Raw genomic sequence first — 60,948 nt, 5'->3', positions numbered from 1 at the left:
TTAATATTTTATCTATTTAATATAAATTTATTTATAAAAATGATATCTTTAAAAATATATTTTTTTTTCAAAACTTTTTAAGGTAAATTATACTTTATTTCATTTCAAAACTTTTTATCAAAGTGTCTACTCTCACCCTTTTTTTCTTTATAACAACAACGAACAATGAGCCTCCATATGAGTTTCATGATTCCCTATTGTATCCAGAAAGAACATCTTATTCGAAGTATAGTCGATAGCGGAATCTATTTTTTTTTTCTTTTAAAATTGATAGATTAATTCATAGGGTAATTCTGGAAGATCAACCCCATAAATATAGAATTTGGAGAGTAAATTAACACATTCTAGACAAAGTAATGTGTGGGTCATTTCTGAATCATCTAATCTAGAAGTGTGTTTATGACTTGTAGAGTTCACAATTTGTAATATATTTTTGATACTTTTTCATTAGAGAATGTGTCCATATTGTTAAATATAATCACCATACATATTCTAAGTTCTTCAATCCAGACGGCTTTTTTCAGATCATGTAATCCGTAAAAAAAATTCAAATTGTTTTATCAAAAATATCAAATACATTTATTTTGATTTTCAAATTACTTGTTCTAATGTATTCTCAAATTGTGTAATGAAAAACTATAGGATCATTCAGTCCAAGATCTCTCCAGAAAAACAAAACTTAGGCATCAAATGACAAAAACTTACTTGAAGAATCAAGAATTTTAATGAGGCACAATGAAGATGAACAATAGGAGAGAAATAATATACAACAATTGTGACACAATGCTTTGATTAGACTGACACTTTTATTTGAGAAGCAAGTCTATACAGTTGTTGATAATTATATCACTTAATTTATCAGTATGTGTTTGCTCTTTCAATAATTACAAATGCAAATGTTGATCAATAAAATATTACATTTCTTGCTTTCAGCACAAAATAGTCCCACAAATCCTATTCTCCCTTGTTCCCTGTTTTATTTTTTCCACCACAGTTCCAACAATTGGATTTTGAAACAAATCTTTCCCAAACACCCTTTCTATGATTGGGAAAACCATGACTTTTGAGCAGTAAAAATGGAGTATTATCTGGAGGAATTCGCTCTCTGGGAAGTTGTGGAAGAGGATTGAGAAATACTTCTGCTGCTGCATAATTCTACCATGGGCCAAATCAAAACTCAGGAGGATAGAAAAACAAGGAAGGCAAAAACAAAGATGTGTCCTTTTGTTGGTGTTTCTCAGATCATCTTCACAAAAATCACAACTTTCAAGTTGGTGCTTAATTTATTGAGGGAATTTCAGTTGCAAACCATGAAAATTCTAAGACAATCAAGAAATAGTACACAAATTATTGGCTATTGTAAATCAAGGGGAGGAAGACCAACTATTTGTGGCCACTTGTTTGCGGCAAGTGCAACCAAATGGTATAAGAAACCGTGCATTTTTGTCTTGGTTTATGCATTTCACAAATGAAAAGAGCTACAAGATTGAAGATTTCAACACTAACCACTTGATGGATTGTGATGGTTCAATCCACTTCGTTTGTGTCCCTTGCAACCTAACAGTTATTGACATCTCATATAGCTATTTCATTATTTAACTGGACAAAAAGTTAAACCCAAAACAAATTCAATGTTTAAAAATAAAATCAATAAGAAAAACCATGTAAGTTCTACAGAATTATAAAGTATTTTAGAGGTACAAAAATCTCACTACATTAAGATCCATGCTGAGAATTAGGTGAGTGCAAGAGGCACCAGAAAAAAAGAGAGGCTGTACTGTACATTAAAAAGTTGAAGATCAAGATTGTATTTGATGATACTTTTATGTATTCGATTTCAAGGTTGTACATATATGGTTTGAAAGCATAACCATAACTTCTGGTTCCATCCATTTACATCTCTGAACTCGAAAATTAACATTGCTATGACCACCTACATCGTACAAGTGTCTAACAGAATTCATGATAGCATGTAGTAAGTAGTAACCAGTAAGTGTTGCCATCACTTTAGGTGTTCAAGACCAACGAGGAAAGAAAATTTAATGTCGACGATGATGTACCGTATGAGCGAATTATGTTACTTTGCCATTCATTTCAAGCTTCCGAATATGGTCCCTAGATCTTATGTCAGCCTGCACTTCAAACAGGGGTGTAAAGAACTGGATACTTCTGATTTCCAATAATTGGAATACAGCAAGAGATTTATTTGTTTTTTTATGAACAAAATGTTTCCAGAAGATGTATGATGGAAAGCATAACCAAGTAAATTATCCAAGCAAAGTGATTGGTAAATTAGTCTAGCTACAAGCATCTGCCACCATGAACTTTTTCAATAGTGTTAATAAATGACATACAGAAACATTTAATGCATTGCCAATCTGATAACTTGTAATAGGAGATTGAGTTCAACCAAGTGCAGGCGAACAAGAAGTGCAACTCAAAAAGAGCAAAAAAATTACTGTATCTTCGGGCTATAACTAATAAGCTGCAGATTTCAAGTAAATCCCAAACTACAAAGTGGACTATTACAATAAGCCAACGAGTCAGTATTAGCTTTATAGAAGTTAAAGGATTAAAAGAAAAAAAGGCAGAAATAATCCCTTTAAAGGTCTGGTTCGTGTATTCTTTCTTTAATTTCATTGTGACAAGAGATGTTGTATTATACGTCGATTTGAAATAAAGCAGGCATTAAATGCTTTCAAATGGAAGATAGTTTTACCTGTCTAATTGGCTCAGGCACACGAAACTTGCAGGTCTTTTGAACAATCATAATGGCAGTCTGAAGTGATATCATATGACCAATTGATATAAATATTGGCTTTATGGATCCCTGTGTAGATCTCATGGCCTGGACACAAGTGTAGCAAGAAAATAAAATGTTAGAGCTTGGCCAATCAATATCTCAATAAAAATGCTTCAAAACACAAAACTTTGTAAGTTATAAAACACAACTGGATTTAGCAGTTTTTGTATGTTATGCATGAAAACATTAAATAAATTGCTCTTCGTGAGTATGATAAAATCTGTTGTAGTGGCATATGATTGTGAGCACATCCTTATTATAAAAGATAAGGATGAGTAGAGTACCATTAATTCAAGTTCTTACCACTCCCCATATTCGCCCAGAAGAACCCACCAAATTAATAAATTCTTTCGAAGAGTTTTCTTCAGCACCAAGAAGTTTTCTCACTGTTGAATGAGTAAGACCATCCACATGATGCAACTGGAACATATACAGCTAAAGAATTAAGGATTCTATTCAGTATTTCTTGTTCTTAACTATAAAAAATAACTATAGAATCTCTGAAGAAATAGAGAAACATGTCAAAATCTCTTGAAAGGTAATCGGTACTAGGGCACATGAGATGAGAGATCAATAAGTGATGCTATCAATACTAACATTCTTTCCAATCCCAATTGTTGGTAGATTGGCCTCAACTCCAATATGACAGGCCAGCCCAAAACCTGCAAAAGTTAAAGGCTTAGAAAATTTCAATGTTAAACACAGGTAGCAAGCAAAAATTTACATGTTATGTTAAATAAATTATAACATATTCAGAATAACTTAAAATAACTTCAACTTTCTCAGAGATAGTTCCAATTGATAAAAAAATTACTAACATTGGAAGTCGAGTCATAAACGTCATTTGGATGGGATGGATACAAATTATAGCCAGAAATGGCTCATCAATGGGAGTAATTTTCTTGTCAGTGAAATCTGACGTTTAATGGCTTTTGCCACTTTTCATTATACCAAACATCATTTGCTATTGAATGTTACAAAGTGATCAAATTTTAAAACAAGAGCCAACCAATATATTAAGTTGGAAAATGACTGGTTCAATATTTCATTAGTTTAATAGACCAGTAAAATATAAGAAACAGTACCTCTGTAAATATCATATTCATAATAGCTAAGTAAATTCTTCTAAATCACATTTTCAAGAAAAGGAAAAATTATTCAATAAAAGATATTGTGCATGACTCTTATACGGGGGATGCACAATATTCTTTTGTAAAGCACTTGCCTCTGGGATGAAGTATTCCATTTCCATCAACCATTAACAGCTGTCAACAACCATCAAAACCCTATTCAGGTGATGAAACTTAGGTACAAAAAACATCATAGATTGCTATAATTACCAATCTGTTAAAATTCTGCATATCTGAGTTTTTAGTGCAGCTAATAAGATTGGCCCCAGCAATGTGAGTGCTGAGTAAAATAAAACGAGCAAGTTTAAAAGGTGACAAATTCATATGTACTTTTCTTAATGTAATGAACAACATTACCTGAGGGTAGAAAGGATTATCACTCCTTTTCATTTTCTCTAGAAGCTGTTGAAGAACTGGGGCCTATAATTATAGGAGCAATCAATATCATAGCGGAAACAAACATTTTAGAAACTACAACAAAGAAGCCCTTTCTCACGAGGTAGGGTGGACTACATAATGTTCTATTGTAAATCATGAACATAGTTAAATTACAAACATAAGTCACATACCTCCTTAAAAATAGTAAAACCAACATTTAAATAGGTTCTAATGCATTTATGAGGTTTGGACCAATAACCCTCTACAAACTAGTCAAACCCTCCATCACTAACCTGACCCCATTGGGTTCAATTCAATGTTATCTACAGATAGCATCATGATTCATCATAAAATAAAATCAAAATTAAATCTTTTTGTCATATTTCAAAATTATCAAATTGGAAGAAAAGAAAAAGAACCTCTCTAAATGCAAGGAAACCAGGCACATAAGGGACTTGGAGAGTGACAAAAGAGAAGTCCTGATAGAGAACTTGGAGAGTGTGGAAGTCCAACACCACGAGGGTGCCACATGCCTTTGATGGATCATCCTTTGAAAAGCTAATGTCAACCCCACCAACGCATCTCAATTCTTCTCCCTTCTTATAACCAGGTTCACCTTCGCTGGATAATTTCCATGAGAAACTGTCCTCTGTGATCAGCTTTTCCCTGAGAATGTCTTGTGTGCTGAAAAGCGTGATAGATGTTAAGGATTGAAAGAAAGGGAATAAAAAAATTAGAATTGTGGAATGTAGAATTGTAGAGACGTAACGTTATCCAAGTTTGGTGATCTCGCCAAGAGTCTCGCGATTGTGATGGTTCTTCAGGTGCTTCTTCCATTGAGCAACACAAAAACCAGAGCTGTCTGAACTCTTTCTCGTACGCTGTCCTACTCGCATGTTGAGCCGATACCTATAGGCCCAAAAGTGGCTCAAGGACTTTTAAGTCAAGGGTGTTGCTACCTCCACTACCACACCTTTCTTCCTCCACCTCCCTAATTTTTTTTAATTTCAATTATATCCTTAAATTAAAATTTTTTATTTTTATTATTTTAATTTATTCCAAACCTAGTTCTACTACTTTATTCCCTGCACCCAATCTTTCTATCTCTCAATTCCGTTTAACAATTTGTCTTCAATTTTACTTTACAACTCCATTTGTCTTCTCCGTTTCACTTCTCTTGATCCGTTTCTTTCTTCTTCATTTTCTTTACATTATTAAAATACATTAAAAATATATTAAAAAATAATAAATCAAAACATTTAAATTAAATTATTAAAATATTTTTAAAATAAAGAATAAACTAATAAAACAAATCCTAAAATTAAAAACGTAACTCGGAGTCCGTTTAAGGAAAGAACTGATGTCAACATCCGTTTATGGAAAGAACGGATGTTGACATCCGTTTTTTCCTTAAACGGATGTTGACATAAACGGATGTCAACATCCGTTGAAGGATTTTGACATCCGTAGGATGTCACCTCCGTTTAAAGGTTACGTTTTTTATTTTAGGGTTTTATTTGAAGGTTTATTCGAATACGCACCTTAAGAAGCAACACACACTGTACCACTCCACACACTGCACCACGAGAGCCACACTGCATCACGACAGGGAGACTGCTTGATAATTCTTTTCATCACCACCAACCTTTATAACTTGTAGTATCTCATCGCGACAAAAGAAAGAGATGAAGAAATATAATGTTAAAATAAAAGAAAAATAATCCTAAAAATAAAATTTTACTTTAAGGGTAAAATAGTAAAGGGGAGGTGGGGGGAGAAAGATGCGGTGGTGAAGGGAGCAACACCCTTAAGTCAAGTAGTTCATCTTTTTCTCTTCGACTTTTGTTTTCTGCCTACCATCATTACTAAAAGTACCCCCATACCATCACCACTACGTCGCACTACCAAACCACTGTTGCCGTAGTTGTAGAAGAAGAAGACAGAGAATGTGTTGTAGAAAAACGTTTATTCCGAAAAATTCTTTCTATAACACATTTAATTTGTTTCGAAAATTTCATTCTAGAGAATGCATTCTAGAAGATATTACATATGTTCTGAAAATTTTGTTCTATAAAACTTGTTTCGAGGTTCATTTCATACATTTTGGAAATCTTATTCCAGAAAATTTGCGAAACAAGAAATTCGGAAGTCAATTAAAAAATTAGAGGGTGCAGGAAGAAAATGTCTTTTCTTTTAGATAAATGTTTGTTTTCCTTAAAAGCTCACCAATGAATCTCCATTGAAAAAAGATACCATGATCTGTTGGGTCTATTGAAGAGGAGGTTCATCGGAGAGATATAATATCAATGAGATATGAGTTCAACCATGTAAAAGATTGACATCATTCTCTATCCAAAATCTTAAGGCAATGAGTTAGTGGGTCTTTTATACTTATATAGTACTCTATTTTCTCATTTCTATCCAATGTGGGACTTAGACTCACATTTGGATTCTCAATAATATCATCAATGTAGATTGTTAATGATGTAAATAAGACACCAAGAAATTTAATAAATAGTGTTCTTGTGTAGTTGAAGAGAGCAAGTGTGGAAGTTAGTTTCTCAAATAATTTCATACTTGGTTGCTTGAGTCAATATATCGATTTAAAATGGTTGTAGGTCTGATTCATATTAGAAATAATGATCCTTGTAGGAATTTAGATATAATTAACATCTTTCTTGAGTTCGTAGAAGACATTATCCATGTCAACTTAATGTAAATGTTAATTGGAGACAGGAATAAACATTTCGATGATAAACAAAACTCCTTCACCGTTATCTTTTCTTCAACTTTCAAATTTTTTATTGATTTCCACTTTGTCCTTCCTTATTATATATTAAATAAATGAATAAAATTGTCTTATTCTCCTTTTTTTTTATCGAAACTGAAATCATTTTCCTTCATCCTCCTTGAAATTCAAATTGTTCTTCCTTAATTGAAACTTTTGTTTTGTTTGACAATAAACATATACTACTTTAGCAAAGATATTGAGATGCTTATAATCAATTGGATTACTGCTTAGATGCAGTAATCAAGTTGTTTTGTTAGTTAGAGTTAGTTAGGGTTTTAATTTTTCCTATTTTCAAGAGAATCCTATATGTGTAAGGTTTCACTTTGTTCTTCAATGTAATAAAAACCATAATACACAATATACAATAGAAATAGAGAGATCCAAGATTTCTTACGTGATTACTACAACCATTTATTCCTTTTTTATCTTCTCCCTTTTGCAATAAAGAACTCTGTGAACCCTTCTCTTCTTTCGAAAGCCTCCTCCTTTTCTGAATACCTTTTCTAATATGGTATTAGAGCAGGTGTAATGCCTGTTTTGCTTCCATTCTTCACCTGCAAAGAATCCAAACAGCGGAGCCCTTTCTTTTTCCTCGCGAGTCATCCATGGCATTCCCAAAATCACCTAAAACTCAAACAAATCCAAAAACGATCGCACCGTGCCGGAAGACGCACACCGAGTTCGCTTCGACCAATCGAGAACCACAGCCAAGCAAAATCCCAAATCATGAGTGTTGCGATGAACCCTAAATCACCTAAGCCTCTCCATCGTCGCGCCTTCATCTTGCAAGCTCCCTTGCAGCGACGCCATCCTCCATCAACGCCACCTTCAAAGCACAAAATCCTTGCAAGCCGCGACATCCTCCCTCGCATCATCACCGTCATCCAGATGCGCCATCACCTGCAATAGACCTACAAATCCAAAAACACAACAGAAACTCCATTCTCCACCTGTAAGAGAGGACCCTTCCCTTCTCGCATTCTTGGCTCATGACAGCGTAAGATAGAAGAGCAAAATCGTGGTGCAGGTGCAGGGGCAAGTTTCCCCAATCTGGAAAACCCTAATTTGGGGTGGAAGGTGTAAGACCCTTGTAAACTCAAAATTTTACCAAGTTGTAAAAATTTCAAGTTGTAGTGTAAAATAGAATGCTGTCAAAATTTGACATAGTTTACTATTTTATGTATAACTTTTTATACAATTAATATTTTGGGTTGATTCTTTTTCCATTGGAAAGTAGACTCAAAGAGCTTCGATTCGAGTACTCATACGCCTAATTCCGACTTCGGGAAAGGGGTTCAACCGATCTGTCAAAGTTGTGACAGATGTGCTGTTTGAGTTTTTCTTTGCTGGAACAATCGATTAACAGCTGTAGTTAATCGATTGTTACAGAGAAAATTTCGTGTTTTTAACCTCTGGACTCGTGTTAATCGATTAGCACTTGAGTTAATCGATTAGCTACGTCAGTTATGGAAACATAACAGCCTGGAACACGTTTTTTTGAGCGTGCAAGGTTGGGGAATCTTCCCACAAACCATTCTTTCCGGATTTTGGGCTGGAAAATGGATTAGGATGGCCAGATGTTGGTCTTTTATTGCTAAATTACAATATCTTGGGTCCTAGCTTATCTTGGAGCCATTTCTTTAAATCCAAATCAGATTTGGAAATTTGGGGAGAGTGGAGAGCTTTTTGGTGTGAGGAGAACGAAACTCTAAGTGTGCAGAGGTGTTGGAGCTTGCTTGGTCTACCAAGGAAAGGAGGAGTTACTCTCTTGGAAGAAGAAGTTAAGATCTTCAAGAGGTAAGGGGAGCTAACTTTAATTTGGAAAAATGCACATGTATTGTTTGATGAAAGTCCTGCGAAATGTGATGAGTTTAATGGATTGAATGATGGGAGTTATGATGAGAATTTGTTCTAATGTGTTTGTATATATAGATATGAAGTTTTGGATGAATTGGTTCTTGAAATGGGATGAAGAACATGGTGGTTTTCCCTTAGTTTTTTTTTAAATCCGAAAATCATGCTTTTTGAACAAATGATTAGTTTGAATGGGATGGATGTGAATGTTTGTTATGAGATCTTGGATTAGAAATGTCCTATTCTTAGATGATGGTTGTTGGGTATGTTTTGATGGTAAAAAGATGAATCAAATGGGTTTTTGCTATAACTTTGATATATGAAATTTGTATGAATTAGATGAAATGGGTTAAGCATATGGAGATGATGTTAGATTGATCTTGATCTTTGGTTTTCTGTTTGAATCTATGGACTTGTTATTATCAATATGATAAGGTGAGATAATTAAATGATGGATTGAGAATTCTGAATATGAAAGAAGCTTGAAGGTAAAGTTGTAAAGGGAGTTAGATTTAATCTATGAATTCTGCATAAGTTGGATGATGAAATAATTGTGTAAGGTGATGAATATATGTGAATTGGATGATGGAAATTCGTTCTAGCATGTTGGTATATGCGTAAATGAAGTTTTGATGGATTTGGGTGTGAATTAGGGTGGTAAACAAGGAAGTTTTAACTCACTTTTCATGGAATACGAAAATTGTGTGTTTTGCTTAGTTAATGAATTTTTGGTTGGATGAATTGATGGAAGTATGAGATGATTATTGGAATTGTGTATGTTGGATCTGTGTTGACATGAAAATTCGGTGGTAGTGCTGTTAGAAAGGAAATCAAGTGTCTTTATGGTCAATTTGGGCTATTTTAGAGGAAGTGAGGTAAGAATTTTGAGTAAATGAGGGCTGCAGTGTTCCTGGACTGTTTGGGCAGTCTAGACAAGTCCATTGTGACTTGTTAGAAACATAAAAGTGGTCTAAAACATGCTCCAAGTAGTAGAATCAAATTTGGGTCCCTAAGTTGTTGAAGTTAGTGTTTTGGAGCTGAAAGTGAACTTTAATCACTTAAGAATGGTAGTAGAGATGCGTAGAATCATTTGGATAAGTTTAATTAAGTCTAAAACGAGAATTAAGAGTTTAAGAAGTTGAGAAAAGTGGTTAGAAATGGTCAAGGGAGGTTCTGCTACCATTCTGCAGAATTCTGCAGAATGCGAAAACTGACCGTTCGTCCTCGTCGGATTTGGACGATCGGTCATGCCATGTGCTGAGTGCATTCGGTCAAATGTTGGTTTGGTTAACGTTCGTTCTTCGTAGTAACGTTCGGTCATAATCGTGCCTTGGCTTAGGCATTTAGCGTTCGTCCTTGTCTGGAGAGCGTTCGGTTTTAGGGAATGATATTAATAGCGTTCGGTCATTGGTTTAAAATAACGATCGCTCAAGTTATGGTTTAGTAACGATCGCTCAGGTGTTGGTTAGTAGCTTTCGTTCATTCGTTGGTTAGTAGTGTTCGTTCATTCGCTGGTTAGTAGTGTTCGGTCAGTTGATGGTTAAGTGAGCGTTCGGTCTTCATAGCGTTTGATCGTTGAGCGCTCGTTCAAACAGTGTTGAATTCAATATGGTGTTCGGTTTTGAGCGTTCGGCAGAGTCTTTGATCTCACAGTGTTCGTCCATGAAGAGCTAGTATGCGTTCGTCCCAATAGTGCTCGACTAAGGGTGTCAACGCTCGTCCCAATAGTACTCGACTAAGAGTAACAGCGTTCGTCCAAACAGTGTCCGTCCAATGGTTTATGACGTTCGTCCAAATAATTAACACGCACCTGCACTTTGCAGAATTTGTTTTTGATAGTTTTGGGGGTTCCAGAGGTCCGTTTTGGACGTTCTCTAGGTCGTTTTGGGGGTTCTTGACCCTTCCGGAACTGTTGGTGATGGTTTCAAAGTTGTTTGAGTTACCTAAATATGAGTATTAAAAGGATATAAAGAAAATGTGTTATGTGTACACTGTTTTGAATTGTTTGATATATCTATTTGATATGGGAATATTGGGTGATCTGTTTGAGATTGTAAATTGATATGAGAGTGATGTTTGGATGGTTAAGTACTGTTGAAATCATAGTTGTATATGATTTAATTATGAGTTTCATGTTAAAAGAAGAACTTGAATTGTTTACAATTTGGTATTGTGATGCTTATGTGATGATGATATGATAGGTACGTTATGGTATGGTTGGATTGGTATTATGAGGATTATTGGAGATGTATATTTTTGGCTGGTTGGTGTCATTAAAATGAGTGGTGGATAGTAAGCGTTGTGCGTGTTGGCCCGGGGAATCTCTTTAGGTGAGTGATGGGGGGTATACTTGCACTTGTCCGGGGAAGCTCTTGTTCAGAGTGATGGAGGGTGACATTGTGTACTTGCCCGGGGAATCTCCCTATAGAGTGATGGGAAGCAGCACTACACATTGGGGTAATGTGTAACCGCCCGGGGAATCTCTTACATTTATGTAAGAGTGATGGGGGTGACGTGGGGTACTAGTCCGGTGAAGCTCATTACAAATTTGATTGGCGTTGTGCTTGCGGGCCCGGGGAATCTCTTTAGGTGAGTGATGGGGGGTATACTTGCACTTGTCCGGGGAAGCTCTTGTTCAGAGTGATGGAGGGTGACATTGTGTACTTGCCCGGGGAATCTCCCTATAGAGTGATGGGAAGCAGCACTACACATTAGGGTAATGTGTAACGGCCCGGGGAAGCTCTGAAAAGAGTGATGGGAGTGACGCTAGTACATATTGGTGTATGTATTTTGATTCGTCTGTAATATTGGTGGATGTAGTCTGATTTATTTTGTTATACATGTTGGTGTATGCATTCTAATTTGATATTTTGATACATATTGGGATATGCATATGGTTGAAGCATAATTCGTACTCGGGTATATAGTTCGATCTGATTAAGGTGTGGATGATAGCATGTTATTATGAGTATGTTATGATGTATAAGAATTGTATTTTGTTAGCTCACCCTTGCTTGTTTGTGCATGTGAATGCGATGATCGTATAATGTGTGATGTTATACGGGAGCAGATGTTATTGCAGATGTGATGGCTGATGTTTCTGAACATGCATAAAGGATGAAAGAGAGATGGGATATATGACTGGGAATGTATTTGTTTATATTCGATCCTGACTATTTAAACGTTTTATTTTCGGAATAATCGGTTTGTAATAAATATCGTACTATATTTTTCCGTTGAGGTTGAATATTAAAATTTGAATTTTTACTTATGTGTTTTATGGAAAAAAAAAAAAAAAAAATTAGTCGACGTAACACCAAATTTCGGGGTGTTACAGAAGGGGGTTGACACATGTCATATTCTTATTGGCCAGATAAAAAGAAAAGCAACATGGCAGAGAGTGAAGAGGGAAGCTGGCATAAGACGTGGCCTCGTCGTTTGCCACATCAAACAAAAGTGAACGTCGTTCAAGTTTAAGGACTAATAGTAATAGTTTCAAAACTATGAGGACTAAAAGCAATCAAAGTTTCGAGTAGGGACTAAACCTAAAATCGTGTGATACTTAAGAGACAAAAAACATATTTAACCCTTTAATGTATTATATATTCCTAACTTTTTCTTTAATCTGATATTTGTCCAAAGTCTGACTAAGGACTTAAACTGCATTCTAACATTTTCCTCTGAGATGTGCTAGATAAGAGACAACTCTACATTGATGACAATTGGGTGTGCTAATATTTGTAAGGGTATCTTTATAGTCTTTTCCTATTTCTAATAAAGATTTCATTCACAAATGTATTTTCTCTTATGAATGTGTTGATGTAAATCTATGAAACTATAAATTAGGTCTTCCAGGACACAAGGTTGTAGAACAAATATGTAAAAATTTTCTGTATGTACAAATGACTTCTGATATTGTTTGTGATAGATATCATTATGCTAAACATCATAAATTGCATTTTCCTAAAAGTACTTCTCTATTTACTGAATGCTTTGAAATTATCCACTGTGACATATGGGGTCCTATTTCCTTACTATAGTTGATGACTACAACAAACATACATGGGCTTTCTTAATGCACAATAAAAGTCAAACTAGATATTTACTACAAAATTTCATTGTAAAGATTAAAAACCATTTTAATAAGAAAATTAAGATTGTTAAATTTGACATAGACTTGAGTTTAACTATGTTATTCTGTATAATTCTCATGGCATCAATCATCAAAGAAGTTGTGTGGAAACTCCTCAACAATGTGTTGTGGAGCGCAAGCATCAACACATACTAAACATAACTTGTAGCCTTATTTTTCAATCTAATGTTCCTAATGCTTATTGGTCTTATGTTGCGACTCTTGCAATATATTTCATAAATAGGGTACCTTCCCCAGTTCTAAATGGAAAACCCCCATGATGTAATGTATGACGCTCCTACAACTTATCTCACTTTAAAAATATTTAGGCGTTTATGCTTTGCTTATACTCTTGAGAACAACATAAGTAAACTTGACTCTAGAGCTATGAAGAGAATCTTTCTCGATTATAAAGATGGTGTCTAGAGTTATATTATTCTTGACATCAATACTAGGGAACTCTTCATAAGTACAAATGTTATATTCTATGAAAATATTTTTTCCTATAAAGACCAGCAAAACAACAGAGAAACCAACAATATGAAGAAGATAAAATTGCCATTCTTAATGACTTTTTATGCAGCTACAACTCTATGGATATTAAGAAACCAGTTGAAAAGGACGACAATGACCAAGGACATACTGAGTTAGTTGATACCTTGTCTCGAGATATAGATGTACTTTGCTGGATATTACACACATATATGAAAATCCTAAAACCTTCACATTTGACAATGACTTCGTTTCTCTTAGTTTCTTTTGGAATAAGCTATTAAAAGAATATGACACATTTCATCCAATTAAAAATTAATACAATTATTATTAAAATTAATTTCCCAATTAAAAATTAATACAAAGATGCAACACCACAACACTACCCAATTAAAAATTAAATGACACACTCAGTGCATTAAAAACGCACCAATCTGTGCATGCACACACGCCAAGTGTCACGGGAGAGAATTCCAAGCAGGGTTTGGTGTGCAAGTGGCAGACTGTGAAACGCTCTCTTGTTTGATGTGGAATCCACTCAAACTTCTGAGTTTTGAGAAAACTCTTTCACTCACACTCACACTTCGTCTTCCTCAAGGATCACACCTTTCATCTTCTCCAAACTTTTCTCTACGAACCTTCATCTTCCTTCTGCCATTACTCACTTCCTTCAACTCCAATCCGTTTTCTGAAACCATAGGAACATTCACGGGCCAGCAAGCTCCATTTTGATCCGAACCTCTTTTGATTCTGTAACTGGTAAGCTCCAAACCACAATCTAATCTTAAAATTTCTAGGAACACTGTATCAGTTGCATGCAAGGATAAAAATCTGAGTTTCTGAGAACTCTCATCTTCCCTCTAAAATTACTCATTCATCATCTCCTCAAATTCTGTTTCAGATACTGTAAACACTGTCACTGCACCGTGAACATCAACTTGATTCGAACAGAATTGAGAACTGAACTGGTAAGTTCTCATTCTGCATAATTGTCCATTGAGTTCATGCTAATCAAAATTCTGGTTGCATGAATGAGTTATAGGTTTGATCTTTATGTTATTTTGGTATTTTAGATTTAGTGAAAGTCGTGGAGTGAATTCATTTGGGTAGAGAACTGTGAGTGATCAAGATAAACCTTAAACAATTGGAATTTCACTGCAGTAACAGGTAAGGGAAGTTTATATGTTTAATTTATACTGTTTGATTTATGATCTGAGATGCATATATGGAAAGCATGATGTTTGAGTATTTAGAAACGTTTACTGATATGGAATATGATTTCTGGTTTGTTTTGCATGTGTGAAAAATATGAAGTTGAGTTGTTAGAAATGATCACTGATATCTGATATGCATTCTGGTTTGGATGAATCTGTCATGAACTGATACGGCTTGTATGAATTATATTTGATGTTGAATTTGATTTAAATGCATGTTGAGTTGATTATGGATGAATGGAGAATGGCTATTGTGTGGTTGGAATGATTTTAAATGTTGAAATCTGCATGATGATGATGTTTGAAGGGAATTAAACCTGAAATGGAAGTATAAAGTTGGAAAATGGAAATCTGGAAAAAATTCTGCTAAGTGTGAAAAATCTAAATTTTCTGATCATTCTCTGTTGCTAAAAGGTCGTTCGTCACTGTACGGTCTTAGACCGTCCGGTTTTTGGTTAACATGACTTAGATTGGAATTCATTCATTTGGAATGAATTCTGCTCGAGAACGAGCGTCCCCCAATTGAGTGAATGAGCGTTCGTTATGCTCAGTATAGATCAATATTTAAAACTTTATAAATAAGTGACGTTCGGTCTTAAGTCGAGCGTTCGTCCTCAATGACGTTCGGCCTCATGTCGAGCGTTCGTCCTTATTGTTGTTCGACCTTATGTCGAACGTTAGTTCTAGAGAGCGTTCGTCCTTATACTGAACGTTCGTCCAAAGTTGGCGTTCGGTCCTATACCGAAACGCTCGTCCTATAAAGCGCTTGGGTTATAACCAGCGTTAGTGCTGATTCGTGCTTGGTCATTGACCTAGCGTTCGTCCACAGCAGGGTTCGGTTTCTAACTGAACGCTCGTCCTTATTATTGAGTTCTGAGCGAACGTAATTGATGTTCGTCCAAATTGAAATTCTGAACGTTCGTTCTTTGACTGGCAGTGCTGTTTTTCTGAAATTCAATTATATTGGTTGTTTATCTAAACATTTTCTTACTGGTTTTATCCTTTGGATTCTACCTGAACTCTGTACACTCAAAATCTTTCTAAGTATCATCCACCTCTTTAAAAGATCAGTATTTTCAAATTATTAAGTATTGAAACGTATTAAGTGAGTACACGGTTCGTTTCTTTTATTCAGAAACGCGTGGTCAAAAGTACTGTAATACTTTCGTTTTATTTGATCAAAGAATGAATGTTGTAAAATGTTAAGGGAATGAAACACAGAATGAGAAAGGGAATAAAGAGAACTGGTTATTATGAACGAATGATATATTTTGAAGAAATTATTGGAAGTGGATATTAAAGAGTGTTCCAAGGAGGAACGTCTCTGATGTGTTGAATGTGAAATATTGAATGGTAAAGTATGAACCTGGATAAGTTAGGACTCGCTGTCCGTCCTGATATTCCGTGATACTCATCTTCACGTAGAAGGGGGTAGTCATGCGTGGGAATGGCAGGAGGTTCTTCGTTCATCGCTTAGATATGGGCGAGGGACTAACCTCGAGTGGCAGCTGTTTAATGTTATCCAGTTACTACATCACTCGGGTGCAAGGACGCTTGTAACTACATGGTTCATACAGTCCGGACAGTCTGTCTTTTATATTTATTTTATGATTGCGAATTGATAATTTATGTGCTGCACGTTTGAATTGATATGTGAACGTATGTGTTAATTGTATAAATTAAATATTATAAGCTTACCCTTGCGTTTTCCATTGTGTTGTCTATTGTCCATGTACTTCCGTCTTGTCAAATGCAATGATCATCCGTTGTGGATGTGAGCAGATGGTGGTGCATCCCTTGAAACAATGCTGGAAGAAGAAAATTTGGAGGATGCCAACTTGGTAGAAGTGGAAGTTAAATCGGAGCAGTAGAGATTAGATCCATAGTAGCTGTTAGTTATTTTCTGTACTGTATTTTAACAGTTCTGTGTACAGTACTGCAGACGCGTTTTATCCAGAACTGTTTTATATTTTGATTAGTTTATGAACACTGTAAAGTGCTGTACTGTATTTTGGTATACTGTATATAATTATGCAGACATGTAAATCAGTACTGGTTTTAGTAAATTAGATGAATTCTGAACATTTTAAGTTGTACTGTAAATTGCTGTTTTATTTTGGAGCAGCTACTGTAAATATTAGCCAGTAGGTTTTTATTTCTGTTTTAATGCAAAGACTGTTTATGATTACTGGAAAGGATTAACATTTGGTTAAAAGTTCAAATTGAGATGATGTTTTCGTTATCCTACTTTTAGAGGAGGATAATATTCTTATTAATGTGTTTAGTGAAGGAGATAAAACTAATGATGATCTTTTTTTTAGTTTTTGTTTTAATTTGAATAATTTATATCAGATGAATTAAGTTTAATGAAGTAATGAGAAAGTGATGAATTTTGTAAACGTAAGTTTGATTAAGTATTAATTTTATTTTCATGGAAGTGTGTTTAGTGATATATAGTATAAAAAGTAAAATCTATAATGCGTGTTATGATCCCATGATTTATGAATATACAAACCCTTCATGATTTTAAGTATAATTTCAATTTTAATTACCAACCACCACTCTACAATTACTAAATTATTTACAACATTCAACTAATATTCAAGTACTTGATTACCTTCTTTATAAGTAACCACACCTCTCTCATGTACGTCTCCATCCAACTCTTCCAAAATCTTGAACTCCCCGATTAGTTTACAGATGCAGCTAATTCTAAGAACAACTACATATTATTTTATTATATTATTTATGTAATTTTAAATGCTTCTAAAATTAGAATTATGTTTTTATACTTTTATTCTAGTGTCAAAATTTTTTATTTGTATTTTTCCTCACAAAGTATTTCTCTTTGAATATTTTGTACCATTTGATTAGATTTATTCTTATATTCTAGTTAGGAAAATCTAAACTATATTTACATTTATATTTTTTTTCTAAAAACGTATTAATAACAATATCATCAAATATTCTATCCTCACAATGATACTTGGGGTCATCCTTAAGTATTCAAAAAGTTTGAATTTCACGTATATAATCAATAAAATATAAAAAAAAAGACAGTGATGAAAATTATTTAAATAATTAAAGAATATTTTTAAAATAAAAATATGTCTCATTAATAAATATCTTTCATTATTGTTAGTTAGGAGTAATTTTAGAAGAATATATAAGTTTAAGACAAGCTCATTAATAAATTCTTTAAGAAAGACTGTAGTAATTAATTTCTGTAATTAATTAAGAGTATGTGAGGAGAATTTAATGCTTTTCCTTTTAACAGAAACATTGAAACCAGCAGATGAGTAAAGAAGTCGAAAAAAATAGGTTTAATCCTTTACTACATCCCTATTTATGTATGAATTTCTCAATTGGGTCCTCGTTTTTTAAAGTGTATCAAAATGGTCCCTAATTTTGAAAATTGAGAGCAATTGAGTCCTTTCCGTTAAGTTGGCTGGACGGCGTTAAAAAAATTGATGAGTGGATGCTGAGATGACGAACGAGCGCTCGTCCACCAGCGAACGAACGCTCGTCCATCAGCGAACGAACGCTCGTCGACCACCGAACGAACGGTCGTCCAGTGTGGAACGAACGGTTGTCCAGCAGTAAGAGGTCGACGAGCGTTCGTTCTCTGGTGGACGAGCGTTCGTTCGCTGCTGGACGAACGTTCGTTCGCTGGTGGACGAGCGCTCGTTCGTCATCTCAACATCCACTCATCAATTTTTTTAACGCCGTCCAGCCAACTTAACGGAAAGGACTCAATTGCTCTCAATTTTCAAAATTAGGGACCATTTTGATACACTTTAAAAAACGAGGACCCAATTGAGAAATTCATACATAAATAGGGATGTAGTAAAGGATTAAACCAAAAAAATAATGAAATTTGAAAAGTACTAAAGTAAGTGTTGAGAAACTTTTGTTGACTAATTGACGAACACGAAAGTAAAAAGAAAAAGAGAGATAAAACAAACCAAAGTGAGTCTCTGAAGTCTCAAAACACAAGCCACTCATTTAACAACACGTGCACAACTCACCCCCAAAAGCCAACATCAAAAACATAACTACATTGAACAAATCGTGGTCGGTTAACCGCAATGCTATGCCCTACCACGCAATAAAGATAAAACAAAGGTTATTCTTTCTTTCAACAAATTTATTCTTTATTTTTTTTAAATTACTTATTTCACTTTATATATTTGTTTTTACCGAATTTGGCCGAAGTATTATAAAATAAAATATGAGACTTTCAATAGTTAAATGGTTGTTTTTGAACAAAAGAATTTCCAGTTCTCAAGGGAAACAAATGAAAAATCTATTTATAGAAGATTATTTAATGTTAAAATCAGTAAAGATATTGTATAATAATATATGAATAATGAGAAGATTTTATATCATATCAATTTGGATATGAATAATATTTTTACAAATATCACTAACTGAGAATATTTTAGAGATTTCTTGCAAAATTAGAATATTTTAAACCTAATATCCAAAAATTTTATATTAATCAGGTGCATTTATTTGTTTTAAATTCGTAGACAAAGGAAATAAAAAAGGAAAAAAAATTCAAAATATATGAGACCATCCAGTATTATTTTTCATTTATAACTATTTTTCATTGTTAAATGTAATAACTAAATGAGTAATTTTTTTTTACTTGGAAAAAAACAAAATACTTTCATTGTAGAAGAATCTTGATGTGTGAGTCGTTGATGTTGGTGATCTATTTTGGAACATACACGTGGATGGTCTATGTTCCTTGTATGTGTGAGTACAAAATCATAAAAAGCTGGGTCACAGAAAACGACAACATAGACAGAACACCTTAAAGACACGAAAACAAAAGTTGAACCCTTGGTTATTCCTTGGTAAAGCAGTTAACTATGGTTAGGTAGTTTTGTTCCTTCAACCACTGGTTTCGTGTATAACTAAACATCTCAACCATATTAATAACTGTTATGATTGTAGTAATAATGAAGTAAATTTGTTTATAAATTTCAACTCTTTCTTAATCCTTTTCTGGAGGTGTAATAAAGTCATTGTTCATAGTTATATGTTTTTTTCTTTTCCAAAGTGTTAGATTATTTTTTAGTAAATACTCTCTTTTGTTCATTATATTTTATTATTTATTTACATACTTATTTTCTATCTAATTATTAATTACATATACGTCCCTCTTTTATTATAACAAATGAAAATTTCATAACTATATTTTTAAATGTAAATTATTATAAACCTTGACATATCACTAAAAAAAGAAACATTTATGAATTAAATATCCAATTTAAACAAGAAATATTCATCTTCAAAACTAGAGGTATTTTAACATTTTTATTTATTGCCTTTATATATATATATATATATATATATATATATATATCATAATTTTCTCATAATTAATTGTTTTTTTTTCCAACTATATAATTTTTAATCACTTATGTATTTTAAGATACCTTTTTTTGGTTTTAACTATAAATCAAATTTCAATAATTTTAAAAATTAATAATACTTGAAAATAATATTATATAACAGTTAAATTTATTCATTTAAAATAAAAATAATTAACACATTTAAAAATTAGTTTTATATACTATATATATTTATAGAATTATGTATTTTGCCAGAATATTCTTTAATATATATATTTACTTATTTTATATTATTATTACATTCAACCGATTTTCAAGTAAAGCGTTTCAATAGAAAAGGAGATGTTTTTACTACTATTCATTTTTAAAATAATATATAGTCGAAATAGTTAAAAGATAAATTTATTTTACTAAATAAGTTATATTATATAGTAGTAGTAGTATTTTGTCAATCAATTGCTAATGGCAATTTATTAATTATTCAATCAATTAATTAAGTGGAACTTCCAATGTAAGTTACAGAAAATGGATTGGCATCTAAAAATGGGATAGGAAAGTAGTATTAAACTTGGTGCCCAATTAAGAACATAGAGTAGTACTTTTTGCTTTTTTTTGTATCTTAAATGTAAGAAGGGTGTGCTTTTGGGGTTACGTGGCACCAAAATGGTTAAACATTTGTCACAATCGAAGTGAAAGTAGCAATTTTGTGTGTGACACGGCACACAAAGTAACGCGCAAAGAGAGAGAAAGAGTGTGTGATATTACAGATATACACAGTACTGTCTTCTGCACTGCACAAGTTTCACACACATTTTTTCATTTTATTACTGCATTTGAACTTCTTCTCTCTGCACCATTATCTCCCTGAAGGTTCTAGACCATAAGAGAGAAAACTAAGGTGCCTTTCTTCTTCCATTGCTCATTTCTTCCTTCTCTTTACTATTTTTAATGTTTTAATTTTCTGGGTTCTTCATCAGTTGATCCCCCTTCTTATTGTTGTTCTTGGTTGCACTGGTTTGTTTGTTTTGCTTGAGGTTTAATGTTTGTCGTACCATGTGGGGTTCTTCTGTGTTTAATGTTTTAATGGTTTTTACTTTTTTTTTTCTATCACTCTCTTTCTGAGATGAATGCCAATAAGAAGGGTTTGGAGTCTCCCTAAAAAGTTTCCTTCTTTTGTATTTTCACCTTTTGCATTTGGGACTGAAGCATTGAAGTGAATGTTATTTTTATTTTCTGTGATTGCTAAACTTTGCCTTTGGGTTTCATCTATCAGACATGCAATCAAATTATAAATGTTTTCTAGTATGAAAATGGGTGTTAGGTTATATAGGTTAAAATCAAACTATCTCTGATTGTTGTGTGTTGATTTTTTTTTTCCAATCTGTGTTCTGCTATTTATGTGAACAAATCTGTATTGTTTTCAGTTGGTGTTTTGAGATAATGCTGAGGAAGAGAAACGGGTCAATCCTGAAAGATCAACACAAAGCTGGCAAGATGGTAATTTCTGAAGCCAATTTTGAATCATATTCTCAGTCTCATGCTTTGGGGAGCAATGTCAAAAGCAACTCAATTTTCAATGCCCCTCTTCTGTTTGTGGGAATGGGTCCTAAAGGCTTGTTGGATTCTGATTCAGTTAAGAGCCCCACTTCCCCACTAGATGTTTCATTCTTTTCAAATTTAAGTAATCCCTTCAGAACCCTAAGTTCATTGTCCAATGAGGGACAACAAAGGAGCTGGGACTGTGCCAAAGTAGGTCTAAGTATTATAGATTCTTTGGAAGAATGTTCCAAGTTTTCTAGAAAAATTCTCCAAGCATCGGAGAGCAAGAAGACTGGTTTGAGTCCCCAAATGTTTACTAAAGCCCCAAATTGTAAACCCTATATGGATATGGATTATGCTCAGGCATCTAAGTCTTTACCCAAAGATTTTTGCAAGATCCATTGTACTCAAAATGGTTATATTTTCCCAAAGGGTGAGTCCACTATTCTTTTTGAGATTGGAGAGACCCCACCACAACATGAGTCCTTTGAGAACACTGTGTCTGTTTCATTGGACTCTTGCAGTCCTATTAGGAATCTGTCTGGTTTAACTGGTCCCAACTTTGATTCTGACCCTGAGAATCTTGCTTTGAAACACAAGTGCTCTCCTCCTCATTTTATTGGAGGAAGCCATGATAACACACAAGTTTTGCTACCGGCTGACTTAAATTCAAACCCTGTGGCTGCAGTATCTTCTAAGGAATTTTTTAAGTCTCTATCGGCCAGTGAGATTGAACTCTCTGAGGATTACACCTGTGTCATATCTCATGGTCCTAATCCTAAAACAACACATATTTTCTGCGACTGCATTTTGGAAACTCATGCAACTGATGTTGGAAAACATAACAAGAATGGAGAGGATGGAAAGGGATCATCTCTTTTCAGTGTTAACAGCATGCATATTCCAAACTATTTTCCATCTGAAGACTTCTTAAGTTTCTGTCACCATTGTAACAAGAAGTTGGAAGAGGGAAAAGACATTTACATCTATAGGTAGATTAACACTATTGCAACTCTTGTGTTTTGAATTGAAGTTCTTCTGATGGACAGAATGACTTTAATATTGACTTCCTTTGATATCGTGCAGAGGTGAAAAAGCATTTTGCAGTTTGAGCTGCCGGGAAGTAGAGATCATGCTTGATGAGGAGCTAGAAAAATCTGATTCATCACCTGAAAATTCTCCAGAAGTGAGAATTTGAGGGTGAACTTTTTTGAAACAAAGATCCCAACAGCTACATAGAGGCTTTCCCATGAGTCCAATGCACTCAATCATCTGTTCTAAAAGAGCTGTTTCTGTTTGCATCAATTGCCAGCCATGGATGATTGTTTTGTACATCATTGTGATTGCTATTAGTTTTTCAGCTTGATGGTCTTGGTGGATCAAGCCTCTCCACAACTACTAGATTTGGTTTTCATTTATAACTACATAGATATATGGTATGACATTATATGATAGTTTTCTAGCATAATTTTCCATACAAAAAAAAAAAATCAAGGAAATAAGCCCATTTTTCTTGGCTTAATCCTTGTTGAAGTTGTTGAGATATATGTATTATGTAAAAGATCAGTGTATGACAGTCCAAATAAGTTTTTGAACTTGAAGACTACAACTATTGTAGCTCATATGAAACTACTTTCTTTGTTTTGGGTTGATAATCATAAAATTATTGATTTGGTCTTTTATGCTGTCTTTACTGATTCTGACAGAAGCAACATCTTTAATGTACCAGTCTTGACCATGATTTCATTTAAATGAGTTGTAACTTCTAAGCATGGGATCCTCTAGTCAAGAATACTGTTTCTTGTCCTGGGATTTTGAATATTTTATACTTGATATTGTTCTACTGAGTCTAGTTAAGACTTTATTATTCATATTTTTGTATTGTTTCTCAAATTATTTTATGTTGGGATATTGATAAATAAATGTCAGTTGCAATATTTGATTATGGACTTTTGTTTATCCTTTGATTTTGTAAGTTTAGAATACAAATTCAGTTAAATGGTGACAAATTAACATTTGAATTTATTTCTTGTCCGCAAAGTAATATTGTATCTCTGTCTACTAATTTTTTTACACAGATAGGAATATAGAAACTAAACCAGTTTTTCCCATTACTAAACTAAATATCAGTAATTTTAAATTTAGAAGACTGAAATAAATATAATTTAAATTTAAAAAACTGAAAATATATGTAAAATAATATATTTGGGTGTGAACATATTATTTTGATGTAGCACCATTTTCCTTGAACATTAAGTACTATACTGTAGTGGTACCTTAGATGCAACTGTATTCTGAAAGGACCTAAACATCACTGTTCTGAGGTCCAATGCATTCTCAACATTTCTATTATATTTTATCCATCAGTAAAATATTTGTTCTTTTTAATGTTTCTCTCATTTTTGGAAAAGTTATTAATATATTTTTAAATTATAATTCAGTGTTGGAAAAATACGTACTAATTATACAATTTTTTTTAATAAAGCCAGCTTTATTGTCATAATAGAGGGTTATAGTTTTCTTTTGGAACAAAATTAGTCTCATCATTTAGATGAATAAAACATGAAAAATAAGGATAATCAACTAATTTCTTTCAGCTTATTGAATCTAAAAGGGAAATTTATTTAAAATATGGAATGAAATCTAAAAGGCATAAATTGTATATAGTATAATATGAAGTACGAATAACGTGAACAAACGAACAAAAAATATAGAAAGTAAGATTAAAAATAAAAGAAAACCCATTTTCTTCATTAATTGAATAAAACCATTTTCTTCAATTAATAAACGCCTAGGCCATTTATTGTTAGGGATATACAACTTTTGTTAGTTTTAATTGCTCTTCTTTTCGGCGCGGTGTTTTTCAATTTTTTTTAATTATAGAATATTTAATTATTATATATGCTTCAAAAGAATATGTAGAAAATGTCAGGGCAATTTTTCTACGTCAAAAAAGAGATTCTAATATGTTTTATTTATTTGAAAATAAAAAATTCCCATGCTTTAATAATAACGATTGAAATTAAAAACTAATTTTAATAATTGTTAACAAATATTATAACATTTATATTTATCTCCCGTTTATAATTAAACTTTTACAATTAAATCATATAACTTTTTCCTAAACATTTTCTTAAATAAACTAATTTCTAAATGAATAATTCTTTTTGCGAAAAAAAAGTGTGATTTATCGAGGTGGAAAGAATAATATTCTTAAGAAGTCGAGTTTATACACGTCAAGTTATTGATAAATATCGAAGGAAATCCATATTTAAAAGGTTTTTTCTAACTTTCAAAATAGGTAAGAGTTGAGAAGAATTATAGTATGTGTGAATATAAAGACGAATAAAAGAGTTGGGAGAGCATTCCCTCTAGAATCTATCTCCTTTTATAAGCTTCGAAATCCTTCAATAAAAATTGAAAGGTTTAATGTCTCGGTAGGTCCCTATTTTCGGCGTGAATCTCAAATAGGTCCCTTTTCTTTTCGGCGTCTCAATTGGGTCCCCATTTTTGTAAAATTGTAACAATTAGGGGTCTGCCGTCAAATTGGACAAACGGCCGTTTAATTGTTTCTTACGTGTCAGATGGAAATCATGCCACGTGTCATTACTGAAAACACTGTTCATGCCACGTAAGAAACAATTAAACGGAGACATTATAATATCTGTAAACAATGCCACGTAAGAGATTTGTTTACTCAAGATTTTGTCTGTTCAACAAAATTATAGGGACCTACCGAGACATTAAACCAAATTGAAAAGATAATTAAGATAAATGTAAGATAAGATTTATAGTTGATTACTTGCATTTTAATAAATAAGATATTATCACTTATAACTCACATCTCTTATCAAGACAAAATCTTGAGTAAACAAATCTCACCCCAAATTAAGTGTAATTTTTTCATATATTTCAACCATTTTATTTAATAAAATAAATCTAAATATTTTTGTATAATTTCATTAAAATATTCATTTTATTATATTAATTTAAATAATAATGCTACTAAAGTTAAAATACTAATTTCATCAATTAAGTGTAGATTTATCTATTTATTTTTGTTTTAAATCTATAATATATTTAATGCATAAATTTCTTTTCGTTTCTTACCAATTTCTTTTCATAATCTTATTGGACTCCAAGAATTAGAGATGAACTATGATTTTGTTCAATTAAGGAGCAATATCTTAATACCTCAACTGTCTGATTTTAGGGTTTATAAAGGCAAGAGGTGGCAATGGGTAAACATCAGAAGAGGTGAAGAAAAAGTGGGTTCAATAGTATCTCTGAAGATAGATGAGTTTTAGGTTTTATCTTGCAACTTGAATGATGATTTTTTTCCCAGCAAGTTTTAAGCAATTAGCTCAAGTGAGTCATTTAAGGCTAAGGGAAAGTAATGTCACATTTCTTCCTGAATGCATCAAAGAATTTCACAGCCTATTCTCTCTCGCTGTGAATGATTGCAAGCATCTTAAGGAAATTAGAGAGGTTCTCCAATAAACTATACATCCTTGACTTCTACGGGTTCAAGCATGCTGTTAAATAAGTTTTTGTCATGTCTTTACTGAATTTGATTTGATAATATATGTAGCTCATTTAATGAATTCTTGATAAATTATAATTAATAATAGTTTCATACCAGGAAAAAGTCTTCTAGAGTGGTTCCATAAAAAAAGAAGGAACCTTCAGTTTCTTTCTGGTTTCAAAATAAATTTCCTACCAAAGTTCTTTGTCTTCTTATAACACATGTACTGAGCGATAACATGATAAGATTAGTTTGAGACATTATGTTCATCAATGGTAGAGTTAGAAAACAATATTTGCTACATTATCTAAATAGAGAAGTGAAAATGTTGGAATCAGATTACACAGATCTCTTTGATCTACATGTGAAGGTTTGACCGAGAGCTCTCTCATTAAAATAATTTGAATCCATGTTTTGAAAGAGGGAAACAACATGGAGGACATTCGATATCATCATCAACTTTCTAGTAACTTTGTTTAGATCAACAACATTAGTCCATGTTTTCAATTTAACATTATGTATTTTTTTTATGCTTAGTAATTCTCAATGTAATTTATCTCAAATCATCAATAAAATTAATTCTGATTAATTTTTGTGTACTTTACAATTTTATATATTTTATTTATTTCTTATTATAAAAAGCATATTTCATTAAATTAAGAAATTATGAATGTACGTGGATAATTATAAATAAAGGAAGCTTCAAACCTCCACAAAATAATAGTCACTAATAAAAGAAATTAAAATCCTTTAAAAAAGAAACTTCGCAATATAAATTTGATACCATAGGTCATCATATACCTCTGCAAAAAGGTTGTGACGACTCTAACTGCAGAGGTTTAAAAAACCCTCAAAAATTAATTTGCAAAGGGTAAAACCCCCTACAAATTCGAATAAAAACCTCCACATAATATTAATTTTTTTGTAGTGAGGTTGCTTAGAAGAGCGATGTGTTTCACTTTGTCGAGGAGGCTGCTCGGAAGAGTGATGATTGTGTACAATATTTGTTCTATGAATTTGATTTTTAAATTCTAAAAGTTTTTCTTTTGTTAAAAACTGTGAATTTTTGGAACGAGTTTCATTATCTTAGTTAGAAATAAGATGTGTGAAAGTGATATAAGGAAAACTTTGTTTAGGAAAGACAATGTTTTTATGTTTGTCCGTTTTGACTCACTTTTCCCTCCTGGAGTCTACTTGGTGTTGGCAAAAGAGAATTTTTTTTTAATTATGATAAAAAAGAGGCAGAAAAAGATTAAAGCATGTAATTTTTCTATGAAATATCTTTAGGACCATTTTATGTTTTTCTATTGTTTAGTTGTGTATTTGCAGGATATTACAAAAAGTTTTAAAACATATTTTGATCATCATAAAAAAAAGAAAGATTGTTGGCAAAAGAGAAGATACTGAAAGATTATGATATTTTGATGATGATAAAAGAAAGTTTAAGAACTCAAAAATGTAAAAGGATATTGAAAGACTTGTAATTTAGTATGTTAATAAGTCTTATTATGAACAAATTATCCTTTCTAAAAAGTTAAGATGAAATTTTTTTAGAGTTTGGTGATAGAGGTGTTTGAGATGCAGTGTTAAATGGTTTATTTCTACCTACTATAACTATAAATGACTTGTAGAAAGCAAAACCTTTTGTGATGGAATATCCCTATAACCCAAGCACTTTGAAGAAGAAGCTAGAGTCATCTATGCAAGGTGAAACAAGCTCTTTCTCATAGGTCACCATGGAGGTTAAAAAGTAATTTAGGTTTATTTAGGCCATGTATTCGGTCAAGTAGTATAGGTTTCTTTAGGCCATGTATTTCAGCCAAGTAGGTAGGATTGTTTAAGGCTTGTGGAAAGTATATGTCATGTGTCATGCTTTCATTGGAGAGGAATTAACTTTAGTAAGTAGCCATATGACACTCTAGGAATGAAGAAGATTATGCTTTGCGAGTGGCCACATGTCCTCCCCTCATTGGAGAGGATTTGTAGACACTTGTCAACTCCTTAGAAGGCCTCATTTTTGGCCAATGAGTGCAAGGGTGAGAGATCATGCTTTTAGGATTTTTAGGAGACACTCTTTCTTATATATATAGGTGTCTCCTCCCTTGTAATCATCTTTGATGTTGAGTAATGTTATGCTACCCATTTTTTGCCATACTACTCATTTTAAGATCAAGACTAGAGCAACCTTGAGACCCTTTTAGTCACCTTCCTCTTAGAGTTGGCCAAACATCTCTTCGAGCCTTCAAACACCACACTACCACCATAACACCACCCTAGGTTGTGAGTCTTCTTCCCTTTTCAACCATTGCTTTAACATTTCACACCCCTTTGTCCACCATTTCCGCACCATTATCACCAAAAGACCATCCTTCGTAGCATCTGTTCTAGCTTATAATAACGTTTTCTAGACCATAGTGTTTGATGAATAAAGTTTTATAAACATCGTCCAGTGATAGAAAGCGTCTTTATTAAATAATCATCTAATAGACGATATGTGTAACAAACAATGTTTTACAAACAATGTCTAAACATCTAAATGGACAACGTCTTACAAGCAAGCGTTTTATGGACAAAAGCATCTATCTTAATGTTAACACTGAAGCTTCAAATATGTTTTACTCAAATAGTGTTATTCAAGCAAGTGGTTTACAAAATTTATCGTTCAAAAGCTTGCTCAGCGCTACATATCTTAAACAACTTTTGATAAAGCATCTAATGTTTGTCACCATTTGATGATCATATATGTTGAACACTTTAACTAAATGATGCATTTATTAATAAATTGACATATTATAAAATGTTTTGAACATGTTATACATCTTAATGTTTATCAACGCTCAAAATATTAAAAGCATGTACGATAAAGTGTTTTGATGTTTATATACCTTATTCTTGATATTTGTGCAGATCACAAAAGTACAAAGACTTTATCAGAATCACTACATCCAAGAAAAAGACGTTGAGAGATACGAAGAACATTTTTGGAATGTTTCCCTTGAAGACTTTTGCTCTAACACATCGTACAAACTACGTTTTGCTAAAAGCTATGACAAAACACTATACCTCTGCAAAGTAAACTTGAGTTGGACTTCTCACCTAAAAAGGCTATTAGTTATACATAAAGTCATCCTCTCAGTCTAACAGTCATCTCTCAAGAAAATAAATAGACAAAAACTTGAAGAGAAGAAAAGAAAGGATAATATAGACAACCTTTGAATGTCGATACAAGCTTGTTGTTACTCTATTAATATATTTTCTAAAGCTATATTTTCAAGAGAAAGAAACATAACAAAATCTCATATTTCATTATATTGCTTTTATCTTCTCTTTGATATTTATCAAGTTGTCTTTGCACATAAGACTGATTGCGTTGCACATTCCGAAGAGAAATAAAATACTTGGTGTTTAGCTTATTTGAGTTAAACAGTTTAGACAGTTGTCTAGGATTGAAACCAGAAGTAGTTAGAAAACTTGTATACTAGGAGTGGTTTGGACTAGTCATGTTTACTAGGTGAACCAAGAGTGGTGAGAATACGTATTGTAAACTTGAAGAGGTAAAACTTGCATAATCTTCTTGAAGATTAGTGAAACCCCTTAAGAGTTCTTGAGAAAGAACTAGATGTAGCTCAGGTTAAGTGAACTAGTATAAAATTCGTGATTTATTTCTTTTCTTCTTAAAAATGTTTTCCTTTATATGCCCTTCATAAAAACTAGCGTCTAAACATCTTTGTTAAATCATCTATCTTTTTATAATCCATTAGACACTACTTTGTGAAAGAGTTTTAAAAACACTATTTACCCCCTCTAGTGTTTTCCTGTATTTTAGGAGCACGAGCTTAAACATGGAATGTTGAATGAAGAAGAGGATCAAGGAAGAAAAAGGAATATTGTTTTTAAATACAAGGTCTTTAAAAGGAAAAACTCCAAAGAAGATGATGACTCTGATTGTGAGAATATGGACCTATTGATGAAAATGTTAAAGTTTATGAAGAGAAATGGTGTGACATCCCAAAAATACAGCATAAACCATAAAATCAGAATATCACATTTAATAATATTTCGATACAGTTTTCCAACTAAAAACAAAACAACGCTCAAGGACGAATGTCCTTGAGTACAGTCTTACAATAATAACAAAACAGACGCGCAAAGCCGCACGTCTTCAGAGTTACAAATGAAAAAGCCGAACGTACGCGAAACTTGACCGAACGGTTTACACTGCACAAATACTGAACGGTCTATCAGAATAAAATAACAAGGCAAGATGGTCGAACGACCATTCTAATACAGGCTACATAACTGGCCGAGCGCCTCACTGCTCGGTCTTCACTTCGACATCAACCAGGTTCTCTTCATTCAGCGCCTCTTCCAAACGCTCGTCTCCCTCTGCTCACATCCACACGGATGATCATTGCATTGACAAGACGGACGTACAAGGACAATAGACAACACAAGGAAACGAAAGGGTAAGCTTACTTAATTTAACTCATGCATCAGTCATACAATTCATTTCATAATTATCACACATCAAGACATTATAACGCATGCACAAAATAAAACTCGACACGACTGACTGTCCGGACTGTATGAATTCTGCGTAGTTACAGGCGTTCGTGCACCCGGGTGGTGTGGTAACTGGCATTCTCATCAGCTGCCACCCGAGGTTAGTACGTCCGTCCAAAGTACCTCTAAGGACGACGACCTCCTGCCATTCCCACGCATGACGTGCGCCTCTACTTGAGGACGATCACTCACGGAATATCAGGATTGAACAGCCAGCATTAACTTCCCACAGTCATACTTTACGAATTTCAACATTTATCTGAGTCATTCCTACCTGGAACGCTCGTTCAATAATCATATTTTCATTTCATCTCGTATACTTTCCAAAATTACTATTCATCAATGAGTCGTCCCTAACTGGAACGCTCGTTCAAAAGTCACAATTTGCTTTCATATCATATATTCTCAACCTTTATAATTTCATATTTATTTTCATCATTTCTTTGTAGACTAAAAAAAACGAACGTTCTGTCCCCAATAAGGCCGAGGACGAACGCTGTCAGCGAGACCCAAAACGACACTCGTTCGAATCAAAGTACGAACGACAGAATTTCAATGACGTACGGGAATACATATTATACTGTTCATTGGACGAACGTTATTACCTTGAGAATCAGTTAATGAACTGACGCTCGTGAATTTTAAATAAATGACCGAACATGGCAAATCTGAAGTTGGACGTACGCTATTTCAATAAAATCGAACACCATTCAGAGCGAGCGCTCAGTATAAGACTGAGCCCCATTTTATGACGAACGCTCGTTTCAAATTGGGGCAATTAGGACGAACGCTCGGTATAGACCGAACACAATTTAGAGCGAGGGCTCAGTGTAAGACCGAGCCTCATTTATAGTGAACGCTCAGTATAAGACCGAGCGTCAATAAGAGCGTACGTTCAGTGTGATATCGAACGCTTCCCAGTACGAACGTCAGGAGTGAGACCGAACGTTAAGTAACTTGAAGTAACAGTGCTTTGCCGAACGCTAAGAGCAAAGCATTTTAGTATGAGGACGTTCGTCCTCGACCAGGATTCTACCCGGATGACAGAATCCTATTTTTCATTATGTTTGCCAAGAAAACCGAACGGTCAGTGACCGTCTCAGTAACGAACGTATCAAATTGTGGAAATGAAAAGGGTAGAAATTTATCAAAGGACACTCAAATACAAACAGTGCTTGGCCGAACGCTCAAGCACATCATTTTTACAAAAGGACGCTCGTTCTCAACAAGATTTTCATTCAAATGGGAGAATTGAGATTTCAACCATATTACTAAGAAAAACCGAACGGTCAATGACCGTTCAGTACGAACGTACATACTCATGGGAAGATCATTTTCAAATCCAGTTATGTTCCAGTTCATTTCTCATCATACAGTTTCATAGTTTCATTCATTCATGTCATGGTATATTTCACAGTCCTCATCAAATCCATATCATCAAACATTCATTTATTTCATTTCACCACATCAACGAACGTTCATGCATACTAGTCAGAGTAAACATAATACATCATACCCATACAGCCAAATAACGAACGTTCATACCATTCATACATCACGCATTACTTTCATGCAGTAAAATAACGAACGTGCAAATAGCATACATCAAACCAGTTAAATTAAATAAGTTTCCCTTACCCGGAAATGACGAACGTTCGCAGACGCACACAATTACACCTTTCCACTATAAATCCCCCGCTCGTCAACGCTCGTCCAAACCAAGCTACAATGGATGAACGCATGAGCAACGCATAAGCGAACGCTCGTCAGGCTAAGGAAAAACGAGCGTTCAAATCGAAGTGGACGAACGTTCAATTCGTCTAGTTTTGGACGAACGTCCAATTTGAAACCAAATTGGACGAACGCGATTCTGCAGATTCTGCAGAATCATAGGTTTTCCAGAAAACCAGAAAAACCTCCATTTTTAACTTTAAAGCTTTTGGATTTCTACAAAAACAGTGAGATTAACTAATCAAAACGAAAATTCTAGCACTCCTTACCTCTTGAAGACTTCCTTTGTGAATTCTTTGAGTCTATCTCCTCCAAAACTTCAAAAGTTCTCCACTTCTCCTCTTTCCCAGAACTTTCAGCAAGAACTTCTCCTCTCTCACAAAAATTTGGCAGCAATCCTTTCCCCTCCCAGCAGACCCATAGCTTCCCTTTTTAACTTCCCAAACTCTTCCCTCTTCCCCTCTTCTTCTCTTTCCTTTTCTTGTTTGCTTTTGGTTTTGTTTTCAAAGGGGGAAGCAACGTTCGCTGTCCCTTTGTGGCAGCGCACGTTCCTTCCTCCCCGTTATCTTTTTTTTTTTTTTTTTTTTTTTTTTTTTTTTTTTTGAGGCCTGACATTCCCCCCAACTACAAAAATTTTCGTCCTCGAAAATTAAGACGTACTCTCAAACAGATGGGGATACAAATCCTTCATGGCATCTTCCACTTCCCATGTAGAGTCACCCGTCTTTTCATCCCAGACGACCTTCACCAATCTGACTGCTTTCCTCTTGTAGTATTTGGTGTTGCTATCTTCAATGCGTACCGGCTGCATCTCCAATGTACGATCTTGACGAAGACGAATATCTTCTAACTCTAATATGTGAGAAGGGTCGGATACGTACTTCCGAAGTTGAGAAACGTGGAAGACTGGATGCAAGTTTGATAACTGAGGCGGCAAAGATAACTCGTACGCAACTGGCCCGATCTTCCTCAAGATCTGATAAGGTCCGATGAATTTGGGAGACAACTTCTTGGGTCGAATGGCTCTCCCAACTCCCGTGGTCGGATGCAGTCTAAGGAAAACATGATCTCCTGCATCGAACTCCAAGGGTCTTCTCCTCTTGTCAGCGTAGGATTTCTGTCGACTCCTGGACGTCTTCAGCCTTTCTTGAATCAACTTCACCTTCTCAGTCGTCTGCTGAATGAGCTCTGGTCCTGTTAACACTTTTTCCCCTTCCTGAAACCAACACAATGGCGTTTGGCATTTCCTACCGTACAGAGCTTCAAAGGGAGCCATTCCTATGCTGGCTTGGAAACTATTGTTGTAGGTGAACTCTACCAAAGGTAAGACTTCATCCCAAACGCCCATGTGATCTAGAACACACGTCCTCAATAAGTCTTCAAGCGTCTGGATGGTCCTCTCGGACTGACCGTCCGTTTGAGGATGATAAGCCGAACTCATATGGAGTTTGCTACCGAGCTCACTTTGTAATGATCGCCAGAACCGAGAAGTAAATCTCGTGTCTCGGTCTGAAACAATGCTAGACGGAACTCCATGTAGACGAACAATTTCCTTGATGTAAAGCTTAGCCAGGTTCGTCATGGACATCTTCAGATTGACTGCTAGGAAATGAGCACTCTTCGTTAGTCGATCCACAATTACCCACACGGAATCATGATTCCTGACAGTTCGAGGTAAGTGGGTCACGAAGTCCATCGCAATGCCGTCCCACTTCCATTCCGGAATCTCTAACTGCTGAAGTAGACCGCCTGGCCTTTGATGTTCAGCCTTGGCTCGTTGACACGTTAAGCATGATGCCACAAAACGTGCGACATCACTCTTCATTCCCGGCCACCAGAACGACTTCCTGAGGTCCTGATACATCTTAGTCATACCAGGGTGTATGCTAAGACGACTGTGGTGTCCTTCCTCAAGAATCATCCTTTTCAACTCACCATCATTCGGAATGCACGTCCTACCCATGTATCGTAGACAACCGTCTGTTCCCGTGTTGAACTCCTTGGCCTGATCTGTACCGAGTGCGTTCAAGATCTTCACCAACTCTTCGTCTTCTCGCTGCTTCATTCTGATCCGGTCAAATACGTCACTGGAGATTCTAAGAGTACAGCATTTAATAACATTCGGTTCCAAGTCGAACTGTAACCTTAGATCTCTAAAGCTCTCTACCAAACTTAACTCTCGGACCATCATGGAGGAGACGTGAACTACCTTTCTGCTTAAAGCGTCTGCTACAACATTTGCTTTTCCCGGATGGTAAAGTAGTTCAAAGTCATAGTCCTTCAAGAACTCCAGCCAACGTCTCTGTCTCATATTCAACTCCTTTTGATCAAAAAGGTACTTGAGACTCTTATGATCACTGAACACTTGGAAAGTTGATCCATACAAGTAGTGCCTCCAAATCTTCAAAGCAAAGACGACCGCTGCTAATTCCAGGTCGTGAGTTGGGTAGTTCTTCTCGTGAACCTTCAGTTGTTGAGAAGCATACGCAACCACCCTCTTTTCTTGCATGAGTACACAGCCCAAACCCTGATGAGACGCGTCACAATATACCACGAAGGGTTTAGCCGTGTTAGGTATGACCAGTACCGGGGCGCTTGTTAACTTATTCTTCAATTCCTGGAAACTTCCTTCACACCGATCGGTCCAAGCGAACGGTTGATCCTTTCTGGTCAGCTGAGTAAGCGGAGCTACTATTTTGGAAAATCCTTCAATGAACCGTCTATAGTATCCCGCGAGTCCCACAAAACTACGAACCTCGGTAACTGAGCGTGGACTCTCCCATTCCAGTACTGCTCTTACTTTAGCCGGATCTACTGAGATTCCTTCAGCTGAAACCACATGTCCCAAGAATGGCACTTTCTTCATCCAGAATTCACATTTAGAGAATTTGGCATATAACTCCTTTTCTCTTAGCACGCCTAGAACGATCCTCAAGTGATCCTCATGCTCTTCATAGCTTTTGGAGTAAACAAGAATGTCATCAATGAAGACGACCACGAACTTGTCTAGATACGGTCTGAAGATACGATTCATGTAGTCCATAAATATTGCTGGGGCGTTTGTCACACCGAATGGCATCACTACATACTCGTAGTGTCCATAACGAGATCGGAAGGCCGTCTTCTGGATGTCTTCTTCCTTTACCCGAATCTGATGGTATCCCGACCGTAAATCAATCTTTGAGAATATGGTCGCGCCATGTAGTTGATCCAGTAGGTCGTCTATCCGAGGCAACGGATACTTGTTCTTAATAGTCAGCTTGTTTAATTGCCTGTAATCTATGCAGAGACGAGAACTGCCATCCTTCTTCTTCACTAAGAGTACTGGTGCTCCCCAAGGAGATGCGCTTGGTCTGATAAACTGCTTATCCATCAACTCTTCAATCTGCTTCTTGAGTTCAGCTAACTCTGCTGGCGACATCCGATAGGGTGCAATAGAGATAGGTCCAGCATTCGACACAAGGTCGATAGTGAATTCCACCTCGCGTGGAGGAGGTAATCCAAGCACTTCATCAGGAAATACATCAGGGAATTCATCCACGACTGATCGTCCTCCATTCGATTTACTAGACGGTCGCTCATGATTCAAGTCTTCAATTCGTTCGTCTGAATGCGTCATGATCAGAAAACAACTGGCACCATCCACGATGTCTTCTTTTAACTGTCCGAGCGTCAGAAATGGCTCTACTTCATATTCATCCGGGAACACCAATTCCTTTGCACCACAATCTATGAGAATGCGATTGGCAGCCAGCCAATCCATTCCTAAGATTACTTCTAAATCTTTCAAGGGTAGACAAATGAGATTCACTTTGTAATTTCGCCCCTCAACCTCTATAGGACACTTAACACATACAATAGACGTCCTAACCTCACCAGCCGCTGGGGTTGATACTACCAAGTCGAACTGCATCTCGCGTTCGGCTAATCCCAATTTCTCAACACACGCCTTCGAAATGAAGGAGTGCGTTGCCCCCGAATCATACAATACACAAACAGGCATTCCAAACAGCAAACAAGTACTGGTGATGAGCGTACCTGAGCTGGCAGCTTCCGCGCCCGTGATCGCATACACTCGACCAACGGCTTGTGCTCGTCCACCCCGATCCTGTTGCATCCTCCCGGCATTTGGCGGCCTCATTGCCGCTCGTCTGCCCATTCTACACTCACGTTCTATATGACCATTTCTTCCACAACGAGTGCAGGACTTCACTCCCAATAACTGAGGGCAAGACGACCGGTAGTGTGGTCCTCCGCATTGGAAACACTTGACTGATCCGTGCTGTCCAGACTGTCCGCCAACAACCATAGCCTGAGAATTAGATGGTTGTGCTGGGCGAGCATACGGCAACCTGTTTCGATTCAGATTCGGCCTGGATATGATCGGCCCTCTAGTTGGTTGTTGTTGTTTCTTCAGTCGTTCTGCTTCAGCCACATTTTTCTCTAACACTTTTGCTCTCTCAATCATGGCAGGAAAAGACTTAATGCAGAGGCTGGATATCAGTACCTTCAGATCACTTCTCAGCCCATTCTCAAACTTCCTGCACTGCCACACTTCACTGGTAGCCATGGTATTGAAACGGACCAGGTGCTTGAACCTGTTGGTGTACTCAGAAACAGACATATTGCCCTGCACCAACTGGAGAAACTCCACTTCTTTGCCGAAACGGACACTGTCCGGGAAATACTCCTCATAAAATTTTTCCTTGAACACTTCCCAGGAAATAAGGCTTTCAGCTTCTGTTAGTATCATCTTAACGCTTGTCCACCAGTGACTTGCCTCCCCAGTCAGCAGATACTCAGTATACGCTAACCTGTTGTCTTCTGGGCATCGCTTGGCATTGTAGATCTGCTCCATGTCCCTTATCCACTGATCAGCTCCGTCAGGAAGGCACTTCCCATCAAACTTTGCAGGACGATGCTGCAAAAAGTTCTCCAAACTCCACTCAGCCTGATGAGTAGTGTTTGAAGCAGATGCTCCTAGCGTACCCCTAGTAGCTGCAAGAATCTCCATCAGCTGCCTCTGAGTCATTTCAGAATTAGCGCGAGCAGCTTCGAGATTTTGTGAATTAGTCGCGTTTTGCTGCATCAGAACAGCATTCTGCTCTTGTAGCCTTTCGATCACCGATTCCAACAATCTGGTGTTGTTGGGCACATCATGTTCATTGGTCTGTGGTGGAGGAGGAGGAAGTCTAGGTGCCATTGACTCTTTGGAACGGAGAAAAGAACGAACGTTAGTCCTGTTCAAAGAGTCGAAAATAACTCATTAAACGCAATTTAAGCACACAGCAAAAACACAGTGTACTCATAACCTACAATGTCCTTAAAAGAACAAAACTGCTCTGATACCACTAATGTGACATCCCAAAAATACAGCATAAACCATAAAATCAGAATATCACATTTAATAATATTTCGATACAGTTTTCCAACTAAAAACAAAACAACGCTCAAGGACGAATGTCCTTGAGTACAGTCTTACAATAATAACAAAACAGACGCGCAAAGCCGCACGTCTTCAGAGTTACAAATGAAAAAGCCGAACGTACGCGAAACTTGACCGAACGGTTTACACTGCACAAATACTGAACGGTCTATCAGAATAAAATAACAAGGCAAGATGGTCGAACGACCATTCTAATACAGGCTACATAACTGGCCGAGCGCCTCACTGCTCGGTCTTCACTTCGACATCAACCAGGTTCTCTTCATTCAGCGCCTCTTCCAAACGCTCGTCTCCCTCTGCTCACATCCACACGGATGATCATTGCATTGACAAGACGGACGTACAAGGACAATAGACAACACAAGGAAACGAAAGGGTAAGCTTACTTAATTTAACTCATGCATCAGTCATACAATTCATTTCATAATTTATCACACATCAAGACATTATAACGCATGCACAAAATAAAACTCGACACGACTGACTGTCCGGACTGTATGAATTCTGCGTAGTTACAGGCGTTCGTGCACCCGGGTGGTGTGGTAACTGGCATTCTCATCAGCTGCCACCCGAGGTTAGTACGTCCGTCCAAAGTACCTCTAAGGACGACGACCTCCTGCCATTCCCACGCATGACGTGCGCCTCTACTTGAGGACGATCACTCACGGAATATCAGGATTGAACAGCCAGCATTAACTTCCCACAGTCATACTTTACGAATTTCAACATTTATCTGAGTCATTCCTACCTGGAACGCTCGTTCAATAATCATATTTTCATTTCATCTCGTATACTTTCCAAAATTACTATTCATCAATGAGTCGTCCCTAACTGGAACGCTCGTTCAAAAGTCACAATTTGCTTTCATATCATATATTCTCAACCTTTATAATTTCATATTTATTTTCATCATTTCTTTGTAGACTAAAAAAAACGAACGTTCTGTCCCCAATAAGGCCGAGGACGAACGCTGTCAGCGAGACCCAAAACGACACTCGTTCGAATCAAAGTACGAACGACAGAATTTCAATGACGTACGGGAATACATATTATACTGTTCATTGGACGAACGTTATTACCTTGAGAATCAGTTAATGAACTGACGCTCGTGAATTTTAAATAAATGACCGAACATGGCAAATCTGAAGTTGGACGTACGCTATTTCAATAAAATCGAACACCATTCAGAGCGAGCGCTCAGTATAAGACTGAGCCCCATTTTATGACGAACGCTCGTTTCAAATTGGGGCAATTAGGACGAACGCTCGGTATAGACCGAACACAATTTAGAGCGAGGGCTCAGTGTAAGACCGAGCCTCATTTATAGTGAACGCTCAGTATAAGACCGAGCGTCAATAAGAGCGTACGTTCAGTGTGATATCGAACGCTTCCCAGTACGAACGTCAGGAGTGAGACCGAACGTTAAGTAACTTGAAGTAACAGTGCTTTGCCGAACGCTAAGAGCAAAGCATTTTAGTATGAGGACGTTCGTCCTCGACCAGGATTCTACCCGGATGACAGAATCCTATTTTTCATTATGTTTGCCAAGAAAACCGAACGGTCAGTGACCGTCTCAGTAACGAACGTATCAAATTGTGGAAATGAAAAGGGTAGAAATTTATCAAAGGACACTCAAATACAAACAGTGCTTGGCCGAACGCTCAAGCACATCATTTTTACAAAAGGACGCTCGTTCTCAACAAGATTTTCATTCAAATGGGAGAATTGAGATTTCAACCATATTACTAAGAAAAACCGAACGGTCAATGACCGTTCAGTACGAACGTACATACTCATGGGAAGATCATTTTCAAATCCAGTTATGTTCCAGTTCATTTCTCATCATACAGTTTCATAGTTTCATTCATTCATGTCATGGTATATTTCACAGTCCTCATCAAATCCATATCATCAAACATTCATTTATTTCATTTCACCACATCAACGAACGTTCATGCATACTAGTCAGAGTAAACATAATACATCATACCCATACAGCCAAATAACGAACGTTCATACCATTCATACATCACGCATTACTTTCATGCAGTAAAATAACGAACGTGCAAATAGCATACATCAAACCAGTTAAATTAAATAAGTTTCCCTTACCCGGAAATGACGAACGTTCGCAGACGCACACAATTACACCTTTCCACTATAAATCCCCCGCTCGTCAACGCTCGTCCAAACCAAGCTACAATGGATGAACGCATGAGCAACGCATAAGCGAACGCTCGTCAGGCTAAGGAAAAACGAGCGTTCAAATCGAAGTGGACGAACGTTCAATTCGTCTAGTTTTGGACGAACGTCCAATTTGAAACCAAATTGGACGAACGCGATTCTGCAGATTCTGCAGAATCATAGGTTTTCCAGAAAACCAGAAAAACCTCCATTTTTAACTTTAAAGCTTTTGGATTTCTACAAAAACAGTGAGATTAACTAATCAAAACGAAAATTCTAGCACTCCTTACCTCTTGAAGACTTCCTTTGTGAATTCTTTGAGTCTATCTCCTCCAAAACTTCAAAAGTTCTCCACTTCTCCTCTTTCCCAGAACTTTCAGCAAGAACTTCTCCTCTCTCACAAAAATTTGGCAGCAATCCTTTCCCCTCCCAGCAGACCCATAGCTTCCCTTTTTAACTTCCCAAACTCTTCCCTCTTCCCCTCTTCTTCTCTTTCCTTTTCTTGTTTGCTTTTGGTTTTGTTTTCAAAGGGGGAAGCAACGTTCGCTGTCCCTTTGTGGCAGCGCACGTTCCTTCCTCCCCGTTATCTTTTTTTTTTTTTTTTTTTTTTTTTTTTTTTTTTTTGAGGCCTGACAAATGGACATCACAAAAATCACAAAAAGAAGAATCAAGGATCCTCCTCTAATTTTAGGTGTTACGGGTATGGAGAATCGAGAAACGTCAAAGTGGACTGTCTAAGTGCTAAAATGATTGAAGAAAAGAAAGGAAGAAAATTCTCCAAGAAAAAGAAATGGAAGGGAAATGATTCAAGCTCTTCATCAATCTCTCTAGTGATTCAAATGAAAAAGCTAACATTTGTTTGATAGTAGAAACTGAATCAAGCTGGAACAAAGATTGTAGTTCTAGTATTTTTATCGAGTCAAATAATTATGTTGAATTACATTTTGCATTTCAAGAATTATGTGTTAAATCTGAAAAATTAAATTTTGTATATATATAAAATTGAAATTTGATTATAAAGCTTTGTAAAAGAATTTTGGAAAATCTTTGGAAGAAGTGAAAACTTTAAATAGCAAAATTTCAATTTTACAAGAAAGTAGAAATGTATTGGTTGAGTGTGCATCTTGTAATAGCCATATGTTTAACATTGACATTCTTGAAAAATTACTTGCAGATGCAACTAAAAATAAAAGTTTTGAAAAACAATTTTTTAAGAAAAAAGATTTTCATAAAAACGAGCAAGCTCCTAAGAATAAGAATAAAACACTAGAAAGGGTATGGGTGATAAAAGGTAAACCTTATTCCAGGAGTATAAATTGTATAATATGATTTTATTGTATATAAAAAAGGTGACACACTTCAAATAAATGTAGAATAAAACATTTTTATGTTCTCAATGGAAAATATGCTTATATTCTTATCATAAAATAATCCATCTCTATCATTAAATGACACCAAATGAGTTTTTTTTGGGTCCAAATGTTATTTTTCTGACTTGTAGGTTATTTCAAAATTAATGAAGTCTCTTTGGGTGTTCAATAGTTGATATCTTTACCAAAATTTGGTATTATATGGATTGTCAAATAAGGAGGAATTCCATTTCATATGATTTGGTATTATTTAGTTGTGTATTTGTAGGATATTACAAAAAGCTTTAAAATATATTTTGATCATCATAAAAAAAAAGGAGAAGATTCTTGACAAATGAGAACTTCTTTTATTATGATAAAAAAGAGGAGAAAAATATTAAAGCATATAATTTTTCTATGAAATATGTAACGTCCCAATTATATACATCATTTATATATAATAAAGACGTCATCTTGCATAATATAGGAAAGCAGTCAAGAGTAATTTAAGGATTACAGTCATCCTCAAAATAGTGCGGAATTGACAACAAGAGTATTAGAATTTCTCCATGAAAATCACGGAGAATTTAAAACTTAAAACACACATGAGTTCTTCCAAACATTAAGAATTACGAAATAAGACTAGCTAATCTAAGCTGCAACACTGCCGTCTCCATCAAGGGCTGCTTCCAAAGTATCCTCCCCGTCATCTGCTCCCATCCAAGTGGATGATCATCGCCAAAGAAATATATCCAAATTGGCACACAACACAAACAATGCAAGGGTGAGCTAGATATAAAAAGCATGTTATACATACAACACAGTTAATTCATGCAATCATTCATAGCTTCATATAAAAGAACAATTAAAGCATACTCATTGATCCATATTTCACACACTCCCATGACATGTAAACATTCATCCAAACATGGTAAACTGACATCACAAGACTTGTTACTTTATACCCCGACTCGTCCGGACTAGAATGATTACCGAGCTATGGCGGGTCTTGCACTCGTGGTGGCTTTATGAAATTTGGGCACTCCCGCCCTAGCACTCCCGCCTTGTGAAACTTTGGCACTACCGCCTGTAACATCCCCATTATATAATAACAATTATTACATAATAAAGACGTCAACATTCCAATAAAGAGAACAGTCGAAATATGACGTGTAATTAAATGTGAAATTACAGTCATCCAGAAATAAAAGAAACGAAAATTTTAAACTTAAACAGTTTATAGGTTCGAACACTACACGTGTTCAGATAGGAAATTCCTAAGAAGACTATTCCACAATCTCGGTATTCCCCAGCTCTTGCTCCAAATGACTCTTCCCGACAGCATCTGCTCCCATCCAAGTGGATGATCATCGCCAAAGACATATATCCAAATTGGCACACAACACAAACAATGCAAGGGTGAGCTAGATATAAAAAGCATGTTATATCAATATCACAGTTAACTCATGGTATCATACATAGATTCATACAAAAGAACAGTTAAGGAATACTCATTAACCCACAGTTCACACCCTCATCTTTACACTCGCATAGTCTGCTGGCACTCCCCAACACTATGCAAGGTAAACACGCACGACTCATCTTTACACTCGCATAGTCTGTCGGCACTCCCCAACACTATACAAGACAAATACACCCGACTCATATTTACACTCGCATAGTCTGCTGGCTCTCCCCAACACTAGGCAAGATAAATACACACGACTCATATTTACACTCGCATAGTCTGCTGGCACTCCCCAACACTATGCAAGATAAATACACACGATTCATCTTTACACTCACATAGTCTGCTGGCACTCCCCAACACTATGCAAAGTAAACACACACGATTCCTCTTTACACTCGCATAGTCTGCTGGCACTCCCCAACACTATGCAAAGTAACCACGCACGATTCCTCTTTACACTCGCATAGTCTGCTGGCACTCCCCAACACTATGCAAAGTAAACACACACGATTCCTCTTTACACTCGCATAGTCTGCTGGCACTCCCCAACACTATGCAAAGTAAACACACATAATTCAATTCTAGAGAAAATCAACTTTGAACCCAATACTATTCATCCAAACACTATTCATCCGAATACTATTCATCCGAACACTATTCATTCAAACACTATTCATCCGAACACTATTCATCCGAACACTATTCATTCAAACACTATTCATCCGAACACTATTTTGTGGAACGAACGTTACTGGACGAGCGCCCTTGTTAAACACTAGGCCGAACACTATTTGGCCGAACGTCACCACAATTCTTTTGGACGGACGTCATTTAAACCATTTGGACGAACGCTCACTGCCGAACAGTCTGGACGAACGCTCACTGCTGAGCAGTCTGGACGAACGCTCACTGCTGAGCAGTCTGGACGAACGCTCGTAGTCTGGAGTCTGGACGAACGCTGACGAACGCGGACGAACGCAGAGTTGGACGAACGCGGACGAACGCTCAGTTTGGACGAACGTGGACGAACGCGCAGTTGGACGAACGTGGACGAACGCTCGCGGACGAACACTCCTGGACGAACGCTCGCTCACAAGTTGAAGTGAAGGACGAACGCTCACAGAAACTTAAGGCCGAACGCTTGGTCGAGCAAATTGGACGAACGTCCAATTTGGCTCGGACGAACGCGCTCCGCAGCATCTCGCGCTCGGGCGCGACATGCTGGGCGCGGCATTTCTAGTGCCACTCGCGCCGGGGCGCGACAGTGGGGCGCCCGGGCGTGACCTGATGCAGAATTCTGCAGAATACAGAATTCTGCAGATTTGAGGTCAGAACCTCTCTTACCATTTTCAACCCTTTTTAATCAACTTCTAACACCCTTAATTCATGTTTTATACTAGATTGAACTTACCTAATTGATTATAAACGTTCCTTATTCAATTCTTAAGGGATTCATACTCAAATTCAACCATAAAACACCAATTTTCACAACTTAGATACTCAAAATCCAATTCTACCACTTTACACCTATTTTTATCAATTTGATGGCTCTAACAAGTCATAATACAGTGGGTGAAACTGTTCCAAATGCTCAATAACACTCTAGACCCCAAATACTCAAAATCACTACCTCACTTCCTCTCCAAATAACTAAAAAGCTACAAAATCCTAATTTCCTTCAATTCCAAAACATACAAGATTACATACATGAATCAACATATCATTTTCAGTCCAACCATACACACAAACCCCAAATTTCCAGCATCTACATCATGCAACAACTACCAACATACAGAAAATCCAACTCCCCTTACCTCTTGAAGACCTCCTAGCCAACTTGAATGCAGAATTCTTCTGGACGTTCCCTGCCTCACCACTGGATGCAGCAGCTTCTTCTTCTCCTTCTCCCGTACGTGCAGCAAGCTTTCCCCTTCCTCCAGATGCAGAATCCAAAACTCCCTTCAATCCCTGGTTCTCTCTTTAAGAAGAAAGGAATTGGTGTACCCCACTGCTGGTGTCAGCTCAGCCGTCCCCTTCTCCATCCTCAGTGCTCAATCCCACTATGAAGGTAAGTGATGATGGTGTTTGGAGCACTTCCTGATGGTTGGAACACTCTAAGGTGGGAAGACCCACCACTCACCTTTGCTTCCCACTGAAAACCACTAGCCGCCCACTACCAAGTTGCAGCCGTTCCCATTTTGAGCTTCTTCTCCCACTAAAATGCAGCCGTCCACTTGAAGTCCCTTTCCCACTTCCAGAAAATGCAGCCACCCCTTCTTTTTCTCCACTCACCACGTGCTCCCCTTTCCCCACCACTCTTCTGTTAAAATAATGCACGGTCCTTACATTCTCCCCAACAACAAAAATTTTCGTCCTCGAAAATTAAGCTTTATAAGAACAAGTCGAGGTAAGTTACTCCCACCTTACCTCTAACTTCCAGGTAGAGTCGCTTGTTCTACCATCCCAGATGACCTTGACTCGCTTGACAGTTCATCCTTAATCCTTACTGGTTGTACTTGGACTGACAAATATTCTCTTAATGTCAAGCATTGTCCTAAGGTGAATCTTTATGCTCACGTGAAGGAGGTAAACCAGAAACTTCTTCACGAAACCTACTGCGAGACTTACACTCCAACTCTCCCGTGCCGCATGCTTCGAAACTTGAGTCGCTTCGACCGGTGATATCACTAAGAAGCAACTAACACCTTCCAGGGGGTCTTGCTTCACGACGCCGATCGACAAAGACATCTTTGTCTTTATCCGAAAACGACAGCTCCTTATCATCACAATTGATAAGGATGCGCTTGATGGATAGCCAATCCATTCTCGAAATACTTCTAATCCTTGCAAAGGTAAACTGATGAGATTTACCTTGAACCGACGTCCCTTTACGACATTCGGATAACGGACACACACAGAAGAAGTCCCAATTAATCCTGATGTTGGTGTAGACACCAACAGGTCAACGCCTAACTCTTCTACAGACATACCCAAATTTTTCAACACCTGCCTTCGCTATGAAGGAGTGTGTTGTCCCCAAATCAAAAGCACAACACAAAACATACCAAAGGAAGTAAACAATAACAGATGAGGATGTTACCTGAGTTGACCGCCTCTGATCCAACCAATGCATACACTCTGCCCGTCGTCTGAGGTCTGCTACCTTCCCTGGGTGGAGGCAAATCAATCTTTGGTGCTTGAGACCCTGATCCTATTGCAGAAGTACACTCATCAGCAAAGTGTCCATCTTTCCCGCACTTGAAACACTTCACTGTTCTTTTTCTAAGAGGGCAGTCGCTTCGATAATGAGGTCCTCCACAATTAAAGCATTTAACGGTGCCGGATGACCCAGCTGGTCCTGACTGCACAGTTGGTTGATAGGATGGACCCTTAGACCCAGAAGAGAAGGATGGTCTAGCGTAAGGCGTCTTCTTAATGCTAATTCTACCACGAGATCCAGATGGTCCCCCACTTCTAGCAGGCTGATCCTGCTGTCCTTCAAATTCACTCTTCGTCTTCTCTAGATCACGAGACATCTCCACCAATGTAGGGAACTCTCTGATGCGTAATCCTTTTACCAGCAACTTGATATCCTTCCTCAAGCCATTCTCAAATTTTCTGCACTGCCACTCTTCATCTACTGCCATAGTGTTGAAACGAAGTAAATGCTTGAAGCGGTTTGCATAATCCGACACCGATCCGTCGCCTTGCACCAGCTCTAGGAATTCCACTTCCTTTGCAAATCTCACACTGTTTGGGAAGTACTCAGTGTAAAATTTGGTCTTAAACAACTCCCAAGTAATAGGAGTCCCACTCCTTTCAAGGATCATCTTCATGCTGTTCCACCAATGGCCAGCTTCTCCGGTAAGCAGATATTGAGTATAGGCTAGCTTCTTCTCATCAGGACATCCCTTAGCTTCAAATATCCTCTCCATGTCCCCAAACCAGTGATCAGCTTCATCAGGCTTGCACTTGCCAGTGAATCTCGCTGGGCGATGTTGCAGAAAACTCTCCAAACTCCACTCTTGCGCAGGAATAGTAACGGAAGAAACACTTGGAGGAGTCCTAGCACTAGTCATCAATTCCATGAACTCCCTCTGAGTGTTCTCAGAAGACACTCTTGCGTTCTCAGCTGATACTCTTGCGGCTTCAAGATTTTGCAATGCAGAGGTATTCTGTTGAATCAACGTAGCATTCTGCTGTTGTAACGCCTGGAGCACCGCATTCAGCATCTGATTAGAGTCAGGTTGATCGACTCGCGGAGGAGAACGATGAGGAGACGTAGGTGCCATCTTCTGTTCACACAGAAAGAAAGATCATAAGCCTGACTTAAATTAACACAACCTCTTACGCGAGACCAGAGTACACAATCACAAACGAAGCACATCCATCACCTACAGGTTTCTAAGGAAAGAACTGCTCCTCAATCCCTTCTTCTTCTACTTCCTATCAGAATAATGATTTCCCATGGTCCACTTATTTCTTTCTTAGCTTAAGCTTCAAACCATCTATCACTTCTCTTATTCAGATTCCAACCATCACTGGTATACTATACCCAACTCATTTCTCAAATCGTGTCGTAACCATGCATCCAAAGCTTCTCTAAATCTGACCTCTGAACTTCTTGCGAACGTATGATATAAGATCTTGTGACTTTGTTTTCTTGAAATTTTCTTCACCCCTAACATTACTTCCAAACTCTAATATCTTCACTAGCCCTCCGAAACTTAACTTTTAGTCTTCTAACTTTTATCTTCGAGGCAAGAACTTGTCTTAACGGTTTAAACCAATTCCACTAAAAGTATATAACTCAAGTTGTCCTTGAATATGCAGTTCTCTACTACTCTAGGGCACAACACACCACTACAAAAACAAGAACCAGACAGGAAGTACTACAGGAAATAACATTGAAACTCTAATTCTTTCTTATCTCAAACCTTCAGAATTAAGAAAGGAAAATCATCTACGATGAAAGTCATGAGTGTGCACCCTCATTACTCTTATCAAGACATTTTCTGTTTTTAAATCTTCTAGTTAATTACACTTTACTATATAAACTTGAAAGAAATGGTAAATCATACCATCTACTCCCAAGTCCTCACAGAGAAGACACGGCAAACCCACTACACAAAGGTCATCCTAAGGACGAACTGCTCTGATACCATTAATGTAACATCCCCATTATATAATAACAATTATTACATAATAAAGACGTCAACATTCCAATAAAGAGAACAGTCGAAATATGACGTGTAATTAAATGTGAAATTACAGTCATCCAGAAATAAAAGAAACGAAAATTTTAAACTTAAACAGTTTATAGGTTCGAACACTACACGTGTTCAGATAGGAAATTCCTAAGAAGACTATTCCACAATCTCGGTATTCCCCAGCTCTTGCTCCAAATGACTCTTCCCGACAGCATCTGCTCCCATCCAAGTGGATGATCATCGCCAAAGACATATATCCAAATTGGCACACAACACAAACAATGCAAGGGTGAGCTAGATATAAAAAGCATGTTATATCAATATCACAGTTAACTCATGGTATCATACATAGATTCATACAAAAGAACAGTTAAGGAATACTCATTAACCCACAGTTCACACCCTCATCTTTACACTCGCATAGTCTGCTGGCACTCCCCAACACTATGCAAGGTAAACACGCACGACTCATCTTTACACTCGCATAGTCTGTCGGCACTCCCCAACACTATACAAGACAAATACACCCGACTCATATTTACACTCGCATAGTCTGCTGGCTCTCCCCAACACTAGGCAAGATAAATACACACGACTCATATTTACACTCGCATAGTCTGCTGGCACTCCCCAACACTATGCAAGATAAATACACACGATTCATCTTTACACTCACATAGTCTGCTGGCACTCCCCAACACTATGCAAAGTAAACACACACGATTCCTCTTTACACTCGCATAGTCTGCTGGCACTCCCCAACACTATGCAAAGTAACCACGCACGATTCCTCTTTACACTCGCATAGTCTGCTGGCACTCCCCAACACTATGCAAAGTAAACACACACGATTCCTCTTTACACTCGCATAGTCTGCTGGCACTCCCCAACACTATGCAAAGTAAACACACATAATTCAATTCTAGAGAAAATCAACTTTGAACCCAATACTATTCATCCAAACACTATTCATCCGAATACTATTCATCCGAACACTATTCATTCAAACACTATTCATCCGAACACTATTCATCCGAACACTATTCATTCAAACACTATTCATCCGAACACTATTTTGTGGAACGAACGTTACTGGACGAGCGCCCTTGTTAAACACTAGGCCGAACACTATTTGGCCGAACGTCACCACAATTCTTTTGGACGGACGTCATTTAAACCATTTGGACGAACGCTCACTGCCGAACAGTCTGGACGAACGCTCACTGCTGAGCAGTCTGGACGAACGCTCACTGCTGAGCAGTCTGGACGAACGCTCGTAGTCTGGAGTCTGGACGAACGCTGACGAACGCGGACGAACGCAGAGTTGGACGAACGCGGACGAACGCTCAGTTTGGACGAACGTGGACGAACGCGCAGTTGGACGAACGTGGACGAACGCTCGCGGACGAACACTCCTGGACGAACGCTCGCTCACAAGTTGAAGTGAAGGACGAACGCTCACAGAAACTTAAGGCCGAACGCTTGGTCGAGCAAATTGGACGAACGTCCAATTTGGCTCGGACGAACGCGCTCCGCAGCATCTCGCGCTCGGGCGCGACATGCTGGGCGCGGCATTTCTAGTGCCACTCGCGCCGGGGCGCGACAGTGGGGCGCCCGGGCGTGACCTGATGCAGAATTCTGCAGAATACAGAATTCTGCAGATTTGAGGTCAGAACCTCTCTTACCATTTTCAACCCTTTTTAATCAACTTCTAACACCCTTAATTCATGTTTTATACTAGATTGAACTTACCTAATTGATTATAAACGTTCCTTATTCAATTCTTAAGGGATTCATACTCAAATTCAACCATAAAACACCAATTTTCACAACTTAGATACTCAAAATCCAATTCTACCACTTTACACCTATTTTTATCAATTTGATGGCTCTAACAAGTCATAATACAGTGGGTGAAACTGTTCCAAATGCTCAATAACACTCTAGACCCCAAATACTCAAAATCACTACCTCACTTCCTCTCCAAATAACTAAAAAGCTACAAAATCCTAATTTCCTTCAATTCCAAAACATACAAGATTACATACATGAATCAACATATCATTTTCAGTCCAACCATACACACAAACCCCAAATTTCCAGCATCTACATCATGCAACAACTACCAACATACAGAAAATCCAACTCCCCTTACCTCTTGAAGACCTCCTAGCCAACTTGAATGCAGAATTCTTCTGGACGTTCCCTGCCTCACCACTGGATGCAGCAGCTTCTTCTTCTCCTTCTCCCGTACGTGCAGCAAGCTTTCCCCTTCCTCCAGATGCAGAATCCAAAACTCCCTTCAATCCCTGGTTCTCTCTTTAAGAAGAAAGGAATTGGTGTACCCCACTGCTGGTGTCAGCTCAGCCGTCCCCTTCTCCATCCTCAGTGCTCAATCCCACTATGAAGGTAAGTGATGATGGTGTTTGGAGCACTTCCTGATGGTTGGAACACTCTAAGGTGGGAAGACCCACCACTCACCTTTGCTTCCCACTGAAAACCACTAGCCGCCCACTACCAAGTTGCAGCCGTTCCCATTTTGAGCTTCTTCTCCCACTAAAATGCAGCCGTCCACTTGAAGTCCCTTTCCCACTTCCAGAAAATGCAGCCACCCCTTCTTTTTCTCCACTCACCACGTGCTCCCCTTTCCCCACCACTCTTCTGTTAAAATAATGCACGGTCCTTACACCGCCTGGTGGAACTTTTGGGCACTCCCGCCCGGCCACAATCACGAGGTTAATCCGTTATCACTCACCTTGGATCATATGGAAGCATCCAAGACTAGGACCTCCTGCTACTCCTCACCACATGTTCAATCCTCTCTACATGAGAAGAAAGACCATTGGAGTTTCAGGATGACCCCCAAAACTGAGCTACCATGTAATCATTCTATACACCCCAAAACACCACCATGTATCCTCTCCTTGAGGATCATGGAATTACGTCAATGAATTATACTGTTACTTTAAACCTTATCCCAATTAATGAATAACCAGATACCTCCATAATATCACATTAAATCCAACGTATTTCATACATTCACATAAATCCCATCACAGTATATATTTTCCAAACATTTTGCACATAATTCAATTCAAGAGAAATGAACTTAAAACCCAATATTTTCATAACACTATTTGAACGAACGTTTTCTGCCGAACGGTATTGAACGAACGCTTTTTTTTTTCCTCAGACCGAACGCTATTTCATCAACACACGCCGAACGCTCAGATTAAAACTTAGGCCGAACGCTTTAATTGAATTCTTAGGCCGAACGCTAAAATCGATTGAACACTATTCACCGAACAAAAATGCCGAACGCTACTATGCTAATTGGACGAACGCTATAAGATTCAACAGGCCGAACACTATTTGGACGAGCGTCATTTCCGAATACCAGGACGAACACTATTTGGGACGAACGTCATTTCCGAACACTAGGACGAACACTATTTGGACGAACGTCATCTAAAGAATCTGGACGAACGTCATCTAAACAATCTGGACGAACGTCATCTAAACCATTTGGACGAACGTCATCTAAACAATTTGGACGAACGCTAAAATTGCAGCCTGAGATTAATTGAACGAACACTATTGAAGCCTAATAAAATATAGTCAAGATCGAACGCTATCCATCAAAAATAAACTACGACCGAACGCTACAAACTACCTAAGAATACTTACCTCAGTATAAATAATTTACCAACACCGAACGTTCAATATTTAAATATAAGACATCAGATTTAAGATCGAACGCTATGCTAACTAATTCATCAAAACGAACGTTCAAACTCTTAAACAAAGAATATCAAATTTAGATCGAACGCTTAAATTACTAAATCATCAAAACCGAACGCCCAAGATTTAAGCCTAATCATACTAAATTCAGTCAAACACTACAGTTCCCATACACAAAGACCGATCGCCAAACGCTCACCAAAACTAGCCCAGAACGAACGCGAACGCTCGTTACTAGAGGACACAAGACCGAACGCTTACTAATCCACTCAAAACCGAACGTGCAAATTCTCAATTTAAGGCCGAACGCTATACCGGCGAACGCTCGTTCTCTTTTGGCCGACCACTATTGGTCGAGCACCAAGGACGTACGCTCGTTCTGCAGAATTATGCAGAAACGCAGCAGATTTCCAGATTTCCCAGAAACCCCATTTTTCATCCCCTTTCTTCCCAGATTTACTTCAACAACAATATTCTACCACCATTCATACGGATTCATACTAAACGAGATCACTCTAAGCACAAATCGTTCATCAAATCACTTAATAACACAAACCTCAAATACATAAATTATTTCTACAATCTACAAAATAAGATCTAGCTCCCCTTACCTCTTGAAGACTTCCTTGGAAACCTTGAATCAATCTCTGAGTTCTTCGTCTGTCGTTCCAGTTCTCTACTACAGTGCCCAGCTCTCCTTCTCTTCTCCCAGAACTTGCAACAAGCCTCTCACTCCTCCAGAATTTCAGAATCCCCAAATCCCTTTGAATCCATGGCTTTTACCTTTAAGAAGGAAGAAATGGTGCTCTTGGACGGTGCAGAATGAAAGAAAGGAACCTCTGAGTGCTGCTCCCCATTTGGAAATAAAATAAAAGCCCACTTCTGATATTGGGGCGGCTGGTGCTTCCAAGCATGATGACTGCCGCCCCCCACTGAGAACGTGCGGTCATTACACCTCCCCCACCACTTTTTATTTTAAATGCACGGTCCTTACAAAATATCTTTAATACCATTTTATGTTTTTCTCTTGTTTAGTTGTGTATTTGCATGATATTAAAAAATGCTTTAAAACATATTTTTATGATCATAAAAAAGGAGAGATTGTTGGCAAAAGAGAAGATGATGAAAATTAAGATATTTTGATGATGATAAAAACAAGTCAAATAATTCAAACATGAAAAAAATATAGGAAGACTTGTAGTTTAGTATGTTAATAAGTCTTATTATGAACAAATTGTGTGTAGGAATTAGTTTAGAGAGTTACAAAACAACCTTGCAAAAAGTCACTTAGGAAAGTTTTTAAAAGTCTAAAAAATGCTCTATGAGTGGTAATCGATTATCCAAATAAATTTATATATTTTAGAAAAGTATTTGTGATAATCGATTATCACTTATGGTAATTGATTATTTCATTGAGAATTTTTTTTGAAAGGTTTTTGTGATAATTAGTTATCAGCAATAGTTACAACCTGACTTTATAGTTTCTTGATCTAATAACCTAATATTCAAAAGAGAGACTAATATTTTAGCTAAACTTAGTTTCTAAAACAACTTTTCACTCAAGGGTTTAGAGTTGTGACCACTAAAGAAGCTCTCTGTGTTTGTGAACAAGGGTTTTGAAAAACCTAGTGTGAGTAGAGCGATAAATTTCACCAAGTGGATTCTTGGGTGATTGAGTTTGTCAACACTCAATTTCGTCCGGGTTGATTAATAATTTTATTCTCATCATAAAGAAAAATAATAACAAAATAATAATAAATAAAACAAAATAAAATATAATAATAATAAAAAAAAGGGGAAGAGAAAGAAGCGTTCGTCCTGAACTGTAGCTTTAGGACCGAATGTTTTCGTAGACCGTTCGTCCTCTGACGTTCGGCTCCAGCCCTGCGTGAAACCGTTCGTTCTTGACCATTATCAGCCGTTCGGTCATCCATGATCAGCCTTCAGCCATTCTTGTTGACGTTCGACAACTCTCGGGATCTACCGTTCTGCCAGCCAAGCGTTCGACCGTGCGTCCTCGCAGCTTTACCGTTCGGTCATAGTGTTTTGATGAACGTTCGGTCTCCATGATATTTGTCTTCAGCGTTCGTACTATTTGTGCTTAATTTCTCTAGCGTTCCGTGTTTTGATGGGTTTATTCTCCATTTAACGTTCGGTTTTGATATGTTTTTCTGTGTCCATAGTGAACGGTCGTTCTAGATGGTGTAGTACTCGTCATAGATGTTTGGTGTTTTCGAGGCGTTCGTCCATACAGTGGGGCGTGCGTCTTTTATTTCGTTACACTTTATTTGTTTTAATAAAAAATATATAATAATACAAATAATAAAAAATATAAAAATAGAAATAATAAAAAATAAATAAAAAACAAAAAATCTGGAATCAGGAATATGTCTCCGAATCCCTAGAAAGTTGTAAAAAAAAAGAGGAAAAGAAGAGAAGACAAAACAGATCAGGGAATGTGTTTCAGTGTCAACTCCTAGAAAGCAGTGAGGAGTTGGTTTTTCTTCAAAAGGGTTTTAATTATTTTTGGCTTCACCTGGACTTTTGGGTTGAAAATCGCAAACCGTGGTACCCAACGTCCCATCTGTCAAATCTGTAGCGTCCCATCTTGCAAATCTGTAAAGGACCCTTTACACCACTACAAGACTGGGGATCTCACCAACGAAGAGAAAAAAAAACCAGACTGAAGAAAAAATAGGAATCAGTTGAGACTCATTGGGGATACACGAGGTTGGCAAGTAGAAAACGGATCTGGAAGAGGTCACAAAAAAGGAGGAAAAGAGGAGACAGAGGATACGTTTGGGAGGAGGATACATCATTTACAGAAAGGAGTAGGAGAACAGAAGGGTGAAGCATCTGGAAGCTGCGGAGGTAAGTCTCGTGTACCTAAAACTCTTTGGTCATGCCCATGCTCATCTATATGTTCATAGATATGATTCCTTTATGCATGCGGAAAGATGATTGAGGTATGTGTTCGATCAATGTATGGTTATATTCGTTTTCCTCTGTTAATCAAAATTAACGTAAAAGACTCCATTTCTCGGTCACCCAATCTTCAATCTTGATCCCTTCATGGAACTGCTCCCTCTCTGTTCCCCACCCCCTCTTTATCCTTACCGTTCGGCCAATATCATCACCTCCAAACTACCGCACGGCTGATTCCCATTTGATCTCCCCTACGAGCGTTCGTCTTCTCTACGAGCGTTCGCTTCCAACACTCACCTCCAACCTACCGCTCGGCCAATTCCATCTCATCTTCCTCACGAACGTTCGCCTTCCACACGAGCGTTCGTCCCCCAACACCTTATACAATACCTTATACCTTCCAACATCTCACGACCATCTTTCTTCATCCTTATACCATTTCATCCATTTTCATCCCCAAGCACCCATCATCATTTTGCCTCCACCGTGACCCAATCACGCCTCATCTTCTTCTCCCACTTTTATCTCCCAACTTCAAACTCAGTTTCAAATTCATCTCTTCAACCTGCAAATTGATATCCCTCAAACTCATATACACCCAACACAATAGTAATTTTTTCAATTCCAGTAGACAAAGCAACCAAACCAAAAAAATGAATGAGTAAAAAGAGAGGGGAAAATGTTCGGTGGTGATGCTGGATATGAAAGAACCCTTAGAAGAGGGAAAGAAAAAAAAAGGAGTGGTGGCGTCGGTGGAGAAGCAAGCTCCGGCGAGGGCAACGGTGAATCTGGGCCGCGAGCGGAGAGAGAAGAAGCGTCGCAGCCTTCTGGGTCCTGTTGACGTGCGGCGGCGTGGGATGTGTAAGGACCGTGCATTTAAAATAAAAAGTGGTGGGGGAGGTGTAATGACCGCACGTTCTCAGTGGGGGGCGGCAGTCATCATGCTTGGAAGCACCAACCGCCCCAATATCAGAAGTGGGCTTTTATTTTATTTCCAAATGGGGAGCAGCACTCAGAGGTCCCTTTCTTTCATTCTGCACCGTCCAAGAGCACCATTTCTTCCTTCTTAAAGGTAAAAGCCATGGATTCAAAGGGATTTGGGGATTCTGAAATTCTGGAGGAGTGAGAGGCTTGTTGCAAGTTCTGGGAGAAGAGAAGGAGAGCTGGGCACTGTAGTAGAGAACTGGAACGACAGAGGAAGAACTCAGAGATTGATTCAAGGTTTCCAAGGAAGTCTTCAAGAGGTAAGGGGAGCTAGATCTTTTTTTGTAGATTGTAGAAATAATTTATGTATTTGAGGTTTGTGCTATTAAGTGATTTGATGAACGATTTGTGCTTAGAGTGATCTCGTTTAGTATGAATCCGTATGAATGGTGGTAGAATATTGTTGTTGAAGTAAATCTGGGAAGAAAGGGGATGAAAAATGGGGTTTCTGGGAGATCTGGAAATCTGCTGCGTTTCTGCATAATTCTGCAGAACGAGCGTACGTCCTTGGTGCTCGACCAATAGTGGTCGGCCAAAAGAGAACGAGCGTTCTCCCGTATAGCGTTCGGCCTTAAATTGAGAATTTGCACGTTCGGTTTTGAGTGGATTAGTAAGCGTTCGGTCTTGTGTCCTCTAGTAACGAGTGTTCGCGTTCGTTCTGGGCTAGTTTTGGTGAGCGTTTGGCGATCGGTCTTTGTGTATGGGAACTGTAGTGTTTGACTGAATTTAGTATGATTAGGCTTAAATCTTGGGAGTTCGGTTTTGATGATTTAGTAATTTACTCGTTCGATCTAAATTTGATATTCTTTGTTTAAGAGTTTGAACGTTCGTTTTGATGAATTAGTTAGCATAGCGTTCGATCTTAAATCTGATGTCTTATATTTAAATATTGAACGTTCGGTGTTGGTAAATTATTTATACTGAGGTAAGTATTCTTAGGTAGTTTGTAGCGTTCGGTCTTAGTGTATTTTTGATGGATAACGTTCGATCTTGACCATATTTTATTAGGCTTCAATAGTGTTCGTTCAATTAATCTCAGGCTGCAATTTTAGCGTTAGTCCAAATTGTTTAGATGACGTTCGTCCAAATGGTTTAGATGACGTTCGTCCAGATTGTTTAGATGACGTTCGTCCAGATTCTTTAGATGACGTTCGTCCAAATAGTGTTCATCCTAGTGTTCGGAAATGACGTTCGTCCCAAATAGTGTTCGTCCTGGTATTCGGAAATGACGCTCGTCCAAATAGTGTTCGGCCTGTTGAATCTTATAGCGTTCGTCCGATTAGCATAGTAGCGTTCGGCATTTGTGTTCGGTGAATAGTGTTCAATCGGTTTTAGCGTTCGGCCTAAGAATTCAATTAAAGCGTTCGGCCTAAGTTTTAATCTGAGCGTTCGGCGTGTGTTGATGAAATAGCGTTCGGTCTGAGGAAAAAAAATAGCGTTCGTTCAATACCGTTCGGCAGAAAACGTTCGTTCAAATAGTGTTATGAAAATATTGGGTTTTAAGTTCATTTCTCTTGAATTGAATTATGTGCAAAATGTTTGGAAAATATATACTGTGATGGGATTTATGTGAATGTATGAAATACGTTAGATTTAATGTGATATTATGGAGGTATCTGGTTTTTCAGTAATTGGGATAAGGTTTAAAGTAACAGTATAATTCATTGACGTAATTCCATGATCCTCAAGGAGAGGATACATGGTGGTGTTTTGGGGTGTATAGAATGATTACATGGTAGCTCAGTTTTGGGGGTCATCCTGAAACTCCAATGGTCTTTCTTCTCACGTAGAGAGGATTGAACATGTGGTGAGGAGTAGCAGGAGGTCCTAGTCTTGGATGCTTCCATATGATCCAAGGTGAGTGATAACGGATTAACCTCGTGATTGTGGCCGGGCGGGAGTGCCCAAAAGTTCCACCAGGCGGTAGTGCCAAAGTTTCACAAGGCGGGAGTGCTAGGACGGGAGTGCCCAAATTTCATAAAGCCACCACGAGTGCAAGACCCGCCATAGCTCGGTAATCATTCTAGTCCGGACGAGTCGGGGTATAAAGTAACAAGTCTTGTGATGTCAGTTTACCATGTTTGGATGAATGTTTACATGTCATGGGAGTGTGTGAAATATGGATCAATGAGTATGCTTTAATTGTTCTTTTATATGAAGCTATGAATGATTGCATGAATTAACTGTGTTGTATGTATAACATGCTTTTTATATCTAGCTCACCCTTGCATTGTTTGTGTTGGGTGCTGTTTGCGTATGTTTCTTTGGCGATGATCATCCACTTGGATGGGAGCAGATGACGGGGAGGATACTTTGGAAGCAGCTCTTGATGAAGACGGCAGTGCTGCAGCTTAGATTAGCTAGTCTTATTTCGTAATTCTTAATGTTTGGAAGAACTCGTGTGTGTTTTAAGTTTTAAATTCTCCGTGATTTCATGGAGAAATTCTAATACTCTTATTGTCAATTCTGCACTATTCTGAGGATGACTGTAATCCTTAAATTACTCTTGACTACTTTCCTATATTATGTATGATGACGTCTTTATTATATATGAATGATGTATATAACTGGGACGTTACATTAATGGTATCAGAGCAGTTTCTGTCCTTAGAGGATCCTTTAGGGTATATGTGTGCCCTGCTTGTGCTGTGTACTCTTAGCCTTGTGTTAGATGATTGTCTTTGTTTCCTTGGGTTGGACTAATGGTGTTTTCTCTGTATAAGCAGAAAATGGCACCTAGACCACCACCACCTCCTCCTTCTCAGCCTGAGCCTTCTGAGAACACCGTAAGACTGGAGGCTGTACTTGAGACTATGCAACTTCAGAATGCTGCTTTGGTGCAACAAAACACCATCGCTCTTCAAAACCTAGAAGCTGCAAGAGTGTCAGCTGAAGACACTCAGAAGTTCCTCAGGGAAATGATGGTTAATGGAAGACCTACTCCCGATGTTTCTACCATTCCAGTTCAGAAGTGGAGTTTGGAGAGTTTTCTCCAACATCGTCCCGACAGGTTTACTGGCAAGTGCAGTCCGGATGAGGCCGATCATTGGTTCCAAGATATGGAACGAATTTATGAAGCCAAAGGGTGTCCGGATGAGAAGAAGCTGGCCTACACCCAGTACTTGCTGACAGGAGAAGCTGGACATTGGTGGAATAGTGTGAAGACGATCTTGGAGAGGAACGGGACTCCTATCACTCGGGAGTTGTTCAAAACTAAATTCTACACTGAATACTTCCCAAATAGTGTCAGGTTTGCTAAGGAAGTAGAGTTTCTTGAGTTGACTCAGGGCAACATATTGGTATCGGAGTATGCAGATCGTTTTAAACACCTGCTTCGCTTTTACACCATGTCAATAGATGAAGAATGGCAGTGTCGCAAGTTTGAGAATGGCTTGAGGAAGGATATAAAGTTACTAGTAAAAGGATTATGCATTAGAGAATTCTCCGCTTTGGTAGAGATGGCCCGTGATATGGAAAAGACTAAGGGAGAACCAGAGGGACCTCATAGACAACAGAACCAGCCACTTAGGGTTGGTGGACCTGTGATATTCCGGGGAGGCTCCAGTTCTAGAAAGACCCCTTTCTCTAGACCCTCTTATTCTGGGTTCAGGGGTTCTTCCTCTCAGTCATCGAGGCAATCCAGTTTTGCCAGTTCCGTTAGATGCTTCAAGTGTGGTGGACCACACCTCCAGATGTCTTGCCCTCAGTTAGAAGGGTATAGGAGGTGTAATATCTGCAGGCAAGAGGGACACTATGCCAGAGACTGTCCTACTACTAGGAGGGCAGAACCACAGCCACGCCAGACTGGCAGATCTATTCAGAGGGGTGGGCACAGACCTCAGGCAACCGGGAGAGTCTATGCATTGACTAGGACTGAAGCAACCGGTGCAGGTAATTTAATTGTCAGCAGTTGTTTGTTATTTGGAGCTCCGTGTGTGACGTTGTTTGATTCGGGGGCGACACATTCTTTTATGTCTAAGGCTTGTGTGGAGAGGCTTGGTTTAGTTGTCAGAGAGCTTCCGTGTGATCTGGTGGTGTCTACACCAGCAGTTGGGTTAGTCAAGACATCTAATGTGTGCTCTAGATGTCCTATTGAGGTAGAAGGGCGTAGGTTCAGAGTGAACCTTATTTGCTTGCCTCTGCAAGAGCTAGAGGTAATTCTGGGAATGGATTGGTTAGCAGCCAATCTTATTCTTTTAGATTGCGGTGGTAAGAAGTTAATATTTCCCAAAGAAGATGAAGACTTGTCATTATCGCTCGGTGTATTGAGGCAGGATATCTTCGAGGGTGCCAGCTGCTTCCTAATCATGTTTCATATGGACGGGACTTCTAATTTAAACTCTTTATCGCTTGGGGACCAGAGTGTAGACCTTCTGGTTGTGAAGGAATTCATGGATGTTTTCCCTGAAGAAGTTCCTGGTTTACCTCCTCCGCGAGAAGTGGAGTTCTCTATTGATCTGGTCTCAGGAGCATGACCAGTATCTATAGCCCCTTATCGGATGGCTCCAGCTGAGCTAGCTGAGTTGAAGAAGCAGATTGAAGAACTGTTAGAGAAACAGTTTATCCGACCGAGTGCTTCACCGTGGGGTGCGCCAGTGTTGCTAGTAAAGAAGAAGGATGGTAGCTCAAGGTTGTGCGTTGACTATAGACAGCTGAATAAGTTGACGATCAAGAACAAGTATCCATTGCCGAGGATCGATGATCTGATGGATCAATTGCACGGAGCTACAGTATTCTCCAAGATTGATTTGAGGTCGGGCTACCATCAAATTTTAGTGAAAGCCGATGATGTGCAGAAGACGGCATTCAGGTCCAGGTATGGCCACTATGAGTATGTAGTTATGCCTTTTGGTGTTACTAATGCTCCAGCCATATTCATTGACTATATGAATCGAATTTTCAGACCATTCTTGGACAAGTTTGTGGTGGTGTTTATAGATGACATACTTGTCTATTCTAAAACTCGGGAAGAACATGAAGATCACCTTAGGGCAGTGCTGGAAGTGCTGAGAGAAAGAAGATTGTATGCCAAATTGTCCAAGTGTGAGTTTTGGATGGAAGAGGTTCCTTTTCTTGGACATGTGATTTCAGCTGGAGGAATTGCTGTTGATCCCGCTAAGGTG

The 60,948-nt window shown here is 37.6% G+C and overlaps 3 protein-coding genes and 3 long non-coding RNA genes across 8 annotated transcripts; 3 read left to right on the top strand and 3 right to left on the bottom strand.

Annotated features, from left to right (window-relative positions):
* Positions 1-1,753: 1,753 nt before the first annotated feature.
* Positions 1,754-5,237, bottom strand: LOC124831350 (endonuclease V family protein). 2 transcript variants are annotated; one of them, XM_088100830.1, is made up of 8 exons: positions 5,081-5,237; positions 4,731-4,995; positions 4,291-4,353; positions 4,029-4,068; positions 3,401-3,465; positions 3,107-3,238; positions 2,720-2,848; positions 1,754-2,132 (listed from the first exon to the last, which is right to left on the bottom strand). In XM_088100830.1, exons 1-8 carry the CDS (start codon positions 5,146-5,148, stop codon positions 2,073-2,075), a joined length of 822 nt encoding a protein of 273 aa, XP_087956956.1. In that variant the 5' UTR covers positions 5,149-5,237; the 3' UTR covers positions 1,754-2,072. The 2 variants fall into 2 exon arrangements, with proteins under 2 accessions (XP_087956956.1, XP_047161272.1); XM_047305316.2 differs by having other exon boundaries at positions 3,107-3,223.
* Positions 5,238-14,068: 8,831 nt separating this feature from the next.
* On the top strand, positions 14,069-16,878 carry LOC148204947 (uncharacterized). Of its 2 annotated transcripts, XR_015784971.1 has the most exons (3): positions 14,069-14,339; positions 14,482-14,747; positions 16,577-16,878. It is a non-coding gene; the product is annotated as an uncharacterized LOC148204947 (long non-coding RNA). The 2 variants fall into 2 exon arrangements; XR_015784970.1 differs by having other exon boundaries at positions 14,069-14,747.
* Positions 16,879-20,902: 4,024 nt separating this feature from the next.
* Positions 20,903-23,376, top strand: LOC124831358 (FCS-Like Zinc finger 10-like). The gene is made up of 3 exons (XM_088100819.1): positions 20,903-21,055; positions 21,582-22,688; positions 22,783-23,376. Exons 2-3 carry the CDS (start codon positions 21,598-21,600, stop codon positions 22,892-22,894), a joined length of 1,203 nt encoding a protein of 400 aa, XP_087956945.1. The 5' UTR covers positions 20,903-21,055; positions 21,582-21,597; the 3' UTR covers positions 22,895-23,376.
* Positions 23,377-42,645: 19,269 nt separating this feature from the next.
* On the bottom strand, positions 42,646-45,271 carry LOC148204946 (uncharacterized). Its single transcript, XR_015782672.1, has 2 exons — positions 44,780-45,271; positions 42,646-42,839 (listed from the first exon to the last, which is right to left on the bottom strand). It is a non-coding gene; the product is annotated as an uncharacterized LOC148204946 (long non-coding RNA).
* Positions 45,272-48,196: 2,925 nt separating this feature from the next.
* LOC148204945 (uncharacterized) lies at positions 48,197-51,195 on the bottom strand. Its single transcript, XR_015782671.1, has 2 exons — positions 50,331-51,195; positions 48,197-48,390 (listed from the first exon to the last, which is right to left on the bottom strand). It is a non-coding gene; the product is annotated as an uncharacterized LOC148204945 (long non-coding RNA).
* A 7,359-nt stretch (positions 51,196-58,554) lies between these two features.
* Positions 58,555-60,300, top strand: LOC148204944 (uncharacterized). Its single transcript, XM_088096111.1, has one exon. It carries the CDS (start codon positions 58,555-58,557, stop codon positions 60,298-60,300), a length of 1,746 nt encoding a protein of 581 aa, XP_087952237.1.
* Positions 60,301-60,948: the final 648 nt, after the last annotated feature.

Source organism: Vigna umbellata, chromosome 1 (assembly GCF_029865625.1).
Source record: "Vigna umbellata cultivar VRB3 chromosome 1, Vumbellata_1.0, whole genome shotgun sequence".
Lineage (NCBI taxonomy): Eukaryota > Viridiplantae > Streptophyta > Magnoliopsida > Fabales > Fabaceae > Vigna > Vigna umbellata.
Note: the sequence above shows the minus strand (reverse complement) of the source record. Positions and strands in the feature narration are given on the sequence as shown.

Excerpts from the sequence above, each read along its gene's own strand:
- LOC124831350 (XM_088100830.1), bottom strand. The coding sequence starts at position 5,148 with ATGGAAGAAGCACCTGAAGAACCATCACAATCGCGAGACTCTTGGCGA. Across the intron at positions 4,354-4,730 it reads GTTTCCTTGCATTTAGAGAG|GCCCCAGTTCTTCAACAGCT; the intron begins GTTCTTTTTCTT and ends CTATAATTATAG. Across the intron at positions 2,849-3,106 it reads CTGGGCGAATATGGGGAGTG|GCCATGAGATCTACACAGGG; the intron begins GTAAGAACTTGA and ends ACTTGTGTCCAG.
- LOC124831358 (XM_088100819.1), top strand. The coding sequence starts at position 21,598 with ATGCTGAGGAAGAGAAACGGGTCAATCCTGAAAGATCAACACAAAGCT. Across the intron at positions 22,689-22,782 it reads AAAGACATTTACATCTATAG|AGGTGAAAAAGCATTTTGCA; the intron begins GTAGATTAACAC and ends GATATCGTGCAG.
- LOC148204944 (XM_088096111.1), top strand. The coding sequence starts at position 58,555 with ATGGCACCTAGACCACCACCACCTCCTCCTTCTCAGCCTGAGCCTTCT.